The following is a 72,089-nucleotide window of genomic DNA, read 5'->3' as shown; positions in this document are numbered from 1 at the left end:
AAATAAAGGCTTCTACATCACAGCTTATAAAATTTAAAGTTAACAGGCTTTTCCATATTAGGTGACTGAAATATAGGACAATAATGATCAAAATTTTCATGGCCCTTTTATATTTAATAGTGAACTTCATATATGAATAATCTTTAAAAAGAAAACTTTTTGAAAAAAAAATGAGACACAATGAATACTGCCTATTTGTCAGCCACTATGGTAGATTTCTGACTGAATGTCCATGCTATATATCTCCCATGCAGAAATGAAAGACTATTTTCTCCCATAGCTTTGTCTTTGGCTTCCAGTATCAAGCATAGAAATTTTGCAAAGGCAGAGATCATATCAATGTTGGGCAATTATATCTCTTCTGCTTTAGTGGGTTTCAGTTTATTCACATAGAAACATATTGATCCATCTTCATATGGGCATCATTATACATTTATGGGCAGTTTTGCCCATTAAAGCACTTATGTACCAGGCACATGCAGGTATCTGTACACATAAAAGCATGTGCACTTGTAAAGCTCTTCAAACACCATATATATGGTTTAATCAATGTCACATACAGCAAACTCATCATTTATACCTCTACTACTTTTAACAGGAATGCGAGTATGTTTTATATGGCTGAGCATCTCAAATGTCTTTAGAAGGTGAGATATAAATAAACATGAATAATGTCCTTCATACATTTCCTGAGATCAAGTACCAAATCTCATTTATCAGTGTGCTTAATATAATTTCTAGTATGGAAAACCCCACATATTTCATGAGTGAAAGAATGAATAATCTATAAAAGAATCCTACATGTTTAATGAATGAATAATCTATATAAGAACTGCACACATCGAATGAATGAATGAATAATCTGTACTTTATAAGAACCTCACATATTTGATGAATGACTGAATAATGTATATATGAGATGCCATTGATACTATGATGCTGTCATGGCAAATCTAAAACCAAATTTCAAGCATTACAAAATAATTTTTCTTGATTTGAAGATCAGACAATAAAGCAATAAACTAGCAGTTAGTATACTTCCCATAAACAAAGTAATATAATATTTGAGAAGAACTGAATGTTTAAAAGAGAAGAAAAATATAAAGCCAAAGTATTTACAGAAACTTAACTCCAAGATCTTTGCCATTTATTGTTAAGAGATTTCATTTAAGTAAGACACTTAGTCTTTCTAGACAATAGATGGTGAAGACAAATGTAAAATTTATTTAGGCAGCTTTTAGCCTCTGTCCTTCCTTATTATTTCTGAAATTTCAGCTTCTCACTTCAGAAACTAAGGATTTGCCCTGTCCTTGAACAGCATTGCTTATCTCACTTGTCAATGAGCAATTAGTCTTTACTGAAATCTTCTTAAAGTGCTGGAGAGTGTCCATTAAAATATTTATGTTCTTTGACCTCATCTTGTTTAAAATTAATGGGGCCCTAATCAGAGTAAGATATAGCCTATGCTTGTATAATTTTATCAAAATGGATTCTACTATCATGCATTACAAAGAAAAAAACAATAAAATAAAATTTTGAAAAATTTTAAGAGAGGACTGAAATGACAAAAACCATTTTCCAATAGTCACCCACATTGATAAACTTTTTAACAAACATTTGAATTTCTTCTTAATGTAATTCAATATTTCTATCTTCCTTTCACCACATTGATTTTTCTAAGCAGAGTCATTAATCCAACACTTTCATTGAATAGACATATCAATGAAATCAATAAACTGGTTCAGTTTAATCAGCAGAATAATTTAAGTCTGAATTTACATGTGCAGGGGTTTGTTTCCTCTGGAATTAAAATGAAGCTGCAGCCAAAATGCAGAGCTGCTCTGGGATTCCATGCATGGTCGTGGAAAATGCTCTTTTTTTTTAAAATCTCTGCTGTGACAACACAGACAACTATTAGAAATTAGACTGTTCCAGAACTGTCAACAGGGCTCAGGGGGGTTAATCAATTGTGAAGAACCCCAGAGGAATCTTGTGGAGGAATTTCAACCACATTGATGTGGAACTCAATATCACTGGAGAAAAGTAAATCAGGGCTGATAAATTGCAGCAAAACAGGAAAAAGGGGTTGGCTCCATTAGCTCAATGCACAATTGTGACTAGATGCAATGAAGGATGTTTCCCTGGGCTTCTATTACAAGAGATCTTTCGTATTGCTTTTCTCTGTACCCATGTAGGTAAGTGGAAGAGTAAAGTGCTTGTTGAATTCCAAAACTTCTCAGTTAACAATGTATCCTCAGGATGTCAAGGAACCCATCTGTTGATTTTTTTTTTTTAATCTCAAGCTCAGAACATTGAATTTTTTATTTTTTTTTTTTTCTGCCATGATTAAACCTAGGGGCAGTTTGTCTCTGAGTTACATCCCCAGCCCTTTTAAATTTTTTAATCTGAGACAGGGCCTTACTAAGTAGCTGAGGCTGGTCTTAAAAACTCCTGCCTCAACCTTCCAAGTTGCAGAGATTATAGGAGTGTGCCACTGTGCCCAGCTGAATAAATTCTTGAAAGAAAGAACTTTTAACTCATATAAAATTCAACTGTGTTGCTAGATGTAATCATTGTGGAATGACCAATTCAGGATAATGAGCATATTCATCACCTTAGGTAATTATCATTTTTTTAGTGGGAATCACAAAATCCTTCCTTTTAGCTATTTCAAAATATACAACAAAGTATATATAAATGTATAAAATATCACACTGTACCCTATAAATATATAAATTATTATCTGTCAGTTAAAATAAAAGTTTAAAAGTTTCCAATTTTTAGCAACTATAACAATTAAGCAAAAGAAAACTTTTAAAATGTTTTTGATTTTCATATCTATGAGAAAGAATCAATAGAGAATAATCAAGATTAAAATGTAGGCATTGTCAAAGTTCTGAAACCATAAGATGCTAAATGATTTGACCAATTTCTGCTTTAAGAAGTAGGACAAAAGACATCTATTCATTTAAAAAATGGAGCTATAGCCATGATCTTCTTAATGTCTACATCTTTTCTTGAGTTTTAAAATTATTCCCTCAAAGTGCAGCAAACCCCTCATTTTTCTGGTCTTCTAACACATCTTTTAAATCTTCTTTTTTTTCTTATTCACTTTCTCACATAAATATTAAAACACAGGCTCCTCTATCAATAAAATCTAACAGAGATGTGAAATGCATATTAATCCCCAAAAAGCTGAAAAATGACTCTTATTTCTTGTAAGAATGTTGGATAAGTTTACTCAAACCAACTCTTCCAGCAAAACACCACCAACAACAACTAAAATTAATGTTTCAGCATGCTGCAAAAGAATCAAACAGGAGTAAATTAAAAATGATACATCCATAGTCAATAGCACATCAGAAAATTGAAGGGCTATGGAATGTCTCTTCTCAACCTAGGAAATAAATCAGCTGGGAGGTAAAACTGAAGTTGGCCTCATGTACAAACATCTTATTAAGAGGCACATGAAATAATTCTGTAACCTTCCAGTAAACTCTATATACCATGACATGAACCTGAAATTAAAGACTCACTCTGAGGCAGGTATGATTGTGCTCTAGTGCCAGAATCAGTTTATTTTCTAGTTGTGAGAAAAACAGTATTTTCTTATATTGGAAGAGACTCCATCAAAGGGAATTCTGAGTCAAAAGTGTTTATCCAAGCTTGATTACCTTCTTAGAATGACTGATTCTTACACCACTTTCATAGTAGAAATAAGGTGCTTGTACAAAATGTGCAGCCAATCTAGATATCTTTAATGCCACTTCACCAAAGAAAAAGTAGTTCTAACATCACTGTAGTATTTAATGAACCATCTAGATAGAATTAGAGATATTTGAAGTGCTTTTCAAAACAGCCCCTGAAGTGCCTAATTAAAAAATTTAGATACTTTCACACCCCTTGTGGAGAGTGGTTTTATAATTAGGGTAACAAACATTAACGAAACATACCTGGAATACATTAGAACAGATTTATTCACACATGTTCATGCACACACAAATACACACACATGCACACACACATACCCACACATACCAGCCCCATATTGGAAAAATCTCAAGGGTATCCTTAAAACTTTCTAAACTGTACTGGAAGACAACAAACACATCACCTGTTGGTGGCAGAACAAAAGCATAATTTCCATTTTAATGATTGACCTTTGCCTGCCAAAATTATTTTATCATTATTTGTTTTAAATATATCATTTTAATGATTTTAAAGTATAATTTAAGTATCTTTTAATATGTTTCACAATATGGTATACCCATTATGACTATCTAATTCCAGAATATTTTCAATACCCTCAAAAGAAACCCATCCTCATTAGCAAACACTTATCATTCCCCTATCCCTCAGTCCCTGAGAGCTACTCTTCAGCTTTCTTTTCCTATGAATTTGACTATTTTGAACAAGTCATGTAAGTGAAACCATATATTATGTGGCCTTTTGTTTCTGCCTTTTTTTTACTTAGTATCATGTTTTTGAAGTCCATTCATGTTCTAGTGTGCATCAGTATTTAATTCTGTTTTATGACTAAATAATATTTCACTGGATAAATATACATATAATTATAAATACAATTTTTAAATTTAAAAATACACACACATACACACCACAATTGTTTTATCTGGCACAATTGGCTTATTAGGCATTTGGGTTGTTTCTACCTCTTGGTTATTACAAATACTGTTATTCAGGATTTTTTAAGATTCATCAAATTTCTTAATTTTCTTAATTGCAACTCTTAATTTGTTTTTAGTCAGAATTGTAACTCAAATCTTATGAACATGTCTTCTAGCCTAACCATTTTTGAATGTGATTTACTTTTTCTTGAAAAAAGGAAAAAAGAAAGATCATTTAAAATATCAGATAAAGCTGAAAGTGCAGATGTGAAGTGCATATAAGAGTGGGGAAGGACAAATAAGAAGATTAAAAAAAATATTTGAAAGAGACTGCTAAGTTAAAATTATGTTCTGAGACATCATCATTACCAATTAAAGAAGCTGATATTGAGGGTTAAGTTTATATAATATTGTATAAAGATCAGCTTAAACATATTGATTTATTGATCTTAAGTTTAAATTCCCTATGATGGTTATTATTATTCTAAGATGATATGTTTTCTTACCATGTGCTAAGAAAAACTCAATAGTTAGAATTATACTTTTACTTACTAAGCAAAATACTTCTAGAAAGAAGTAGAAACTTTCAGAGAGACAAACCCATTCAAACAGGAAAGTGGTGTGACTGTGGTTGTGACTGGGTGCATTGGTGAATAGTGTCCCTGGTTTCCCAACCAACAAAGGTTAGGAAGGGCTCTTACAATCAATAAGTTGACTACTGTTGATCCTGAAATACAGACCCAAAATGTCTTTCTTTCACAAACTGAAAACAAGGGGTGTTCTCATGAAGTTCTGTCTGTGACCCAGGAAAAATTTGACCAATAGGTTTTTTTATGTAATGTCAGCAATTGAATGGACCTCCAATTATTAGGCCTTGGACCAGTATATATTTAATAGTCATCCAACAGGATTTAGGTCTTCATAATTCTCTTTGGATCACTACATTATATTGTTTGAGCTCAGTTTTTGGTACTCCAAAAACTGCTGCTTTGATACTCAAAAACCTTAGAACCTACCCCAGAATCAAGGTCCCTTTGATCTTCCCTTGTCTTTTCTATTCAGTGCAGAGAAAGCATTTCTTCAAAGTTCCTTATCTACCTGACCAGACTTGTCAAAAGAGGAACACAATTGCCTTTAGTCTTATTATTAAAAGTTTGTTACCCAGAGAAGACTAAATTTATATCATAGAAAGAAAGACTGTAGTTGACAGACTGCACACCTAGGAGACCATTATCCTCTATTTCAGTCTCATAGAGAATCATTCATATTCCATTGTCTGTTCTGTGGTCCCAATGGACCCTGTCCCAGACTATTATATTTTCTCCAAGTCCCTAAAACTTATTTATTATTCCCTTGAAGATTGTTTACATTCCCAATTATCTGTCTTCCCTGTAGAAAAAGTGTGTATAATTTTTTGAATCATGTTGGCTAGTGTTTAGTTGTAATATACTGTTTCCTCTGTGCATGTAATGAATTTGAGGGTTTTTTCCCCCCAATTAATCTCTGTTAGTCGGGTTTCTTTCTTTGTTACAAAATACCTGAGATAATCAACTCAGAAAGGTATATTTTGGCTCCATGTTTGATTGTTCCATTGCTTTGAGGCCTGTGGGAGGCAGTACTTCATGATGGGAGCACATAGTGGAGGAGGATTGTTTACATCATGGAGGCCAGGAGAGAGAGAGAGAGAGAGAGAGAGAGAGAGAGAGAGAGAGAGAGAGAAGGGCAAGGGTCCCAATATCCCCCTTAAAGGGCATGTCTGCAATGACTTAATTCTCTTCAACTAGGCCCCACTTCTTCTAATAGCACCAAACTGAGGACAAATCTTTCAATTCATGGTCTTTTTGAGGACAATCCACTTTCAAATTATTGCAATCTGTCTTTGTTAGGTTATTCCACTGAACCCAGACAGGTTGGAAGGGAAATATCCCTTTGCCCCTACAATACATATAACAAACTAAGCAAGCAATGCAGGTCAAAACAAAAGCACATGAAGTAAGATTTTGCTCATATTGAAAACAATAGGGAAAGAAAGAAAGAAAGAAAGAGAGGGAGGGAGGGAGGGAGGAAGGAAGGAAGGAAGGAAGGGAGAGAGACAAAGAAAGAAAGAGAGAGAGAGAAAGAAGAAAGAATTTTAAAAAGCAAATAACAGAAAAAGAATCAAATTAATTTTGAAGATATTTAATGAGTACTATATCTCTAAAACAAAAAGCCAAATACTATATAATAAGACTTTGATCAAAATACTTTTCAGTAGTACACAACCAAAGCAAAAATTCTATTTACCTTACAGAAAAATCTATGTTCCTATTATCTTAAAGAAATGTCATATACAAACAGTTAATTAATTATGGATCCAAGGATAATAAAATATATCTAAAAATGAGAACCCAAAGATATTAGGTTGAGGTCAAGACTTTGTTGAAATGAACTCAGTTGCCAATAGTTTGGAAGCATAGATGGAGTTTGGTCACTGTGTCCATTTAGTATACCTGATCACTGGTATATGCCTGATCTGAGCTGGGAGTGTTGCCAAGCCAGGATTTTCAAAAAATGCTTGGTGAAAACTCCAATGTAATCCAAAAATGATGAAAACACTGATCTATGTATGAAATAAAAGCAAAGCCTCACATTATTGCTTATCCAGGAAAGAAGAATTATGCTGGTCACCCAGTCTCACTGCATAAAGCAGACTGATGGTTTTATGTCATGTAAAAGTGAAATTAAGGGAAGCATGATTTAGCTGACTTTCAGAAGAGTAAGAGAGTTGAAGTATTTTATGGCATATTTTGCTTGTTTGAGACTTCTTGATTTGTTGGCACTCACTGTCATGTTTATTGGAGTGAGCTTGGTCTTAAGTGGTAAGAAGCTGGGACCTATTAGATGGTTTGAAAGAGTGTGCATACTGAGGTGAATTGTCAAATTACTCCTTTCCTGTAGATTTCCCCTAGGAAGGAGTTGTTGATTGTTTTTAGCATAAATTTCTCAGCATATTTGATTGATGTGACTACTGTATTATTTCTAATTGCTACTGTAACAAATAACCACCATTTTTCAATGACTTCAGACAATTCAAATTTATTACCTTATTGTTCTTAAGGCCAGAAGTCTGAAAGAGGTTTCATAAAGCTAAAACCAAGCTATTGTCAGGACTGCATCCCTTTTGGGGGCTCTAAGGGAGAGTCTAGTGCATTCCCTTGACTTTTCCATCTTCTAGAGGCTGCCTGCAGTTTGGGGCAGTGGCACTCTGCCGTTTTCAATCTCATCAATAACCACATGACTCCAACCTCTGCTTCCTTCATCACTTTTCTATCTCTGTCTCACCTGCCCCAATCTCTCACAAGGACACTAACATAACTCAGGATACTCCCACTTCAAAATCTATAATTCAATCATATCTACAAAATCTCCTTTGTCAAGGCAACATATCACAGGTTCTGTAGTTAGGATGTAAACATTTTGGGAGGCTATTATTTTGCTTGTCACATCTTTTGAACATATTTTACTCTCCAATTTCCTCCTGTGCCTCCTCGCTCTCCCACCTTAAATTAATTTGTTGAGGAAACTTGAATATTTGCCCTATTGGAATTTTTCATAGTCTGGATTTTAACTATGTTTTTTTTTTTTTTTAAACCATACTCTTGTATACTCTAAACCTATATGGCTTTTAATTTTAAATATGAATAAATTAAAATAAATCAAATTAAAAATTCAGTTTCTCATAGACACCAGCCACATTCAAGTTTACAACAACATATGTGGCTAATGTCTACTGTTTCGCATGTCACAGATATAGAATATTTCCATCATCATGGAGAGTTTTATTGGACAGTGCTGACTAGAGACATGAGTAGATTCAGATGTTATTTATTAGTTTATTTGGTCACAAATCTTTTACTAGTAGTATATATTTCTATTAAGTATTCGTTATATTTGATATAAATCCTGTTTTTTATTCTGGTACAATTGATTACTGGTTTAGGTGTAATCATCCTAACCCATCTACTCTAAATCCCTTCATCATTCCATCTTATTTTTTCTTAGTTATCATTCATGCCTAGATCCATTATTTTCTTTGTTATTGTAAAATAGTACTTTTCATTATAACCTTTTTTCCCACATTTATTGTTAAACACAAAAGCTTTCTTTCATTAACTATTTAGGTAACCTGAGAGCTGTGTATATACCAAAGCCAAGGTAAGTACTTAGTGCTTACCTTCACCTTTACTAAGTTTTAGAATGATGAATTTATTCCTTAGTTTTTTCAAAGGTGACCAAAGAATACTTTATTCAATGTGCTTTGTAACTTATGGGTTTTAAACAAATGTGATAGATTTAATCTATTGCAGTTATTATTGTTTGTTTTTTTTTTAATTTTTTAATTGTCCAGTGGGAGCTTCTTCAAGTCCTTGCCCTATTATCCAGGGCAATTGTCCCTGTGCTCCTCAGGTTCAGGTACATCAGGGTATTTCTGGCACAATTGGTACAATTCTGCCCCAATTATCCTTGAGTTGCTATTTTAACAAGGGACCTTGTTCCTAGATTCTTTTGGAAAAACAATAGAAAAAGAATTTTTTTTTTTTTTAAGAATACATGGATCAACAGTGTTTCAAATTTTGCCAACATGATGGGGAGAAATGGCATTTCAAGGTAAATTCAGCAATTTTTTCTATATTTAAGCTAAGTAAATCCTTGAATTTATTCTAGTGTTTACATTTATATAACTGCCCTCCTGAACAATTTCTGCAGTAGAAGCTTAAGGATACTAAGGTTTTTTTTTCCTAAAAAATAAAAACATTTTCCTGGACTAATGGAGGAGAGGAAGGACACCATTATTTAATAATAGAACAAGAGGAAATGAAATATTTGTTTCTTCACCAAATGTATAAAAAGCAACATTACAGGCCCAAATATGCATTATTCATTGCACACAAGAACACAAGTTGTGATACAAATAGGCCGGGGCTGCTCTATCATAAGCCATCTCAGCCTTGCATCAGAGTTCTTTATGGCTCATCACAATATGAACCAGTGAAAACAGCTTTCCTTCTTTCCCTTGTTATTTATTAAAGGGACAATAATGGGACTAATAAATAAATTCATTTATGGAAATGCAGTTTGTGTGTCTAACTTTACTAGGGCTGTTGACTATCCTAGGTCCTGTTAACAAATCCACCAATCACAATTCTGTGTCCTATGTTCCAGTTTTGTCTTCAAGAGTTAGTTGGTCCTAAAGTTCTATGTTTTGCCCCACCCCTTCCACATTCTTTTATCTCATCTCTTATTGCACCCTGTGGGAATCATCTTTTATCCACCTGTCTCTTGGAGGACTGCTGGAAGGGTACTGCCTCTTCACCTGTGTGTCTCATGTCTGGCCTGCACCTGATCTATGATGTTCATTAAGCCATTTGAAATCAAATGAAATGAAAGGTAATTCTGACACAAAATTGAGGCTATTCCCTTAGCACAAATGGCAATAGGAAATTGCTTACATGGTTTTTGGATCTTGTGATAAAATCCAAGTATACATGTGGAGTTTAAAGGCATTCTCATTCATATATCATTTGCATGATAGAACAAATGAAGGCAGAACACACTAAAACAATGTGCATTATCTTCACACTAAAAATTGGCTTTGTTTTCATATCAAAGAAGAGAGAAGAATTAATTAGAAAGGAGAATGGATTTGTTTGCAGAAGTAATTGTTTTCTTGATTGTGTATTTGTGAATATAAAGATCGTGGGCTTTTTTTTTTTTGTGTGTGTGTGTGTGTGTGTGTGTGTCAGGGATTGAATCCCAGGGCACTTAACCCCTGATCCACATCCCCAGCCCGTTTTTTACATCTTATTTAAAGACAGAATCTTGCTGAGTTATGTAGGGCCTTGCTAAATTGCTGAGGCTGGCTTTGAACTCATAATCCTCTTGCCTTAGCCTCCTAAGCTGCTGGGATTACAGAAATGAACCACTGTGCCCAGAATGTGGGCTAATTTTTTAACCACTTTTTTTCTGTATACTTTGGCCCAGACTCTTCTCAGCATGCTTGTTAGTAGGAGGGAGGGGAAGACCAGAAATTTCTGATCTGTATACTGGCTTTTGCCTGTCCATGGCCTTACAATTAGTTAAATGTTAGACGTCTTGTTATTTTTGCATGAAATAATAAGTATAAGTTTTCCAAATTGCAAATAATTTAGCTAAAAAACAAGGGCTCATGGTAGCTAAAACAAATTGTGGTTGTTTTAACTACATTGTTACAGCTTTCATGCAAGGTATAAGTGGAGAAGTGCCTTTGGGGTTAAAAAGAACTTGGTCTGAATCTCTGTTATGTGATATTAGGCACTTTATTTAAACTTCTCTATATCTTATTTTTTTATTTGTATAATAGTAATTTTGAATTATTCTATGTGAGGCTATTCAGTATAGTCACTGTTTCTTAGTATAGCTTTCTTCTCCTTTCCAAAAATGAGAGTTCAATTTTCCTGGTAATTCATATTTCAAATTGTGTCATGATAAATGCATTTGGTTATTTATTATAGCTGGTTATAGTTGGAAAAATATTGGACTTTGGAGACTTACACGTCTTTAATCTTGAACAGAACCTTGAGTCTCAGTTTTCATATCTGTGGAATGTGGATAATGACTCCAGGTAGTAGAAAGCTACTATTTTAATTTTTTTTTTTTTTACTATTTCATATCAAAAGACACTGGATCTAAAAATACAAATTGGAAAACTAAAGATTTTACCACTATTGTTTTTAAAAATCATTTGTTGCCTGGGAATGTAGCTCAGTGGTAGAGTATTTGGCTAGCATGTACAAGATCCTGGGTTCGTTCCCCAGCACCCTCTCAAACACAGAAATCATTTGTTACCTCTAACAAAATAAAAGTAAAATCACTTAGTAGACATTCTCAGAATTCTGAATTCAAATAATACTTCAGGAGATACTAATAGAATATTTTCCAATACATCCCTATTTCAAGGTCATCATAAATTGCTTTGTAATTTATAAAATGAGGTTATAGTTAAAACTCTGCCTGTCTTAATCCATTCAAACTACTATAACAAAACACAAACTGGACAGCTTATAAAGAACAGAACTTCATTTTTTCATAATTCTGAAGACAAGAAAATCCAAGATCAATACTCCTATAGATTTGGTTTCTAGCAAGGGCCCATTTCTAGGCTTGTAGATGGTGACTACCAGCTGTGTCCTCATATGATGGGGGGTCCCACTGTTGGGCCTATTTTATAAGGGCACTCATTGCACTGAGAGCTCTGTTTTCATGACCTAATCAAGTTTCAAATGCTCCACCTCCTACTACCTCCATATTGGAGGATTTCCAAATATGGATTATGAGGGGACATAAATATGCAAACCATAGCAAAACCCTTTTCCCCAAAATCACAAGAAGATGATTAAAAGAAGAAATAGAACAATCCTTCAGGGTTCTCTGTAGAATAGGAATGTAGTGAAATAAACAAGGAGACTGAAGAATTAAAAGATATTCCCTTATGTAGTTGAGCAATGAGTAAGATATTACTTCATATCAATTGAGCAGAGAAATATCTTAGTAGGACACTGAGTGGGAATGGAGCCTCTCACAGACCGGCAGAAAAACAGAGGCCTAAATCTCTGTTTCAAGCACTTTGGCATTTAAGTTTTCAGTATTACAAATTATTGGTTGATGTGTGCCAGAAGCAACAGATCCTACAGATTTCCTTGAAAAATGCATGCATGATTATTTCTCAAAACTTAGCTTTACTCACTGCCAAATGGAATCTTTGATGCAAGTTGGATGGAGTTTATGAAAAAATATTTGAGGAGAGAAGGATTTGAGAAAGTTCATGGAAACAGTCTTCTAATCTCACCTCTTGGTCAATAATAAATCCAAAGTCTCTATGGTTTGACCACTGACTTCATCCAGATATAATTCATCACTTCTACTGTTTAAAATGTTACAAGTGGTGATGCTACATGTATTTAATCCATAGCTAATGGGTCTGTAAAGATACCATTAGCACTTCTTTGAATTGGGGGCTTTGCACCATAACCTTGATTATTTGTTGAATGAGTGACTATGCAGAAGATTTTAAAACTCTGGACATGATACAGAATTTAATTGACATAAAAACAATCACCAATTTGCCCCTTAGCCATGAAATAACAGCTCCTGGTATAAGGTAGAAGATGAGAAAAAGTTATCGGTTTATACATTGTATTTATCAGATTTAGTTTTTTAATTAGCTGTATTAACAATCTTAGTGAATAAAAATTCCTGACTAATCCCGTGTTACCAAAGTTTATTTGAATAAATTTTTATATTCATTAGAAACCAAAGACGTCACACATACTTCTAGAGGTGCAGACTGGTTCTAAACAGATATGGATCTACACTTCAAAAAGTAAGTTTCTTAGTTAGCTTGGACAAGAACAATATTGGACAAGAACAATTCTGAGGAGGAAATATTTATTTGGGGCTCACAGTTTCAGAGGTCTCAGTCCATGAGTAGTCAACTTTATTGTTCTGGGCCTGAGGTGAGGCAAAATATCATGGCAGAAAGGTGTAGAGGAAGAAGGCAGCTCAGAATATGGCACCAGGAAGCAGAGAGAAACTAAGCTTGGCTCACCAGGGATAAATATACACTCCCCAAATCACATCCCCCGTGACCAATCTCCTCCCTTCACACCCTACCTGCCTATAGTTACCACCCAGTTAATTCATTCAAGAGGATTAATACACGGATTAGGTTAAGGTTTTCATGACACAATCATCTTGCCTCTGAACTTTCTTGCATTGTTTAACAGATGAGATTTTGGAGGACCCCTCATATCTAAACCATAAGAGTAAGAAATCTTGATTTTTGTTTTGTTGGATTTCTTACTATTACCCTTAGCCATGCTAACTGTGAGAACATGTAACAAACATCAACATCAATGAAATCTCACTTTAAATAATTCCATGATTCATTTTTTCAAAAATAAAGTACTTAAAAATTGGTATGAGTTTTGTGTCCCTCATTGTGAAGTTAAACCCATTTTCTCAGGGATTCTTCTATACTTCAGAAATGTTTTAGTGACGGCATTTTTTGAGAATGGCTTTATAGGCTTGTATTATTTTGCCTATTATCTACAAGAATTTTTAAAAACTGAAGATAGATTCAGCTTATGAAGACAGGGGTATATGTGTATGTGGGTGTGTGGGGTGAGGGGATATGCTGGGAATTGAACCCAGGGCTTCAGATGTGCTGGAAAAACACTCTATCACTGACCAATATCCAAGGACAAATCAAAATTAAAAATGTCAACTCTAGCAGTTGTGATGAAAAAACTCATAGTTGTAATGGAAGATTTTATTACTTTAAACCAAAAAAATGAAATGATGAAGAAACTCTATTCATATAAACACATTGTTTTCTATTCTGATTGGAATAAGAGAATAAATAACACATATCACAAAACACACATACACACACACAAGCATTACAAACTCTCCAATAAAAATTTTCTCACTAGATATGAAAATATTTTCTATGATTAAAAAAGCATTTCTTTGCTAGTCAAAGTTATTATTCTTTAAATGTGACCATCTCTGTGTGGATAGTTGTGGATAGAGAAGTGCTAGTTAGTACTCTGGTTTGTTTTTTCACACAGAGGTAATTGTAGAGGGTAGAAAAAAGGAAAAAGATAAAAGAGGGGGTTGTTGAAATGGAATTGGAATCTATCTGCAGATCCCAAATCCAATTTGAAGTTTTGCCTCAGCTTTCTTCTCTGTCTAGGAGAAGGGCCTTCTAGTACCAAAGCCTCTGCTTCCGTCATGAGGGAAAAGGCCACTCAAGCTCTATAAATAATAGAATTGATTGTATCTAACTTTCATTAACTCAAAAGCTCCCTCTGGATTTGGCTTTGTTCACTCAGAAAGATTTCATCGCTTCCCATTACAAAACCTTTTTGTTGGTGGTGATGTTGGTACCTTTAAAAACTAAAGCACCAGGACTATCTTTAGAGTTCATTTCCAAAGACTGCTTACTACCTGTTTTCTACAGTATATCAAAGAAAAAAAAAAAAAAACACAAGTGATTTTCTTCTTGTTTTTAAAATTGTTTTATTTGTTCTTTTTAGATATACATGACAGAGGAATGTATTTTGACATATTATATAAAATCACATATTCTCTCTGATATGTGATTTTATTCTTAATTGAGAAAGGACTCACATAATTTCCCCTAGAGATTAATATTCTACCATTTTCTGAAATGATCATAAATAGTTTGAAAATAAAACTGTAATATGAAAGAAAACATTTAAGCCTAAAAGAGATGAGAGCCCATTTGAATTAAACCAAGTTACACAACACATTTGGGCAATGAGTTTGGGTCTGAGATTTTCGATATCTCATGCAATGAGGGATGCATTTTAGGCTGTAATACCCTTATTTATTGATTACAAAAGCATGTATATTTATCCTCAGAGATAGTCTTTTTCTTAGAACAAAATTTTGGTAAAAAGTTGCCACTAGATGTCTTATTTAAAACTTAGGAAACTCTGCTATTATATGAATTGCTAGAGGACAGAGAATATAGGAGAGATGCTTCCCTTAATCAGGAAAAGAAACTGTGTACAGTGACTTAAAGAAAACAGGCAGACTTTGATGGGAAAACATACAGGAAGTCTACTGAGTAGTTTACATCCCTCAGAAGAAAACCAGTTTGTTTTTTCCTCCTTCAACTCAGCATTACCTAGCTAATCTGTTCTTGAACTTCATTGCTTGTTATGGTTTGAATAAGTGTCCCTCAAAGGCCTATGTGGTAAAGGCTTGGTCACCAACCTATGGCACTCTTGGGAGGCAGTAGACTCTGTAAGAGGTAGGACCCAGTGGGAAGTAGTTAGGTCACCAGTACATGCCTTTGAAGTCACCCCAGCCTCTTCCTCTCTCTGTCTCTCTCTCTCTCTCTCTCTCTCTCTCTCTCTCTCTCTCTCTCTCTCTCCTTACTGACTTCATGAAGGGGGAACAGGCCTCCTACATAGCACACTCTACTTTGATAGATTAGGTCACCATAGGCCCAAAGCAACAGAGCTAAGCAACTACGGACTGAACCTCTGAGATTGTGAGCCAGAACAAACCTGTTCCATCATTAAGTTGATTTTGTTACCATAATATGAAACATGTTTATGCTCTCCAATTGATTTCATGAATCCATTCATATGCACAATAAAAGCTTGCACTTGTGTCCCAGTTAATTAGTCCTGGAGGTAAGAATAGAAGCCAGATTTTGTTGGGTGAAGTTTCTTAGGGGAAAAAAAAAAACAAAAAAAAAAACCAGCATTCTGTAGTCTCCAACCCTTTATCTGAAATGTTATCTCCTATTCAACTAGATATATTTCAGGTAACATTTTCTCTAAATCTTTCTGTATGACAAAAAAAAAAAAATCAAAGAAAAGATTGAATGGAGCACTCCTCTAAATAGTTCAAGAACACAAATTTTATTATAATTTTCTGCTACCTTATTTTAGTGGTATTTAATTATATTTATAAAAATTAAAGTATTATTTAATCAAAAAATTACTCCAGGATTAAAAATTAGCTAATGTGATAAATTTACAGACCTAACACTTGGATGATTTGTAACCACTTACACATTATTTAAACATTAAATATTATGATGGAACCTGTTTCTTCAAATGAATTTGACTGCATAGTTTAAAATGGATAAATTCCTTTAAAATTTCACAAAATTGACAAAGAGAAGGAAGGAATAAGCATAAGAATAGAAATAAATGAACTAGGAGACAGGCAAACAACCCCAAATGTTATCACTGACAAATTTGGTTCTTAGAATAGTTTAATAAAATGGTTGTAAATCCTACAGTAAGTTAACTAGGAAAAGAGGGAGAGAATACAATTTACAAACAAGTGTAAAGTTCATCATTATGTAAGTAGAGACACTAAAACAATAATAACAAATATCTGAACAATTCTGCGCTGAAGCATTTTGATAATGTCAATATAATAAACTCCTTGAAAAGTATAACTTATCAAGATTAACACAGGAAGAAGCAGAATATCTGAGTAGCCCATATTCAACAAAATCTATTGAATTCATTATCAAAAACCCTCCTAAAAATAAATTACAATCTAATATGGTTTCTTTGTAGAATTCTGTCTAATACATAAGGAAGAAAAATAACAATGACAAATGAGAGAGAGAGTGAGTGAGAGAGAGAAACACAACATTTCCTAAACCAGGTAAGCATGACTGTAATATTAAAATCTGACTGTAAAAAGCATAAAAACTATAAGTTTAAAGAAAAAAGAAATTATTTATTCTAGTTTGTAAATATGTTTTTTACTTTTTATTTGGCAGCACTGGGGATTAAACCCAGGGCATCACACATGATAGGCAAGTGTTGTACCACTGAGCTACATCCCTAGCCATAAATATGGTTTGCATGTGAATACAAGTTAAGAATTCTGAAATTCTTTACTTATATACTTGAGCTGAACATAAAGTAAAGGGCAGTTGATGATAATTGTGTCTCTTTTCCATATTTGATATTTCCAGAAGTTACTAATAAGCAACATATTTATGTGTGTACATGTATATGTTCATACATATATAGAGATGGAGAGATGCAGAAATCATTACAGATGTGTCTACACATGAGTTGGCATACATGCATCTGTTTCCCAGCTCTGTCTATACAGAGATCCCAGAAGCAGTGATACCCAGCACCCACACACACCCCTCATACCTAGATCTTGAGATCATTATCTCATAAAACAGGAGAAATGGCTAATTGTTCAGCTCCAGGGGAGAAAATTCAAGATAAGCCTAGAACATTGCCTAGTGATATGTATAAAGGATACACAGACCAACTGGAAGAACTCCCAAAGACCAGAGATGAAACAATTTGAGTAACAAAATTAAGAAGTATAAAGTATTAGATTACACTAATATAAATAAATCATCAAATCAGTAAATTAGGAATACGAGTCTAATCTTTCTTATAGAAGAATTCCAAATAATATATTTAAATCCTTCCCTTTCTATAGGTTGTTTTAGTAAGTTTTTTGGCTGCTGTGACTAAAAGACCCTATCAGAACAATTGTCTAAAAGGAAAAGTGTATTTGAGGTCTCACAGTTTCAGAGGTCTGAGTCCATAGACAGCAGACTCCATTTTTCAGGGCTCAAAGTGAGGAAGGACATCATGGTTGAAAAGTGTGGAAGGGGAAACAGCTCACATAATGATCAGAAAGCAGAGGGAGAGCGAGATTCCACTCACCTGATACAAAATATGTACCCCAAAGGCATGCCACTTCCTCCAGCTGTAGAAGGCCGGCTGGCTGCAAAATAACCAGGGGGGGGGGGGGGGTGACGAACAACTTGTGTACGTTGATACAGCAGGAGTAGGAGCCGTTTATTGCAGGACAGGAGCAGTATTTATACATTCCACATAGCTTATCTAATTAGCATAAACTAGATACATCAGTCAACCAATAAGGAATCTCCACACTTAATGGCTTGTTTTTGTTACTTCTCAAACCACTCCCTCTGGCATTTTGCCAGGCACCATCCAGACTTGTTTACGAACTTTAACATTCCCCTGGCAAAATGCCAGGTGTTATTTTGACTTGTTTACAGACTCTAACATTTCCCCCTTTTGTTTAATTTAAATAACAACCATAGTGGTTTTTACAGAAACACCATAAATAACCTGTTACAAACAGAAAGGGAGGATACAAAATGCCACAATACCAAGCCACTTGATGGCTCCATGCAAGAAGCCCTTGGAAAAATTATACCAGCAATGACACTGTTAGCAAAGATACCGAGTTACAATTTGTTGTAGATTATAGTTTGTTGTCTCAGTCCAGGTAAAGCAGTGTCTCAATAGATTAACTCACAGTCCAGGTAAATCACAGTCCAGGTAAGTTCTGCAGGCAGCTAGCTTAAATCACAGTCCAGGTAAGTCCTGCAGGCAGCTAGCTTAAATCATAGTCCAGGTAAATTCTGCAGACAGCTAGCTTAAATCACAGTTCAGGTAAGTTCTGCAGGCAGCTAGCCTAAGCTGTAGTAGCAGAAACAGCAACAGCTCCGAAGTCTCGTCCATTTCTCAGCCGAAGTTTTGTCCGGTTTTCAGCAACACTGGAAATTCTTCCACCTTGGTCTTTACCGGCACTGTGACGAAGGCAGGAACTCCAGATGGCTAAAGAAAATCCTGTAGCATTCTACTAACAAAACAACCTTCTGAACAATTTAGTACATTATCTCAAGGTTTTTTTGCATTTGAAATAAGCATTAATAGTGCTCATTACTCATCAGCTTCCAGGTGTGGGAGAATCATTGTAGTTTAGTTATTGGCATTGAAAATGACCAAACATCAGGGACACCAGTAGCGTCTTCTGCTGGCTGTAGCGCCTGGGCAGCCCCAGATGGCCCTGGGGAGTGTCCCGGACTCAAACTGCTTCCAGGCACAGGGAGCAAGAGCCTGCGAGACTGTGCCTCCAGGTCAGGTCTAGATTTGGGCTCGCGGCAGTGGAAGAGCCAGCTCCCCGGCCAGGAGGCGGGGAAGGGCCAGTCGCCGCCGCCTCTTGGAAAATCCTTGCTGCGCTATGACCGGCTTGCACACCCGGCAGCCGCTTCTCCGCTTCACGCACCCTCCAGTAACGAAAAGTATTCAGTAATAGCCTTTTGCTGCAACTTTTTTCCTGATAATCCTTCCTCCTCTGATAATCTTTCTTTTTCTGAACTTTCTGTTTCTTTCTGACTAGAGTTCCTGGGCTTTTATCAACACACGCCCTAACTATTCTTGGTTCCACTGGGGTGCCTTCTTCCCTTAGTAATTTACTTCTCACCCCTTCCATATTTTCATCATAAAGACAATACAATACACTGAGACAAAACAAGACACAAACATACTGTATCAATCTTCTCCATTTTCTGGAAATGGTCATTTTTCCTCTCTTCCTATCTGTCTAGGGACGAGCAGATTTGCTCCCATCCTATCTATGGACGGGCAGCTTTTTTTGTCACTTACCCCCGAGTGTCCCGGGGCTCCCCGTACGGGCCACCATCTGTAGAAGGCCGGCTGGCTGCAAAATAACCGGGGGGGTGACGAACAACTTGTGTACGTTGATACAGCAGGAGTGGGAGCCGTTTATTGCAGGACAGGAGCAGTATTTATACATTCCACATAGCTTATCTAATTAGCATAAACTAGATACATCAGTCAACCAATAAGGAATCTCCACACTTAATGGCTTGTTTTTGTTACTTCTCAAACCACTCCCTCTGGCATTTTGCCAGGCACCATCCAGACTTGTTTACGAACTTTAACATTCCCCTGGCAAAATGCCAGGTGTTATTTTGACTTGTTTACAGACTCTAACATTTAACATCCAGCCACACCCTTCCCACCTTCAATTACCAATCAGTTGATACCATCAGGGGGATTAATTCACTGATTGGGTTAGCACTCTCATAATCCGATCATTTCTCTAAACCTCATCACATTTTCTACATGTGAGATTTTGAGGGCTACCTCATATCTAAACCGTAACACAGGTACAGCTATAATTTGATATCAAAATAGAAAAATAATCAAGTTCACATGCTGCTTCATAGAATATACAACAATTAATTAAAAATGGACTTACAGAGGCTGGGGATGTGGCTCAAGCGGTAACGCGCTCGCCTGGCATGTGTGGGGCGCTGGGTTGGATCCTCAGCACCACATAAAAATAAAGATGTTGTGTCCACAGAAAACTTAAAAATAAATATTAAAAATTCTCTCTCGCGCACGCGCTCTCTCTCTCTCTCTTCAAAAAAAATTGACTTAGATATAAAATCTAAAAACAAAGATTATAGAAGAAAATTTTACAGAATAAATTAATGTCTGAGATTTAAGCAAAGACTTCTCAGGTCACTAAAAACAAAAATAGTAAAAGAAAAAGTTGATACATTAGCCATCTTCTAAATTATAAATTACATATATTACAAAAGCATTTAAAAGGATCAGCTCAAATGTTAGAGAAAGAAGATATTTGCAAAATGTATCTGACAAATAGTATTAAAGATATATAAAGAACTCAAATTAATTATCAGGGAGAGAAAGAAAATAAATAAAGTCAATGAAAAATGGGAAAAAAATGTGAGCACATGCTTACCAAAAAGCAATATAATCTGAAAAATACAAAGTAAAACTCAAGGTTATAAGACTTCACATCCACCTTAATGACAAAGCAAAGCAAACACACACACACACACATACACACACACACAGCTGATAATACTAGTCATTGTAAAGTATATAAGCATCTAGAACTCTTAATGTATTATTAGAAATGAAAATTATATTAACATTTTGGAAATTTTCCTATAACTTTTTATTAAATAAAATATACCCTTACCTTTTGCACAGAAATAATATTTCTAGGTTATTTCACCCAACTAAAAGGATACACATATTCATGAAAACATTTTTTACATAAAAGTTCATGGAGTTGTACTCATAATAACCAAAAAACAAAAAGAAAAGTATTTCAGAGAAATATTTTTCCCATGTTTTGGAGTTTGGATAAACTGTAGCATATTCATATATACAGCAGAATACTATCTATTAATAAAAAAAGAATAACATACTGATTCATAGAAAGATATGGATTAATTGCAAATCATTACAACAAGTGGAAGGCATCTTACAAAAGGCTACACATTGAGTTATGCTCCTCACAGGATACTCTAGATGGTTGTCATTAAGTGGTTTCTGAAAGCTTCTAACAATCAATTAATTATGAACATTGGTTACCTCTGCAGGGGACCAGAAGGGACAACCTGAAAAAGGCCTGAGGCACTGGAATGTTGAAGTATTCAGTATCTTGATATGGACTTGGATTACACAGAAGTATATGTTGATTAAGTTCCAGTGAATGCTCACTGAAAATTTGTGTCTTTTGTTGTTTATCAAAAGGAAAATGCTAAATATAAGTTAAAATTGATATCTGCACTAGATTTTAGGTAGACTAACATTTGACATTTTAATCACAACACCATTTTTTCCCTAAAATCATTATCAGGAATTCAATAATAGATGAGTATTTAGCTTTTAATTGAATTTCAGATTAATATATGAGTTCAGATTGTTGACAATTTTTAGTTTTCCTAAAGTGATTCATCATTTGACATTTTAGACAATGATTTCCACACAAGCATTTTAGATAAAAGCATTTTACTTGAGCAAACATAATTAATATCACACAGCTTTCAAGTTCATGTTTATATACATATAAAGTCGTTATTCATGTTTTTGAAATAATGAAAGAACTGGGTGAAAATTACATTTTATTAGAGAGAAGGAGTCACACCTTTTTGTTCATACCTTTGAGAAAAATAAAGGGAAAGAGGAGAGAAGAGAGAGAAAACAGAAGTAGAAGAACTAAGCAGACCAAGTTGGAGATATTTTTTTTTAATTTTTAAATTTTTTATTTACGTGTATTCATTACACACATTAATGGGGTCCAGAGTGATATTTCAACACATGCATTAGCTTCCACTGATCCCATCCTCCACGCACCACCTGCAGTGGGAGGCATTCTTTTGATGCTACAGTATAAATCATAGATTGATGCTTCTCTTCCACCTCACCATTTTCTTCTGCTACACTTACCCTCAGTTAGAATTTCCTAGATAGGGGAATAATCAAACCACAGTTACATTATTTTTGTAGTGAATTTTATCCACTTAAGTATTTGAAAGTTGTAAGGAAAAGGTATTTTTAGCATATGGGACAGTCCTGTAGCCTTTCTACTATACCTGGTCCCCACATACTATGAACAAGTAAGCCTTCCAGTCATTATGCTAATTCACAACACACCCACAAATTTCCAAACATGCCTCCTAGGTGGATGCCTTCTCCACTGAGAACCATTATTCCAATTGATTCATTTAATATTATTGTGCTCTCCTTTTTTTACTTGGTAATATTTTTGAAAGCAGGAACTATGAATTGAATATCATTTATTAGTAGGTTAACTGTATAATGTATTACTCAAATGTTTATTTTCTAAAATATAAATAGGGATGCTAATAATAATAGGATGTAATAGGTGTAAACTGGGACTTTTCCAAGCAAAAGGTCCACAATTCCCTGTTCAAAAATCTTGGAGTTATCTTTTTTTTTTTTTTCATTTCAGGGTTTTTTTTTTTTTTGTCTTAGAAAGGTAATATGATACATAACCAGTATATAACTCTAGCACCTTTTGATCACATGTGCTAACTTTGTATAAAATGTATGAATACATACTTAATTGCCTCAAATACAGACTCTAAATCACCTCACAGATTGTACTTTAAAATATCTGAATCAAAAATAAATTAATTTTAAACTGGAAGGTCCCATAGAAACATAATCTTGTTACACACAGGTAAATGAGACTTTAAAAATCATATGCTTATGGCCACATATTTAGTAATTTTCAGAGGTAACATTAGAAAGGCTATTATATAATTATTTTCAAATATGATTTTAAGGCAGAATAAACCAAATGTATATTAACCTTGTAGATTATTCTTATGTACTCCAATCATATTAAAATAATTAAAAATAAAAATTAGTATAATTTATTGGTAATTACTATGTCTCTCTTCTTAATACTTCCATGCATTATTTTCTTTAATTTTTACAACACATTTATGATATCAGAAATATTATTTTCAGCATTTTAAACCAAGGTACTACAGCTTGGTATCTAAGTAAGACCTAGATAGTTTATTTCCAGGTCATGTACTCTTAAATACTAAGCTAAATTTCTTCCTAAATCTGTGGAATATACATTTTTATACAAGAGCAGTAACTGGGTTAAAATGTTATTTCATCTTTGTAAAATCAAATTCTTGATGATCTCCCCTAACTCCAATCCCCTGCAGACCAGATTTTGACTGAATTGTTTGCTGAACATTCTTTACAGCTGACTTCTGACTGAATATTCTAGTCATGAAGCTGAAAAGTTTATTGTAAGGAGAAGTAGGCTACATCCTAAAGACATGTTTTTAATTGTTGTACATGAAAGAAAACAATTCAAGCTGATTATTTTAAAGAAGAGCAATAAGAAGCAAGATATTGCTCCTTTTTTTACATTTATTTTGTTTATTTATTTTTATGAGGTTCTGAGGATTGAACCCAGGACCTCACACATGCTAGGCGAGTGTTCTACCACTGAGCCACAACCCCATCCCCTTGCTCCTTCTTTTGATGAAATAAGATCTATAGATTATCCTTTACAACTCCACAGGGAAAATTAAATTCATAATTCATCAACTGGAAACATATTTTAGTTATAGAATCATTTAGAAAATAATTGACAAAATCAGCCAGGCAATTGCTTGTGAAATACAATCTCCTTAGATCTTTGGCAGAATCTTCTCCATGCACATGATTCTTAGATTCTTATGCAATTAATATTTATTTATATTTTTATAGTCATGGTGGAAAAATAGCAAGAAAAAAATGATGTGGAAATAATACAAGAGATATTGGGCAGTGAAACCAGAAAAAGAGAATGTAATATTTCAAGCAAATTCATAGAGAAATTAACATTTCAGAATTTTAATTTTCTAACTATATGAGATAGTTTTTGAATTCAAAGTATTTGCATTGTAATTAGGGTAGCACACTTTATGCAAGAAATAACTGTCCATCTATATATCTGCAATCAAGTATATTAAAAAAATTATCAGAGGATATTTTAGTGTGGCATTTGGATTTATCAGTAAATGAAGTGGGTTTATTTTGTCTCATGATGGCTCTTGTTTTCTTTGGCAGGGCATTGGTGGACAGTAATCATGGTTGAAGAGGTGCATTGGAGAGTAACCATAAGGTTTATCTATTGAGTTTGAGAATATGATAATGAAGAGAGAGATTTTGAGAAAAAAAAATTCAGAACAAAGAAAACTTCTGTTTATTGAACAAAGTTTATTCAGGGTAACTTCTTGAAGGGGAAAGAAATTACTTTCATTTTGAATGTTTCTTTTTTTAGTCAGGCTATTTTATAGTTTTTATATTTTCTGTTTTTAAATCAGGCAATTTCATAGTTTTTGTATTTTTTGCTATAGCATTATTCTGAGATCCATTGCTTTAAGTGTGACACTTTGGGGTTTGGCAGACCTCATCTCTCCTTCCCACGCTCAACCTTTTTTTCATACGCAAATGTTGGTGATAAAGAGATTAAAAACTATATAGAGAAAAACATAGCCATTCTATATTTTTTTCATGGTATAGATTTTTTAAAAATCCTGTCCACAGTGGAAAGAATTATTCTTACACAATTGTCATTTTTAAAAAAATATAAAATCCAACCATTTTTCAATGTGTCTTCCATAAATCATCTAAATAATAGATCCACTGTTTTATTAGACAACCTAGACCCGATCACCAGACCCCTGAATAGAGCAGAACTTAAAAGTTTTATAAAATAAATGGTTTTCTTAGAGGAAACTGTATGGACCATTTCTAAAAGCACAAACTGAGTTTATGACGTATAAACTTATGATTACTATCTCATCCTGCAATATTCTACTTGCTTTTGATTTTGTGCCTGTTGAGTCACAGTATGGGGAGAAAAGTTGAAGTTGTTATAATTACTTGGAGTGGTTTTATCTTCTCAATTAAATTTGTTGGGTACTTTAAGTAAGCAGTTGCTATGTAGCTACTACAGATGCGTTTTTACCTCTTATCTGCTTTTTCTCTTTTAGAATAATTTGAAACAGGTTTCATATCCTCAAGTACCTTCAAATGATGTTTAATGTGTATTTAATATTTAATATGAATTGAATGATATAGTTAAAATAATGATGAATGTTTATTTGTAGTATATTTTAGTGCAGTCTATTATTTCAATAAAATAACTGCTAAACATGCATATATTTAACTTTGTATATGATTATGTGTTTATATATTTTAGATAATGAAACAAGTATGCATTTCTTCTATATTTAAAAAAAATGAGATTTTGAGAAGTTACCTAGTATAAATGCATGCTGAGATTATAAGCAAAAGCTAAAATGTAAACATATCACTAAAATAAAGCATGACCATTTTACCTCAGTTGTGTTCTACATTCTGTTAAAAGCAAAACTTTTTTATAAGGTGTTGGGGGGGACAATTTTGTCAAACTGAATTGAAAAGAAAAATTATTTGACTTCAGAAGCATTTTAGGTGAGGTGAAATTGACTATTTCAATTAATTCACTAGTGACTTGACTTAACATTTTCCTATAACAAATGCATAATTCAATCACATTGCCTTTTAAAATCTTTAATATTCTACCTCCAGGATGAAGTGAAGTTAAATGTGTATGAAATGTGGAGTAAAATAGATTATTACAATTAAGCATATGCTTAATGTGATTTTTCCTGTTTTTTTTTTTTTTTTTTTCAGTAAAAGACCAAATTAAAAAGTTCTTTGAGAGCATTTTACAATTATATTAGTCTTGGGGCTGGGGCTGGGGCTGGGGCTGGGGCTGGGGCTCAGCGGTAGAGTGCTTGCCTCGCAATGCGGGGCCCTGGGTTCAATCCTCAGCACCACATAAAAGTGAATAAACAAAATGGAGTTATTGTGTCCAACTACAACTAAAATAAATAAATAAATATTTTTTAAAAATTATATTAGTCTTTAATTCTGCATGTGATTTAGAACTTCAAGCTGTAAGTGCAACAGCCTATAGTTGATTAAAAAAAAAAATCAGTTTCAGAAGAGAGGATTTTTTTAAATATTTATTTTTTAGTTTTAGGTGGACACAATATTTTTATTTTTATGTGGTACTAAGGATTGAACCCAGTTCCTCACACATGCTAGGCAAGCGCTCTACATCTGAGCCACAATCCCAGACCAAAAGAGAGCATATTTTTATCATAAAAATTCATTTATACTTTCAAGAGACTAATGAGAAGGACATCAGATACGCTTTCTATCCATTGACTAGAATAAAATTTAAAATATTGCCATTTGTCTTCCTTAATTTATGACACCTTAATAAAAAATAATATTTATATAAGAAAATATTAAATATTAAATTAGTAAGTGTCACATTTCATATACAAGTTGTAAAAATAATTTCTATAAAAAGGACCAATATTTTTATAAAAAACAGGTAGAAATTGAATTCATTCTAAAAGGCTCAAAATCTTTATAGATTTTTATTGGATATAAAGAGTAATCCAATATGTTTTCACAATCTCTGTAAAACAGGTAGGAGAAAGAAATAGGATATTCAAGGACTATAAACCCAGTTATTTTCATGATTTTCTTTGGATCAATTTATATTAAGATTCTTGACTGGTAAAATAACTTAGTTCAAATGGCAGGTTTGCCAGACCATATAAATTAGATTTTTTTTTCCTGTTTATAAGTTGTAACTTTTCACTGACCTTCTGTTGATGAAATTATCTGAAACCTGACAAGTTCATGTGGTGGACGTTATGTAATATTAACTAACACTTTGGCTCTCTGGAGTTCCAGACTCTACTAGGATTGGTAAAAATGTTCACGTGCACAGGCTGCCTGGAATCCTGCTCTGTAGCATAATAGTGTTTGTTAACTGTCCATCACTCACAGGTTCTTAAACTTTTAAGGAAAAAAAAAATGATGCCTCATTAATTCAAGTCAGGTGGACTAGGGAGAAAAGATACACAAAAATCTAAATGACTAGTAATAAAATAGTCCTGTTTCCTTAACTTTCAACTTTAATATTTTCCATCTATTCATCTTTACCAACGACTCTCTTTCTCCTCGTTATAGGTTATTTCGACATGCAAGTTCCTCTGCTGTTTGCTCTTATGACAGCCTATACTTCTCCTTGATAGTCATTTGTATATTTGCATTATTTAAAATATTACTTGCAGCTACTTCTGTCTGTTTCTCTATACTGTGCTTCTTATCCTGGACACTCTATTCCATGAGGATAATATCTTTACATATGTAGTTTACTCTACAGTGAACCCAGTCCCTCCACAACTGGCACGTAGAAGATAGTTGATCTCTGTTTTCCTATTTGTCTTTATTGACAGCCGTCTATCTTTTAATGTTTATGTACCCCTTCACACTTCATCCTAATCTCATCTACATGAGAATGTTTAAAAATAGGATTAGAGAATAAGAGAGTGATTTTCCTCTGGTACTTAATTTTTCAGGCTTCTTGACTTTATATTAGAATCTCCAGAAAAAACATAATGTTAATATGCCAACACACAGGTCCTGCATCAGACTAAATTAAGTCAGAATCAATGAGGATGGAGCTAGGGTATCAAATTCTTTGGTTACCAATAATAATAGAAGTCCAAAACGTCAATTCCAAGTGACTTAGGAATTAAAATGACAAATAGGAAGAGGAAAAGGAAAGGAAAGAGAGAAAGAGAATTTCCACTTTCACTGAGCAGTCCAGAGAAGACATGGCTTCAGGCATGACCAAATCCAGATAATGGCACAATGTTAGAATCTGTCATTCTGAACACCTCAGATCTGCCTTTCTCTGAGTGATCTCCATCCTCAGAAATGTTCTCCCCAATTGGTGGAAATCAGGTGCTCCTGTGTATGAGATAATCATACTAGTGCCAAACACAGATTTGTTTCAATATTTGCATGTCTAACAAGCTCAGAACAATGTTTGGTATATATGAAGAATAAAAAAAACATTAAGCACTTAATTAGTTCAATCTTATTTATGTTATCTGCTGTCACAATAATGTTGTATAACAAAGAATCTCAAACACCAGTGGCCCAGCACAATGAGAAGCCAATCATGGGTGCTTTGTATATAGCCTAATAATAACACTAGTATTAATAGTAGGGTACATGGTATTTCTCAATGCTAATGGCATCACAATGTCTCCCAAAAGTGAGGGAGTAGTTCGGGGGTTAAGTTGAAGAATGAAAAACCTTTGTATATGTTAAAAGTTTGACCACTAGGTTAGTGAACTCAAGGAAAGGATTTTGACAAATGATTCTAATTTGTAACAGTTATACTCTATAGGGTTACAGCAAACACTGAATTAACAAATTCTAACCTGTTGCTCCTAGGGAACATACAAAGTGAGGTTCCTGTGAACCTCCAGTTGGTCACACTTTTGTCAATTGCTATCAATAAGTAATCTTGTTTATTTATTTTTCTGTTTAAAGATCTAAAACGGGGATGTAGGCTCAAGCGGTAGCACACTTGCCTGGCATGCACGGAGCGCTGGGTTCGATCCTCAACACCACATAAAAATAAAATAAAGATATTGTGTCCACCTAAAACTAAAAAATAAAAAAAATTAAATTAAAAAAATAAAGATCTTAACATATATTATTGATTCATTAATATTGAACTCATGACCAACAGCACAGTCACTTTTGTCTCTAACATGTGTTTTCTCTGTCAGGCATATCACAGCTTTCTTGGGCTTAGTACCAGACAGCATTTCATCACTTTACATGAGGGAATGGGATGTGAATGTTAGTTTACAGAGACTATGTGGGTACAATTGATACTACAGAATCATGCCACCATACTTAAAATTAATGATTATGGTACCCTTTCTCTTCCATTAATAAAATTTTAAAAATAGTTCTGATGAAAAACATAAAAGCTAAGAGTCACAAGATCTAGTAGTTCTAGTATACTTTAATCTTTAATAATTATGATTCTTTCAGTTACTGATAACATCAAACTATTGTAAAAAAATTACTTAATTAGAAACATAGCTCAAAACTGCTAAAATACCAACAGCATCAAAATTTTCTGGGCTTATGAATAATGTATTTTCACACAATAAAAACTGAATATTTAAACATGGAGGAAACAATATAAATATAACATAAGACTCCAACATCTTTGGCTCATTAATCCAGTAGCTCTTAGCTAGAAGTATCCAAGAAGTTTGGAAGTTTGGATGAAAAGAGGATAAGTCAGATAAATAGCATTTCCAAGACATACGTGACCGGGAAGCTTCAAAACGCTCAAGGTCTTCATAAACAAGGAAAGTCTGAGAAACATAAACAAGAGAGCCTGGGACACATTGAGAACAAAATATAATAAGGGATTCTGGATGGGATTTTGTAATACAAAAGGACACCAGCTACACCTCAAGAAATCTGAATAAATTAAGAACTTAATTGAAACAGAAGAGAGGAAAATATTTTCCTTTATTAAGGTCACAAAACTTTTAATCTTGAATTAAGTGGAGTTTGAACTCCACTTAATAAGATAAGCCAGTGCTTATTCTATTTTACAAGGCTACCTACAAGAAAATACCTCCAGCTTCTTGCTAGTTAGTCTCCCCAAAGTGCTTGTGATGATTTCCTCAGGGTTTATTGAAGGTACAGGAAGAAAATTTCTTATTTTATTTTCGAGATTTATGTAGGTTACTCTCAAGAGAATTTCGACTGATGCTTCCATATTTTGCCTCCAATACATACTTTTTGACAAATAAAAATAAAGTTCCATTATGTTTTTATCTAGATTTTCCTGTGAACACCAGTATGTTTCAGAAGGGCAAGGCACCTACCAGTTGGTAAGAAACATATTGATATAGGGTGATAAAAATGAATTTATAATTTATTTGGTCTTATTTCCTTTTGATAATCATTTAGTATAGCTAGAAAGTTATTGATGTAGTTTGAAGCAATCAATTTTTAAAGATTTTATGATTCAAGGGGTCTGATAATTGTAATGTTAGCTTCTTGGAAGCTCAGAGCCAAATTTCCATCTTTGTTATCCTGTGTATGTGTCGGTGGATACAGTAGGTTAGTGGGGCTATTTTCATTGCCGTTTTAAAAACATGCTTATCTATCTATCCCCATGCAGAATTCTTCTTATCTTATCTAGTTCATAATATCATTGCCAAATTTGACTTTATGTAGCTAAAATATTATTGGAAGTTTTTAATTAAGAAGTAATAAGTATAGGCACTGGGCACTGTGGTGCACGCCTGTAATCTCAGCTCCTCAGGAAGCTGAGGCAGGAGGATTGTGAGTTCAAAGCCAGCCTCAGCAAAAGCAAGGTGCTAAGCAACTCAGTGGGATCCTGTCTCTAAATAAAATACATACTAAGGCTGGGGATGTGGCTCAGTGGTCGAGTGCCCCTGAGTTCAATTCCTAATCTCGTCCCCCTCCAAACAAACAAACAAGCAAAACACACACACACACACACACACACACACACACACACACCAAAGTAATAAGTATAAGCATTAGAGAAATTAGGCTTTATGATTTACTTGTAGCAATCCTCTCAAAGTTGACTTATTTATTATATGTTAACTAATAACTTGTAATAAATGACAGCACACCATAAATTATCTTCATTCTTAGTTAAGAACAACATGTTTCTTTGTGATATCAAGTATTTGAAGTTCTTCTGCACATTGCAAATATCACCATAATATGAGTTTGTTAGATAATTTTTCCCTCACCCTTTTAAAAAATTGTACAGATATATATATATATATATATATATATATATATATATATATATATATATCTGTGACATACATAACTAATTTCCCTCAGTATCCATTCTTATTTATCTCTAACTGTGTAAGTTTAGAACTTATTTCTATAACTTCTAGAACATTCTTATCTAGTTTTAACTGGACATTTGGTTTTCTAGTATAGACTAGACTATCAGCCCCTTTTGTGACGTACACCAGCCATACAACTAAACTCCAGGCTGTCAGATGTGAGAAGAGGGGATGAATGTATCTTTCATGTCAAATATCTTAGTAAGAAAATTGTGTTGCTCACTTTTCTCTTTCCTCTCTTTCTTGGGACTAGAATGTAAACATCACAGCAAGGAATCTCTGATTAGACAGGAAAGGATGTCACTTAAAGGAGATTTAAGAGCCACAAAGCAGAATGAACTGAGTTCTAGAAGCAGAGTTACCCGATATGACTTACCAATTGTAGACTATTATGTGTGAGAGAAATATGCTTCCATCTTGTTTGATCTATTGTATTTTGGGTCTCTAACAGCTTAATGTACCTATAAGATAGCACCTAAAGCCTTTAGTTCATTTTTGTATGTTGTAGCATATAAAGATTAAATGTATTTCTTATTGCCCTAATAGCTAACATATTAGAACAGTACCCACACTGCGTATTTGACTATACCTTATGGATTTTTCTAGTTTGGGAACATGAACTATTAGGGCCCTCTAGAGGCAGAGGTAGTCAGTGACTCAGTCAGAATCCAAGGTATTGACCTCATTTGTCAAGTGTCTGTAGGAACATTTCAGCAGAAGGAAGAACTTTATCATGAATGGCAAATAGTTGCTGATTTTACAGTCCAAAAATAATACTAAGACATCAAGAGACAGGCTAGAAACCAGAAATAGTGGATTGTTACTAGTGTAATTTTAGAACCATAGTTCAACAAAGTAAGAAATCAACATGGTTAGGAGGAGTGTAAGGGTCCCATAAGTTTCAAAGTTGGCTTAAAACAAGTCAAATGAGGTTGTGCTTATATGTAGTTTGAAGTGGTTCAGCTAAGGAGAATTCAGAAAAATGGAGGTTATCTGAATTTGACACAATAATTCTGAGGAAGAGAGAATGACAGAAAATATTTGCCCTGAGAGTGGCCTAAAGATGTTCTAGCAGTCAGTCAGCCATAAGGGGAGGTCATAGTAAGTAGGTTCAAATTGCACATATATGAATTTAACTTTATGTTGGATTTTGAAACTGAATAAATTAATAAAGATTCTCATTTTCAGTATTATTTAAGGATAAATAAATATTATCAGATCCTCGCTCTAGTCTCAGATTAATTAGAAAGCTTGTAAATAGGTTTCTGGAAAAAGAGGAGGTGGTGTAAAAAAGGAGAAAGTGATAGTGAATTGGATGAGCCAGTTATATTTAAACCATTATATCATGAAAAAGATGTAGAAATTGAGGGCCCAGATCCAGATTGGAGTTTTAATGCAATAAGTGGAATAGAGATTGATGGAAATAGACACTTTTGCCCACTCTTAGGCAGTTAATGTTGGAGAAGAACAGAATAGCAGTAGCAGTGACATGATGGTTTCTAAGGCAATGGCATAAATATTGAGTCAAGAGGAAGAATATATATACCATTGTAGCCATTCAGTGATTTCTGAGGGTGATCAAAAAGAGGGGTGCTTTCAGGTGGACAGGAGGAAGATTTAAGTTTTGGGTATGCAATGTGTCCGCAAAAGTTCATGTGCTAAAAGCATGATCCCCAATGTAACACGATTCAGAGGTAGGGCTTTTAGGCAATGATTAGGGTTGTGATCTCATTAGTGGATTAATCCATTTGCTGGATTAATCCATTGATAGCTGAATGGACTACTGGGTGGTAACTGTAGGCAGGCAGGTGAGAAAAATTTACTAGAAAAAGTAAATTGTTGTGGGTATAGTCTTGGGGACTATATCTAGCCCTGGCCCCTTTGTCCACCCACCCTTCTTTCTGTCTCTCTGTTTTCCATCTGCTGTGAACTGAGAAGCTTTCTTCTGCCATTTCCTTCTGCCATGGTTCTACCTTGCAGTCAGCAAACCATGGATAAAATTCTCTGAAACCATGAGCCAAAATAATTTTTTTCTCCTCTAAGTTGTTCTTGTCAGGTAGTTTAGTCAAAGCAATTAAATACTGATTAACACAAAGACATAATTAAGGAGTCCAAAGAACCTCTTCCATAGATTCTTAGCCTTAATAGGGAGGACAGTTCAGGTGCTTGGAGTTCTGATAATGCCACCAACAAGGTCTGAGGGAAAGACCTCTTTGGGCAGCAATACTGATGACCACATTTCTCATTTTTATTCCCTGATTGATATGAAAACATTATTACTTTTGAAACTTAAGATAGGTTTTCCCTTAATGCTCACAGACATAATACAGAAAGTTCTAAAATTTATGACTTGAGACTATTTTTTCCCATAGGTAACTTATAAATGTCCCTAAAGAGATACTTGACAATAGAGCAATATTCCACTAAAGACCACATGCATTTTAGAGTTGGCAAAAAGATTTTTGACATGATGTTATAAAATAATGATTAATGAGACTTTCTTTAACTTTCTTCTAATGAGGAAGGAGAAAAAATATAATGCGACCTACATTATCCTATGTGAAAATTATTTATTACAGTGGGGAAAAACTGGGTGCTAGTGACAGTGTTTCTCCATGGAAACTAAGAATAGACTAAAAAGGAAGTGTTCATTTAAATTTGTTCACAGACTTCGCTTCTAGTGTTTTGACCCAACTGCTGAAACATTTGATGTACAATGGTATATAGATGAAATAAACAATATTAGTACACCATGATTTATTTTTTTTCTTTGAAATCTTGGGAAAATAAAGGTGTGCTGCAGATTGTTGTATTTAGCTGAAAACAAAATGTTGAAGTACAGTCATTTACTTCTAATTTCCTGATCCAACTAAAAAGAGAGATATGACAGATGAAGGCAAAATTAGGGATGGTTACGGGAAAAGTTAATGGCTGTCTTCCCAGTATTTGAAGGTGCCTAAAGATCTGTATATGTCAAAAAGGTCCTCTTAATGTTTATAGATGGGAACCCTAATTTCCTTCCTTGGACCAAAACACCACCCAGACTGAAGCAGACGTGTAACTGCTCCTCTGGAAGGCAGTGTGGAGAGGTGACATGCACTCTGGAAAGAGGTGACAGCGACCATCCCCAGGTCTTTTCTACCATAACTCACTGTGATTCTGGTTAAGGTGCCTCACCTTGCTGGCTTACAGTTTTCAACTGCAATATGGGGATGACATCTGCTTTGAGCTATTTCTTTGGATGAACTTTGAATAAAGAAGTCAATTTGGCTTGTATCTAGGGGATAAAGAAAATAATGGAAGATCAGATTGCAGAAAGAAGAGATCTGATGAGAGGGAGTTGGGTTGCTAAGTAAAAGAATTTAAACTGTAGTTGCTAATTTAAAAGAATGTGCATGTCATATCATTAAAAGAAATGATAACATATGAACATTTTTAATTTCATATTTACATAAATATTGAGATAATAAATAAAGAGTTGGACTACTTTTTTATTAAAGTAAATAAAATCCAAAACTTTTGAATTTAAGTCCATCACATTACAGTGTATGCAACTTTTCCAATTATTTAATAATTAAATTCCTTTTCTTTTTTCTGCTTTTTTCTCAAGGAGAAGCAACAACAAAAATCACAGCTCTCAATCAAATAATTCATTGAAGAAAAATAACATTTTTTTCACTGCAATTCTTTAGCCTTGGGAATATCAAGTTCTGAAGGTTCAGGATAGACATTAAAGTCTTTGGATGCACTTCCTGCTTTATTCCTTTAGAGAAAAAAAGAACAATTACTAGATGATCATTGTTTGGGATCCTTGCTTTAATATTATTCAAATCATGCTCATAAAAAAAAGAGAGAGTGCAATGGTTTTCTTCTGCTGTTTTTTAAATATCTCAAATAAAAAGGCATCTTTTCACTTTTTTTGAGTTTCAGAGTCACACATAAGATTAAAATAATTAGTAGCAATAGCAACAACAGAAAAATAAAGGCAAATCTCTATCACTTATGTTTCAGAAGCTGCCAACAACATGACCAGCTAGTCTTGTTCTTACAGGGATCTACATGAGAAATTTGAGTTCAGTCAACACACAGTATGAAAGAAAGATGATTTTTACGATGATGTCAGGATGCATGTGACTAATGCTAGTGCATAATTGCAATTTAATTCAAGGAAATTAACCTCTGACATGCTGACATGATATGTTGTGATAAAAATCAGTGGTAAACAGGAAAAGATGTTAATATAATGTTATATTCAAAGAGTAGACCAAGGAGAATATCAAACTTTTGGAATTTTTATTCTTTTTTTGTTTGTTTTGTTTTGTTTCACTTAGAACTGATTTAATTTATGGATAAAAGCCATATTCTCAAAGTATTTTAAGGAATCCAGGACTCTGCAAAAGCTGGAAAAAAGAGTTGAGAAACAGTTTATGCTTTCTAAACAAGAGCTTTGTTTATTTAGCCAGTGAATATCTATAATAATACATTTTTACTTCATGATAGCAATCAGGCTCACAAACACCCAGAAATAGGAATTAAGGATTTTAAACATAGTTATAAAGGTCATAAAAAGTCTGATTAGACTGAGGTACATTTACTCAAAATTTTGAGATTCATTAAGTGGTAGCAAACAAAATAATTCCTCAGACAAATGCACATTCCTCAGTATACATATCATTGATAGAAGGAGGGGAAAAGAATATGCATTAACTGGTAAAACCCACCAAGCTGCATATCAATAATTCTGTTACACCAAATAGTTTGAAGACAAGGGAAATGTTCTAATATAATTTCAGATTATGTTTCATTTGGCTAAAATAGAGCTTAAGGTTGCTTTGCCATATTAAAAGTTTACTATAATATTTTTCACATAAACATTTAGACTTGAACTCTATGACTAAATATGGCATGATTAGTTTGCTTTTAATCTGTTGAAATAGCTAAAAATTAAACATTTAAAAACTACAACACAGAAAAATTTGAAGCAGTGTGACTCTTACCTCATTGAACCACTTCTAATGGTTAACTGTTAGTATTTAACAAATTCAAAGAGTTATTGAATCCTTGCCTTCACTCAGTCTTCTGTGGCTTAGCTAGGGTGCATAATTATAAAAGACAGCAGATACTGGTAAAGCTTCAGGACAGAAAGTGCTTGGTGAAGTTACAGTTCTCAAGTGTGTTCAGTGTGAGTATAAGGGCAGATGTGCTGATGAATACCATTACATGAAGAGTCAATTTTGTATTAAAGTGTTCAAAGATGTCACCTTAAGCATAAAAAAAGCTTTAATAATGTCTTTTTTGACTTACTAAGCATTTACAGAGTCTATGTCATTAGTGTTGTAATTTCAATAGGACATCTCCCTATTGTTTGTTTCTATTTATCTCCCTATGCATGGCTTCCTCCTCTCCTTGACACTTTTCATAATGTGCAAAGGTTGAGGTGGTGTGCTTCAAAGTAGCAATTATTTTAAGCACTTGCTTAGCTTTTTCTAGGGGTACCTCTTGAGTGTCCCTTGAATTGGTTACTGGGTCATTGTCATTGTGTTTTAAGCAAATGTGCCGTATACTGGGAACATCTTTCACAAAGATCCCTTTAACTTCAAATTTGCCCTTCCATTTTATCCTGAGACCAGACACCATATGCATTATAGTCCACAATAGATTTCATTTCAGCCACCCCACAAAAACATCCACTGCCATTCACACTAAAGAGTAAATAGAATGGGCCTTTCCCATTCAGGGAACAGTAGGCTGCATCCAAATGCTTATTACCATGCTCAGTACTACACCAGATAGAGTACTTAATGGAACGATGTATGTCATCCTCAGAGTAGCTTTTAATTATAAGCACACGTCCATTCTTCAGGTTCCAATCAAAGTCTTTGGGATTATAGTTGTTTATGGCCTTCAGCTTTTCCAGTCCTGGATGCCCTTCTATGCTAGAAGGTGAAGCACTGACAGGTACAAACCAAAGTTTCACTGCCCACTCTATTGTTCTGGCTGAAGCCCGCTCCCCTGTTCTGAAGAGCTACCCAGCAATTCTGCAACTGTGGTGGCTGAGGCAGCACTTGGTGTGGCTGAGCCTATGGCTGAGGTCCTTGTTGCTATTGTAGTTGTGGTGGTTGAAGCTGCTGCGGAGGAAGTTGGCTTTGCACCAATGGTGGCCATTGAACTAATGGCTGAGGCTGCTGGATTATAGTTTGAGGAGGCAAAACTGGATGGTTGGTGTAGCCTTCACCACTGACCCCTTTTCATCCCAAGTTCCAATATTCATGCTGTATTTTATAGGAGGTGGTGGTACAGTAGAACCCCCAATGTCCACATTGCCCTTGGGTTTAAGTTTCAGTTGAGGTTTGGCAGGCTTCCTAACAATGGCAGCCCAGGAGGTTGGTTTAGGTGTCACACTGCTCACAGGGGGTCCACTATTGGTTGCAATGCTTGTCATACCACTGCTGCTCAAGGCTGTACCTACAGATTTAGTCACTGCAGCTGTCAGGTCACCATCAATTTTCAGTCTAGTCATGCATTGCTCAATACTGCTAATGCCGGGCACCTTACTCAAAGTATCATTGCCAGATCCAGCCTGTGCATCAGTAATAGCTCTCCCTAGAGAACTAGGTGGATAGCCATAACTGCCACTATAAACAGAACTTTGTGTTGATTGTCCCTGAGATCCACTTGTCCCCCAGGTAGAGAAATCAGCATTACCAGGAAAAAAGTTAAATCCACGTTGATCAAGAAATGCAGGGGTATTGGAATTTTTATTCTTAACAAAAACTTATTTGCGGGGTTTAAAAATATTTTTGTGTAGACGTAAATTTTCCGTTCAACTGGATAAATACCTAGGAGCATTGCTGAATATATGGTAAGAATGTGTTTAGTATTGTTAAGAAATGACTGAATAGTCTTACAAAGTAGATGTTGCATTTTACTTTCCTAACAACAATGAATGAGAGTTCATATTACTCTCCATCTTTGTTAGAAATTGGTATTGTCAGGTTTGTTTTTTATTTTGTATATTCTTTTTTAAAAAAATTATTTCTTTAGTTGTTGATGGACACAATACCTTTATTTATTTTTATTTGGTGCTGAGGATCGATCCCAGTGCCTCACATACACAAGTCTTGCACTCTACCACTGAACCATAACCCCAGCCCCTATTTTGTATATTCTAATAGTGTTTGTTATTTTAATTTACAATTTCATAATAGCATGATATTGAGCATCTTTTAATATAAAAACTTGCCTTCTCTATGCTTTCATTGGTGAAAAGATCTTTTGTCCATGTTTGAATAAATTTATTTTCTTATTGTTGAGTTTAAGAGTTCTTTGTATACATTGACTACAAGTTCTTCATCAGAGGTGTATTTTGTAAAACTCTCTCCCAGTGAATTTTCTTTTCATTTTCCTAACAGTCTATTTTAAAGAACAGCATTTGAAAATTTTAATAAAATACAATGTCTCACTTTTGTTTTCTTTTAAATATCATGATTTTTAATCTTGTGCAAAAATCACATCAAGCCCAAGACCACCTTTATATTTTATGTTATAATGTTTTTATCATTTTGTGTCTTACATTTAGGTCTATGATCCATTTTGAGTTAATTCTTTTTTTTTTTTAATTTTTTAATTTTTTATTGTGGGTTGTTCAAAACATTACAAATTTCTTGACATATCATATTCCACACTTTGATTCAAGTGGGTTATGAACTCCCACCTTCACCCCATACACAGATTGCAGAATCACATCAGTTACACATCCATTGATTTACAAATTGCCATACTAGTGTCTGTTGTGCTCCGCTGCCTTTCCCATTCTCCACCCTCCCCCCTCCCCACCTCTCCCCTCCCCTCCCCTCCTCTCTCTCTACCTCCTCCACTGTATAACCCTGAGGGTCTCCTTCCATTACCATGCAATTTCCCTTCTCTCTCCCTTTCCCTCCCACCTCTCATCCCTGTTAAATGTTAATCTTCTTCTCCTGCTCTTCATCCCTACTCTGTTCTTAGTTACTCTCCTTATATCAAAGAAGACATTTGGCATTTGTTTTTTAGGGATTGGCTAGCTTCACTTAGCATAATCTGCTCTAATGCCATCCATTTCCCTGTAAATTCTATGATTTTGTCATTTTTTAATGCAGAGTAATACTCCATTGTGTATAAATGCCACATTTTTTTTATCCATTCGTCTATTGAAGGGCATCTAGGTTGGTTCCACAGTCTTGCTATTGTGAACTGTGCTGCTATGAACATCGATGTAGCAGTGTCCCTGTAGCATGCTCTTTTTAGGTCTTTAGGGAATAGACCAAGAAGGGGAATAGCTGGGTCAAATGGTGGCTCCATTCCCAGCTTTCCAAGAAATCTCCATACTGCTTTCCAAATTGGCTGCACCAATCTGCAGTCCCACCAGCAATGTACAAGTGTACCCTTTTCCCCACATCCTCACCAGCACTTGTTGTTGTTTGACTTCCTAATGGCTGCCAATCTAACTGGAGTGAGATGGTATCTTAGGGTGGTTTTGATTTGCATTTCTCTGACAGCTAGAGATGTTGAGCATTTTTTCATGTACTTGTTGATTTACTGTATGTCCTCCTCTGAGAAGTGTCTGTTCAGGTCCTTGGCCCATTTGTTGATTGGGTTGTTTGTTCTCTTATTGTCTAATTTTTTGAGTTCTTTGTATACTCTGGATATTAGGGCTCTATCTGAAGTGTGAGGAGTAAAGATTTGTTCCCAGGATGTAGGCTCCCTATTTACCTCTCTTATTGTTTCTTTTGCTGAGAAAAAACTTTTTAGTTTGAGTAAGTCCCATTTGTTGATTCTAGTTATTAACTTTTGTGCTATGGGTGTCCTATTGAGGAATTTGGAGCCCGACCCCACAGTATGTAGATCGTAGACAAATTTTTCTTCTATCAGACGGCGTGTCTCTGATTTGATATCAAGCTCCTTGATCCATTTTGAATTAACTTTTGTGCATGGCGAGAGAAAGGGATTCAGTTTCATTTTGTTGCATATGGATTTCCAGTTTTCCCAGCACCATTTGTTGAAGATGCTATCCTTCCTCCATTGCATGCTTTTAGCCCCTTTATCAAATATAAGATAGTTGTAGTTTTGTGGATTGGTTTCTGTGTCCTCTATTCTGTACCATTGAGTTAATTCTTAAACATCTATCCAGAAGTGTGTTTTCTGGGTCATATGATGGTTCTACCTGTAAGCTTTTTAAGGACCTCTATATTGTTTTACATAACGACTATGTTAATTTACACTCCTGCCAACAATGTACAGGGGTTCCCTTTTCTGCCCACCCTTGTCAACACTTGCTACCTTTTGCTTTTTTGACAACAGCTCTCCTAAGTGGTGTGTAAAATCATACTGTGGTTTTATTTCCATTTCCCTGATGATTAGCGATATTGAACCCTTTTTAATGTGCTTACCTTATTGGTTAGTTGTATGTTTTCTTTGGAGAAAGATCTTTTCAGGTTTTATAACCATTTTTAATAGATTATTTGTTTGTTTTTTTGCTATTGAGTTTTAGGAGCTCCTTACACATTTCGGATACTAACCTATTCTCAGATACATGGTTCCACAATATGTTTTCCCATTCCAATAGCTGTCTTTCCATTTTATTGAATTTTTTTTTCTGTTTTAGTTTGATGTAATGTCACTCATTTATTTTTGCTTTTGTTTCCTGTGCTTTTAAAAAAATTTTTTTATCAAGTCTAAGGACTCATATCCAGGCCCAAATCATGAAGATCATGAAGGTTTTCCCTCTTGTTTTCTTCTAAAAATGATTTTTGGCTTTGCATTAAGTCTTTAATATGCTTTTAGTTTATTTTTATGAATATGAGTTTCCAATTTTATTGTTGTGAGTGGCTGTACAATCTGCCAATAACTTTCATTGAAAAGACTCATTTCCCTACTGTGTATTCTTGAAGTCTTTGTTAAAGATCAGTTTACTTCATATACAACTGATGGGAGGCCAGTCTGTTTTTGTGCCAGTGCAGTACTGTTTTACTTCCTGAAGCTTTGTAATATATTTTGAAATCAAAAAGTGCAGTGCCTCCAGCTATATTCTTTTTGCTCAAAGTTACCTTGGCTATTGGGGGTCTATTGTAGTTATATGGTGTGAGGTCTGTGTCTAGTTTTTTATTTTATTTTATTTTTTGAGCATATACATGTCCAACTTTTCAGCAATATTTGTTGAAAAAATATTTTTCTTAATTGAATTCCCTTTGTCCTTTGGCCATAACTCAGTTGACTATATTTATTTGGGGTTATATCTGAGCTCTCCATTCTGTAGTATTGATCTACATGGTTAATATTTTGCCAACAGCTGTGCTATATTGATTACTGTAGATTTGTAATAAGTCTTGATCAAATAGTGAGTCCTTCAACTTTGTTCTTCTTTTCCTATATTGTGTTAGATGTATCTATACACTTTTAAAATCCAGAATTGAGACTAAGTTAATACCTATACTTGCCTATATGTACTTTGCTATATTGCAATCAGATGATATAAGGGCTTTAAATTGCTACAGGAAGTTAAAAACATATTATTCTACCTCCAAATCATGTTAGTTTCCATCTTTAACAATGGTAAATGGAAAAAAATAGTAAATGGAAGAAAGGTTAAAAAATATGGCATATATGCACAATAAAATACTATTCAGCCACCAAAAGATGCAAGTCTTTTGTCTACTACAACTCTAATAGAGCTGGACATTATATTGAGTGTAATAAGCCAGACACCTAAAGAGAACTATTATATGTTCTAATTAATATGTGGAACCTGAAAGAGTTGATCTCATAGAAGTAGAGAATATAATGTTGGTTTCCAGGGACTGCTGTGGTTGGGGGCAGGGGAGTTTGGGAAATGTTGTTCAATGTTACAAAATTTCAGTAAGATAGGAGGAATGAGTTCAAGAGGTCTGTCATTAACTATTGCTAACAATACTTCACATTCTTTTTTTATGATACTGGGAATTTAACCTACCTATATTTAACTGAGCTACCCCTAGTCCCTTTTTACTTTTATTTTGAGACAGGGCCTCACTAAGCTGCCAAAGCTGACCTTTAACTTGCCTGCCTCAGCCTCCTGAGTTGCTGGTACTGCAGGTATACACCACTGTACCCAGCCAATATCTTATATTCTTGAAAAATGCTAAAAGTGGATATGAAGTTTCCCCACTAAAAAGAGTTACAAATATGTGAGGTAACGCTTATATCAAATAGCTAGATTCAGCCATTCTATAATGTATATATTTGTCAAAACATCATACAATACATGATAAATTCATATAATGTTATTTTTCAATTTAAAAATAAATTAGTTGAAAAACAGTAAACATTCTTCAGCAAACTAAAATTTATATACTACTAGGTGCTTTAGAAAATGTTGCATAAATGAAAAAAATCTTACAGAATAGAAGTCATTAAAGTAATTTGTGGTCTATTATCACATAGTTTAATATTTAATTAAGTGTGTTTCCATTTAAATATTTAATTAAATCCTTATCATTTGGCATTTGAATGTATTCAATACTGTGTACCAATTACAATTTGTTATAGAAATGATAAACATTTCTAGATATATTAAATTTGAAAGATAACAAACAAAAACATTAAGTTTTTAGAGAGGAAAATGCTACTCATTCATAAAGGATCAAGAGAAACTGATTCAGACTTCTCAACAGAAATATTGCATGCAAGACATCAGGGTAATATTTATAGAATACTGAAGGAAAAAAATGAATCTAGAATACTTCATGCAGAGATACAATAGCAAGTAGAAGTTGAGCGCTTACACAGGCTGTTCTACATGCTAACTTTTCACCTCACCACAAAACAAACTTGAGTTTGTGTTGTGGTGGTGGTGATGGTGGTGATGGTGGCATGTTTACTGGTATAAGTATGTCCTTCTGTGTGCTAATGCTTTGGTCTTATCTGAGAAAAAGTCATTCTTCCTGGATGACAGCAGCATGCAATCGCAAGTCCTCTCTGACCACTGTACTACTCACTCATCTCAAGTCTTATACTAATTCTCTGTCATTTAAAAGAGTAGTTCTAAACTCTGACCAGTTTTAAATTCAGATTCTTTTTTTAAAATTTTTTATGTCTTTATTTGTTTTTTTTAATATTTATTTTTTAGTTGTATTTGAACACAATATCTCTATTTTATTTATTTAGTTGGTGCTGAGGATCGAACCCAGGGCCTCTCATGTGCGAGACGAGCACTCTAACGTTGAGCCACAACCCCAGTCCCTCAGATTCATTTTTTTTAAAGAGCACACCCCAAAAGAAACAGTTTTTTGGCAGCACAATTTGAAATTGGAATTCTATGAAAATTGTGCTGTGTTATTCTGAGACTTATCCTCAGAGATTCTTTTAAATTAAATCCAAGGTAGATTGTTGGACTCGATTCTATATAAAAATATTTAGAGAAGTCTAATATAGATCATTTACTGATACTTGAGAATCATTGGTTTGGAAACACTTATAAACTATGAAGCAGGTTGTATTTTCATTGCGTTCTAGGAAGATTCTCATTGAAATTAATTATTATTTATCCAGAATAATGTGGCACAAGGCACTGATCAGGAGTTCTCTAACTTATATGCACACCTTAGGATGAAGGGTAAATTGTGCTGCTTCTGTGGAAGCAGTTGATATTTTCTACAAAAATAAGAAAATCCTTTCATGGAATTCCAACTCCCGATGCTAATTGTATAATACTATTTCATTTATCAGTGGCATATATATGATACATGTCAGTAGAATAAAAATTATGAGATATTTACCTTAATAAAATCTTTCCAAAGTCAAAATGTTTCTCTTCAGAAATACGTTTGTAATATATTAGATGTGATATATTATGTATTATTTATATTATATATGAATATATGCATGCATAAAAATATATTTGATTAAAAGATCTAATAAGCCTGTAGACAATACTCTCAATATGTTCACTGAAAAATAACTGGAAAACAATGTTTATGAGCTGCTCATGGATGAGAAAAATTATACAAAAATCTCCAAAGAATTACAAAGGTTGGAGACAAAGACCACTCTCTTAGCACTGATGCCTGCCTACCTACTTGACAAGTGAACAGTGACTTTATCAAAGTATTGGTACTTTTAATCAGCTTAAAGATTGGAGAGATTTAGCAATGAAGTTTCCTGGAACTAATCTCAGACCTAGTAATCAGAATGCCTAAGTAGTGGAGCACCAACTTAATTTCTTTTAAAAAGCTGCCAGGCAATTTTAAGATTTCCCTGCCCCTGACTTTCCTGCTAGGGATTGAAACCAGACACCCACAAATGAAAAAACAAGTGCAGGACCCCTTATTTTATTCTTTTACAGCCTTACTCTCTCATGAAAGACACTTGTGATTGGATTTATAGCCCACCCAGATAATCCAAAAAATTCTTCCCCTCTCAAGATCCTTAACCTTATTAATCATATCTGCAAAAGACCCTTTTCTTTATATGGCAATATTAATACATTCCAAAAAATCTTTAGTACCGCTGTTTTATTCTTTTAGTGCCACTATTTCAGCTTAGCACAGAAATATTTGTCAAAAAACAAAGTAAGCTGATCATATTATGTAGGTCTGTATCTGGACTCCATCTGTTTCCCCCTGATCACTGTGTCGAAAGGCAATACTCACAATTTCTTTTAAGCTATAGCATTAAAGTAATATTGAAATCAGGTAATTTTCAGTATTCCAAATTTGTTCTCTTTTCAAAATAGTTTGGCTCTTGTAGGACTTTTGCATTTGCATGCACATTTTGGAATAAACTTGTCAGTTACTATGAAACAGCCTGCTGGATGTTGATTTTGATTTTATTAAATTTATCTAAGAAAATATGCCATTTAATTCAACTTAGTCTTCTGAACAATATACTAAATATATTTTCAACTTACTGATTTTGGGGGGGCTACCAAGGATTAAACTCAGGGTCACTTGACCACTGAGACACATCCCCAGCCCTATTTTGGATTTTATTAGAGACAGGGTCTCATTGAGTTGCTTAGTACCTTGCTTTTGCTGAGGTTGGCACTGAACCCATGATCCTCCTGCCTCAGGTTCTGGAGTTGCTGGAATTACAGGCATGTGCCACTGCGCCTGACAATTTATTGATTCTTTAAATTCCCTTTAGCAATATTTTATAGTTTTCAGTATAAAATGTATTATTTTATACTGAAAATATGATAAAATATACTATTTCATGTTTTTGATGTTACAGTAAATCATATGGCATTGTTATTGATTTGGTTTCTGCAGCATCTTTTATTCTAAGTCTCATTTTAGTGTAAAACTGAAGTATAACAGTTCTGAGATTACTGAATGCCTCTAGTCCAAAGTTAAAGTACATATGACCTGTTCAACCTCAAATCCCTTCCAAATACTGTAAAGTTTGATGCTGCACTTTCGTGAAGCTTAGAATACATTCTGACTCACTCCTAGTCAATTATTATATGTGAGACTGTGTCTGAGAAAGGATGTATTACAAGCCTGGTCTTGAACATTATCCCTTATTGAAGAGTGTGTGAGAGATTAGCAGGGAAACTAGTGGCTCAGATGATAATTTATTTTCTTGAGTTACATTCCATGCCTCACAGACTTTATACATATATTTCTAGTACATTATTTAGATATTGAAAGTACATTATTGATTATATCATTCAACCTTATTGATTTCATTGAGCAAAACTATGTTTTTATATAATTGTCATGGTTACATGTGAGTCTGAGAGTTATTGAATTAGAATTTCTGATGTTGAGGCTTAAGAAACCTACATATTCATAATCACCCTAAAGTTTGAAAGCGCTACATACTTGACTACTTTTGCTCTCATTATTCTCTATTTAAATCAGCTATGCCAATCTTTATTGTCCAAGTAGAATATCATCTTTTTGAATAATATACATATCCTCTATTGTGTGTGCTTCATACTAATCTAAATGGCTAGCAGAGAGCAGTAACCAAATGATCCCTTGTTTACTTATTAAAGAAATAGTGTGAACTATGTAGTTTATTTTATTCTTTTACTAAAAACTATTAGACAAAAAAAGAACAAGTAATCCAATCAAAATTATGCGAATGATCTGAACAGACACCTCTCCAAAGAATTACATATGGCCAATAAATACACACAAAAGCACTCAATGTCTTTAGCCATCAGGGAAAAGCAAACCAAAACTACACTGATATTCCACCTCACCCAAGTCAGAATGGCTATTACCAAAAAACAAAATATAACAAACACTGGTAAGGATGTGGAGAAAACGGAATGTTTATGCACTGTTGGTAGGAATGTAAATTAGTATTGCCACTGTAGAAAACAGTTTGAAGGTTTCTCAGAAAACTGAAAATAGAATACCATATGATCCAGTTATACCAGTCCTGGATATTTAGTCAAAGGAAATGAAGTCAGCATAGAAAAGAAACATTTACATTTCTGTTTGTTGTACCACTATTCACGATAGCCAAGATTTGAAATCAGTCTTAAGTGCCTGTTAACTGATGAATGAATAAAGAAAATACACAATGGGGTATTTATCATAAAGGAGAAGGAAATATGTCATTTTCATGAAAATGGATGGAAGTGGAGGACATCATTAAACAAAATAAGCTAAACATAGACAAGTATCACATATCTTGTACATAAAAAAATAAACAAAAAAGATGACCTGAAAGTAGAAGAGAGAGTACCAGGGTCAGGAAAGATTCCATAGGGAGAGGGGATAGAGGGAAGGTTAGGAGAAAGTAGAAGGGAAGGTAAATGTACTCAAAACCCAATATGTGCATGTATGGAAATGTCACAATGAAACCCATTGATCTATACAATTAATATGCATTAACAATTACAATAAAAACAAAACAGAGAAATTGCAAAATAAATAGAAAAGAAAGTCTGCTTTGCAAAATTATATTTGGCATTACAAGGTCAGTATAAGACTTTTGAGACTTTTAGACTATTATTATCATCTTTAGTGTCAACATAGGAGAGTTAATTTCACTTATAAGCTTACTTTATAGTCAGGGATACTTATCATTCATTAATTTAAATATTCATCACCTTTAGTTTGATGGAATAGTGTTACAGTTCAGACTCTTGTTTGGAACAAAGCTGTGCTTAAAACTTCAGTCTCCAAGGCACATGGCAGCAGAAGTCATTGTCTCCTAAGAGTTTTGGTGAATGGGATGGAAAAGTGAGAATCTCACATTTGACTGATCATAATATTGCAGAATATAGCTGGTGTGTTATTCAGCTTTTTGTCACTATGACAGAAGAAAAGGTTCATTTCAGCTTATTGCTTCAGAGGTCTCAGTGATTATACAACCCCTTTGCATTTGGCCCAAGGTGAGGGAGAACATCATGGCGGAAGGGCATGGTGAAGTAAAGCTGCTCAGTTTGTGGCAGCTGGAAAGCTGGAGATAGAGAGATGGGGGTAGGAGATAGGGAGAAGATATGTTCTTCAAGGGTATGCTCCCAGTGACCTGATTTCCTCCAGCTATGCTGCATCTTTCAACCTTGCTATTTTGGGAATTGTGCTTTTAACACATGTGCTTTGGGGTAACATTTCAGATCCAAGCTGTAACAGCTGTGGAATTAATTACTTTGATCTGTATCTACTACTTCTCTTCTGGGAAGGTTTTCCTTGTCAAATCTGTGTTTTTCTCATTTCCTTATGGTCCTATCCATGTGTGCCTGTGACTTTTTGTACAGTAATTTTCAGTCTTGGTTGAAGGCAACTTCATTTTTCTTTGTGCTACAGAGGCCAAAAATATAAACTGATGCTTGACCACTTTCTCACACAATCAGATAACTTTCTATGTACCTACAAGATATATCTGGAGTCTGAACTGGAATTTCCACCATTCTGCTTACCACTTTTCCCAAGCCAGTACATCTTGTGCCTGGATTACTACAATAATCTCATAAATGATTTTTCAGCTTCTGCTTTTGTTCCATAAAACCTAGTCTTCTAAACATAAATCACATTGCATCATACTGTTGCTCAGAAATCTATGGTGATCTCTAGCTTCATCAAATATATATACGGCTGGGGGTATAGCTCTTTTGGTGGAGTGCTTGCCTCATATGCACAAGGCCATGGGTTCAATCCCCAGCACCACAAAAAAATAAATAAAATAAAATAAAAACAAATCTACCTGACATGTTCTAGTGCATCTGCTTCCATTTAACCTCTTTTCTTCTCCTTGGTATTCAATTTGCAATGGCCTCTTTGTTGTTCCTTATGTAGCTAAAGTGTGCTCCTGCCATTGGTCCTTTGTCTCGGTTATTCCATCTCCCTCAAATACTCTTTCCCAAGATATCTACATGGCCAGCACTCAGGCAATATTGAAGTTCATGTTAAAATGTTACCATCTCAATTAGCTACGTGCTGGTGGTTATATTTAAAATTAAACTCCTGACCTTCTCCCTGGTACTCTGGATCCCTCTTGTGTGGCTCTTCTTTCTCATTTTTTTCTCATAAGACTTAATAATATTAACAGTTATTATTTTTGTTGGTATTCCTAATTTTTCTAGCCACTTTGAATGTTATATCCACAAGGGCAGGATATCTGTGGATTTTATTCACTGCCATATAGTAGGGAGTCCAAGAAGTGTCTGTTCAAATTAAATTCAAAGTAAACTTGATCAATCTCAACCTAAGCTATAACTGAAAATTTGCAACCATAATAATTACTTTTTATTTAGGCAAATCTATCCAACATTAGTGGAAAAGTAAAGAACTTATAAGACAAATTATTAAAAATTGGTGTTTTTATATTTTTAATTTTATGTATCTATGAAGGGACTTGGATATTATGGATATTATGGTATTGTATATTAGGATTAAAGGGTATTCCATTTTTTAAATTTTTAAATAAGCATCTGGTACCTATTTTTAAGCTTTTTAATTTAATTTTTTTTTACAGAAATGGAGCACAATTTTTCATTTCTCTGGTTGTACATGATGTAGAGTCACACTATTCATGCAATCATACCTGTACATAGGGGAATAATGTCTGTCTCATTCCACCATCTTCTCCTACACACACCCCCTCTCTTCCTCTCTCTCCCCTCCTTCAATCCAAAGTTCCCCCATTCTCCCCTTGTCTTCCTCCCATTATGGATCAGCATCCACTTATCAGAAAAAACATTTGGCCTTTGGTTTTTTGGGATTGGCTTACTTCACTTAGCATGACATTCTCCAGCTCCGTCCATTTACCTATAAATGCCATAATTTCATTCTTCTTTAAGGTTCAGTAACATTTCATTGTGTAGATATACCACAGTTTCATTATCCATTCATCTATTGAAGGGCATCTAGGTTGGTTCCACAGTTTAGCTATTATGAATTGAGCTGTTATAAATATTGAGGTGGGTACATCACTGTAGTACACTGATTTTAAGTCCTCTGGGTATAGACCAAGGAGTGGGATAGCTGGGTCAATTGGTGGTTCCATTCCAAGTTTTCCAATGAATCTCCATACGGTTTTCCAGAGTGGTTGTACCAATTTGCAGTCCCACCAGCAATGAATCAGTGTCTGGTACCTATTTTTAAACATACTGCTATTTTAAAATCATTAATGGTTTTATATGATTTAAAAATAAAAAATTATGGCTCATGAGGCTGAGATTCAAACTCAGACACTGCAACTTAGCAAGACCCTGTCTCTGAATAAAATTTTATAAAGGTCTAAGGATGTGGGTCAGTTTTTAAGAGCCTTTGGATTCAAACCCCAGTACCAAAGAAAACAAAAACAAATAAACAAAATAAATAAATAAAAATAAAAACTATATAAAAGACATATTTTCAGAAGTCTCACTTTCTTCATGTCCTGTCATTTTAGACATATTTCATCCTATATATCAATTCACTTATTAGTTCCTTATATAGCCTCTGCTTTTTCTTTATGCTTTTTATAAGCAAATAAAAATAATTATCCCTTTCCTATACATACATTGTTTTACAACTCGCTTTTCTCATTTAATGATATATTTTGAATTTCTTTAAAAAATGTATATAAAAAACCTAAACAGTTACAATAAACAGTTTCCCATACTTAAGTGTAATTCTTGTCAAATCAAAATAGAATTCACTTTTGGGACTGGAGCTGTGGCTCAGTGATAGAGCACTTGCTTCCCACATGTGAGGCCCTGGGTTCAATCCTCAGGACCATATAAATAAACAAATAAAATAAAGGTATTGTGTCCATCTATGACTAAATATATATAATATGTATATTAAATATATACATATATAAAATATATATATATACATACATAGATAGATGGACACAATACCTTTATTTTATTTGTTTATTTATGTATATATATATAATATTATAAATAGAATTCACCTTTTTAAGCAAATGATTGACTCTCAATTCTATGACTATAAAAAGCCAAAAATCATGGAAATCAGAGATTTACTTATTATTGTACATTTCCTAGAGGTATATAAAGGCACCCCTTCTTTTTGGCATTATTTAAAGCTGTTCAAGTAAGATAAGTGATAGTCTTATGACAGCTATGCAGAACATGTATTACACTTCCATGAAAGGATTTTCTATTCTAAGGAAAGTGGGTCATATTGTATAATTATAACTGAACATTGATTCCCTCGTTACAAAGCTCTTGGCTTTCATGTTTCCTTCCCAGATTCTGACATTTTTGTAACATCTTACTTATGTTCTTTAGTAGAAATATAGGAGATCTATAAATATTTCAACAAATCCTTAGTATGTCTAAAACTATCAGAATTCAATTATACAGTTTTAGCACTGCAAAACAATTATTCATGGAAAACCGTTAAAAGCAGCTATGACCTACAACATGTAAAAATGGTTATTTTTCTGGTGTTACATGTCAAAGTTTCAAATTTTCCTTGTGATATAAGAGAAGCAACTAGGATTTAGAGTGTTTTAAGAAAATGCTGTTGATCTTGCTTTTCTTTAATTCTTCAGCTATCCCCGCTGAAGCTGTTTTGGTCCACAGTGCATTTAACAACACATTCCAGAAAGTGTCCTCACTCATATTTCACACACACACACAAAAAAAAAATTTGAACCTGATAAGAAATGCAAATGTGACTTGACTCTCAGTGAAGACTTGTACCTGGATGGTGGACATATGTACAGTAATGGAAGTTTTCTTTCTCCTTAATAAGAATCTCTATAAATATCTTTATCTGATATGACCCATGTCCAATAAAAGGTAATTTGGACAGACACCTGAGATACATACTCTTAGAAAAAGGCCATGTGAGTCCACAGTTAGAAGGGGGCTGTCAACTAGCCAAAGAGGCCTTGAAAGAAATCAAATCTGCCCACACCTATCTTAGAATTTCAGCTTCCAGACTGGGAGAAAATAAATTTCCGTGGTTAAGCCTATGCAGTCTGTGGTATTGTGCTATGGTAGCCTTGACAGGTGAATATGAGAGTCATCCAATTTGTTGTGAACATATTCATTCCTTTTATTCCTGAGTACAGTTTCATGGTATGTTTGAATCACATTTCATTTAACCATTTACCTATGAGGAAAATTTTGCTTGCTTCCAGTTTGGAGTTTATTACAAATAAAGCTGCTATAAGCAATCAAGCATTGTTTTTTTTTTTTTTCCTTGAGTGATTGTATGATTTTTTTCTTTCAATAAATTCCAAGCTGATCGTGAAAGAAAGTCCAGACTCTCCACCAGGCCCCCTCTGACAGCAAAGAGGAGGAGGGATAGGAATCCACAGAAATCCTGGGAGGGAGGCCTGTTGACTACCTGGGGAGGGCAAGACCTGGTTTCTCACTTAACCTTCTCTAACACTGCCTTGGGGTGGTGGGACCAAGGACCTTATTGTAACCTGTCAGGAAGGGAAGTTTAGTCTCTCCCCACTGCCTTTTTTGATGGAGGTGAGTGGGGCTGTAGTTGACACTGCTGTGTTCAGCAGAGAACAGCAATTATCATTGAAGTCTCTCTTGCTAGCCTTTCTTTGCCTGGTTCTTACATTAGTTTAAGAGCAGGCTTTTATTCAGGCTTGGTTTTTGTCTCAACCCATTGGAAGTTCCGGGTCCCCAGCTTCTCCAAAACTTGGACTAGGATACACAAAGCAAAAGCAAAACCCAAGGAATTCATCATTGTATGCAAGGTCCCTATGTTTATCTCCTCTTCAGGTTCAAATCCTATTTGTTTTATATATAACATTAGGTTTTTTATTTGTAATTAGCTGAGAGAATAGGGGAGTTTATGTCTACTCCTCCAAAACTGAGCAAGGAAACTGAGGTTTTATTTCAACCCATTTATATGCAAGTCTCAAAATTGTCTCATGGAAAACTAAGTAATATATACAAATGATCACAGAAAGCAATAAAAGTATTTGCATTAAGAACTAAAAGCTTTTCATATAATATTTTAAAAATGATTATGAAAGGAGGAAACAAATAGTTTTCACCATTACAAGTTGATTCTTTGAAACTAATGGTGTTGATCTCTCAGAACATAATTATTTGTTCTTATTGAAGATTATTAAAACAATGGTCAAATATAACTTTCCTGAATCAAGCTGAAGATTTAAAAATAGAAACTCTAAAATTTCATACTCTTTTTCAATTTCATGGTAATGCTGTAGCATAGATCATGTTCCTTTCCAAGCTTTTCAACAGAATTTGCCAGATAGAGTGGCAAAGATGAGGATCTGAAAAGATGAGACAATTGAGCAAAAATATCATCAATCCTGAAGACAGAATTCTGAAGCTTTTAGATTTTCTACTATAGCCTCTTAACATTTATTGTTATAAGAATTTCCGTCAGGATGTGGCCATACTTGAGCACTTAGGTTACAACAGTGGAAAACCTGCAGCTGCAGAGAGGATGAAGATGGTGGGACGTGAGGTTGTACAAGTGATGCAGAGCAGATTTCCTGAGTTTTAGTCCTAGATGGTATCATTGACTGAGGCCAAAGCTTCTGCTCAACCCTAAGAGCCTTGATTTCTTTATTTATATAATGAAATCATGATAGAGCTCACGTCAAAATATCTTCCGGCACAAACGAAATAGTGTATCTGAAGTTTGTATTTAACATAATGTCATTGTTCTTCCTACCAAAGGAGTTTTCACTATCTTTCATGATGTAACTAAATTATTACTTATTAAATGTGACAACCACTAATGTAGGTATGACAATATTATTCTTAATCTTATTTAATGATAGCAAAAATACCATGAAGCAGATATTATAACCAAGGTAAGGCTCAGAAAGATTGAGCTATTTCTGCTGAGTCCTACAATTAGTATGCAATAAAAACAAAGAGAGATTATGCGTATTTTATGTACTATGTGTTGGGCATGTTGCTAGACACTAGGAATAAAATATAATTTCTTCCACGGAAGATTTTAGGTGATATTAGGAAGACAAACACAATTAACATGATCAGGGACCAGAATCAAAATCAGTACTAACAAACATGAGAATCCATAGGTGAGGCACCTAACTCCATGCAGATGTGGAAGTTGGGTCTAAAAAGAAATAGCTATTTGTTGTGCCTGAACTAATAGCTCATGTTGCCTATGAATTTTAGAGATTCTGTGCTTTTATTGGGATCTGCAACACAGCTCCCATGCAGCCCTTAGATCCTAACTGATGTCACAGGACTTGGTTTGGAAAAAATTGACAGTAGTCAGAATGAAAGTCCCTGCAGAGAATGATGGATGACTAAGACCACAACAGTAAGTATGGCAGACTAGGTAAAGAGGTGGGCAGCAAGTGGGCGATAGCAAGAGGCAAGATCAATCTTCAAGCAGCAATCAGAGTCATCTACTGAAAAGTGGTCCTGGTTCAGTCACAAGAAATACATTCAGAGACCAGACCCTGGAAAGACTCAGCTGAAATAAGTCAGGACTCCTGATACGAAGGAGCAGAGATGCTGGTCAGGAATTCCAGTTCAACATAGAGGTAGGGGAGAAAGACTTGAACAGAGTTATAGGAAGGATTTGGGTTAAAATACATTAAGAGAAAAAGAAAACATATGTCATGGAAAAAGAAGATACAGAAATGACTAAAAGAATATTTTTAAAAGTATTATTGAAGCCAGATCTCGAAGGAATCAAGTTTCAATGTCATTTACAAAATCAAAATCTACGACTCAAGATGACATCTCAATCCCCTGTAAATTTTTTGTGTGCAATTTTCCAGAGGAGATGATCTTTCTGTATTGACTTATTTATGTATTTTGCTTGTCTTTGCCATTTGTAGTTCAAATTTTAGAGCTCAGATTTGTAGCCTTATTCACATTAGTCAAAATTCTTATCACAATTTTCTCCTTTTGCAAAATTAGAACATCCACGTCCCCTATTCGACCCAGACCCATCTTCTCCTGACACAATTAATAAATGGACAGGGATTTTATCATAGGCCAAAGAGACCTTAGGGGTTTTAATTTAATGGTCAGTTTGGGAAGGCATCAAACCACCACTTTTATTTTTTCCTATTTTCATTCTTATTCTATTGTTTATGGCTGACCTCGTAAACTTGGCCATTTCTACAAATTTTGCCTGGGGACCAGAAAAACAATGTTTTCTGCAAACAAAAAAATTCAGACAACTTTTAGTTCCTTTCTACACTTTCTTTTTCTGGCTCATTTACAAAATAATACAGATTCCTTAGTAATTTGGAGAAACAAAATAAGAAATGAAATAAAAATCACCAATGACCCAGATTCTCACCATTGAAACATAACTGCTAATTACTTACTGATCTCTTTATTCCAGCCTTTCTTATTTCAAGAGCAACCAATATACTGTCTGAATAATTTTATTTCTTGGCAGACTGAGCACTTCTAACTTTTAAGTTTCACATCTAACTCCTGACTGCCACCCAGTTTTCTTGTTGACATAAGTCCTGCTTCACAGGAGGTAGGAAGTCTATTTGCAAACCCTGTTTAGTAGATGATAGTGTAAAGCAAGCAGTTTGCTTTAGTTTTTCTAATTGGAAACTTGTGGGGACAAGTGCATGGAGTACTGCATACATGGCATATGTTAAGGGCGTCTGAGTGGCAGCCCACTCCCCTTGAACTAGACACGTGAGTGGCACAGCCCTGGGTGTGAGGCCATGTGTTGCAGTCCCAGAGCTTGCTCTAAGGCCCACACCTCGATTGGGTGCTGCAAAAACAGCAGAAATTGCATTGGTGGCTGCCTGTAATCTGCTTAGCTACTGCCCAAGTATATATACTTGGTAACTGAGCAATAAAATCAGACCTGTCCTGCTTGGTCTCCGGAGGTCTTGATTAACAACTCTGCAGCCACACTCTCCTCTACCCTGTTCCATGGACTTCCTCACTGGATGAGAGAAAGCCCACACAGAAACTGGAAATTCAGAAATTCACTCAGTATTCTTCAAGGGTTATCTTTTTAAATTTTAAGGTTTTAAAGAACAGTCTATGAAGGTTAAAGATGAAAAATAAATATGAAATCCGAGGTTTGCATTTATTCCCTCCTTAGCCTGAATTTGAAATCACAAAGCTAGACATAGGAGAGCCACGTGTCAAACAAAAATAGAGCAGTTTTCTGTAAGCCATTAGTCCTTGATACTAGTAAAATTTTAAAGCTTCTTTAGTAAAAATGAGATGGGGAAAATATAGCATATATTAAAGACAAATATTGGGGAAATTCACCATTGTTTCCCATGTTTTTCTTGGGTTTTAGCTATACATTTTGGTCTATCAAATCGTGTTGAAGTTAAAAAGAAACAAAACATCAGCTTCTCTGAGGAGAATGAAGAAAAATTGTGCTCAGAGGTCAATGCACATCATAGCCTTCTGACCAGACAATTAATATCTAGAGTCTGGGTAGCCCGAGAGAATCTATTGCAGAAAACCTTTTGTCTATGTGTTAGATGAACTTTCTTTACAAAAAAAAAAAAAAAAAAATTCAAATACAGAATATGTCCAGACAACCCTCCATCTATTCCAATAAATTTTTTAAAAAGTTAGCTTTTAATCTTTTATTCAGTAAAAATTGATCAGTTGTAATATTTGGAGAAAACACACAATTTTTTGCACCCATCATTAAAACATATTATTGACAACTAAATATTATTTTGTTCTTTGAGGATGTGTATTTGAAACCTACAACTGGATTTTCTGGGATAAATATTATTCCATATAATCACTCTTTTCCACAAGTTTAATTAAGCATGATCCCTGAGTCCCACAGTTGCCCTTGCTTTCTGCCCAGTTCTTTTAAACCTTTTCTATATTTTCTTCTGAAATTTTTCTTGTTGGTTAGTGGTTTCACCAGATAAAGAAGACATGTTGTAAGCCCCAATTTTACCCACTTGTATAGTTGTTAGAAAGTGTAGTAAAAACTAAAGTCACCATGTGTTTCAGTCAGCTTTTTCATAGCTGTGACTAAAGGTCCCGACCAGAACAAATGTAAAGAAGGAAAGGCTTATTTATGGGATCATAGCTTCCGAGGTCTCCATCCATAGACAGCAAGCTCAATCAATTCATCAGGGTTCAAAGAGAGGCAAAACATCATGGCGGAACAGTGTGGCAGAGGGAAGTGGCTCACATGGTAATCAGGAGGCAGAGAGAGAGATCTCTACCTGACAGATAAAAATGTATACTCCAAAGCCACCTCTCAACTCCTACCTCCTCCAGCCACACACCCTACCACTTCAATTACTGCTCAGTTAATCCCTATCAGGAGATTAATCCACTAATTGGGTTAAGACTCTCACAACCTAATTATTTTTCTTCTGAACCTTCTGCATTATCTCACATTAAGCTTTTGGGGGGACACACCTCACATCAAAACCATAACACCATGCAATCGAAGAATTTAAAAAGTGTTAATTTTTCCATCTTTTGGTCTTGAGTTTTATTCTTCAAAAACTCATGATACAGGATGTTTGTTAAAGTAAGTGCTGAACTTTTCATAATTCTAGTGCATTGGATGTCACTTCTGAAACATATATCATAGAATATAGTTTTCAGTTAAGAATAAAGTCTTCATATATAAACCTTGAGCAAAAATATCATGCCTGCATGAATTAATTGTTAAGTATAGGTGATTCATTTAAAAGACAAAATTAAATTTACATTCTATTTATAAAAATGAAATGTGTGTTTATTTTTCATATTACATAAGTTAATTATTTGTTAGATGGCTGTTGTTTTACTCTGTGGACTGTCTTTTATTGTAGGTCTGTTCACTCTCAGAAATCAAATTAAGAGGAATAACTGTGGTTGAATTGATTACTTAGCCCTTTTCACTTTGAGAGACATTTGGTTTTTCCTATATTGTTCTTTTCCTTTGGCAAAACCCTCCTAAATACTCCATTCCTTTAAAAAATAAGTTTTTAAAAGTTCTACTTTAGTTTTAAGTTTTATTTGAGGCCTGGGGAGGTGACTCAGTGATAGAGAACTTGCCTAGCATGCACGAGGCCCTGAGTTTGATCTACAGTGCTGCAAAATAAATTAATAATTTAATAGATAGATAGTCTTATTCTAGTTTTAATTGACATAATAATTGTATAAATTTTGGGGTAAAATGTAGCCACTAATATATTTTATACACATGTGAATTATGTAATGTCTAAATCCTAGTAATTATTTAGTCTATCACTTCAAACATTTATCATTTCTTTGTGCTAGAATATTCAAAATTCTCTCTTCTAAGTTAACACCATTAACTACAGTCACCCTATTATTCAATAGGACCCCAGGACTTATTCCTCATATTTAACTGTAACTTTGTACCCATTAACTCACCTCCCCAGCCTCTGATAGACACTGTTCTATTCTCTGCTTTTATTGAACTCAACCTTTTTAGGTTTCACATATGAGTGAGATTATGCAGCATTTGTCTTTTTACATCTGGTTTGTTCTGGTACTTCTTATTAGAGCTCCACTAAAGTCAAGTATACTGCCACCCCCTCACAGAGAAAATTTTCCATAATACTCCTGGAAGGAATCTAGACTCTACTAATACCAAACTTCTTTGCAATCATGACCTGAATTCTTATTAAGGGAAACACAGTTGATCATACGATAAAAACACTTGATTGAACACTCTTATGGTTTGAATATGAGTTGTCCCCTCAAAATTCCTATTAATGCAGAAATATTAAAAGTAGAATTATAAGATTATGAGAGCTATCACCTATCCAGTCCATCCTGGTTTGAATGGACTGACTGGGTGGTAACAGTAGGCAGGTGGGGCATGATTGGAAGAGTTGGATCACTGGGGACTTGCCTCCACAGGGTCCTTCCACCATGATGTTATACCTCATCTTGGACTCAGAATGCTGTTGTCTGTCATCTAAGGAACAAGACCTCTGAAACTGTGAGCCCTAAACAAACTTTTCCTTCTCTAAGTTGCTCTTGTCAGGTATTTTGGTCAGAGATGCAAATGCTAATTAAAACACAGCCAAAATAACATTTCTTAATTGTTATGCATTTTGTTCTCTGATATTTTCCTCTTCCTCTACCTAGGAGTTTGGCATTCTCTTTGACTTCAGTTTCCAAAATAAAATCAGTAAATTGTTTTTTGTCTCTGATTTCTCTGGCTGTTCCTTCTTCATTTTTTCCCCTACTGACTTTTGGGTTCTGCTTGTTCTTCCCTACCCCAACAACTATGAACATGATGTCAAAATTCTTCTCCTAATAAAAAAAAAAATTCCTACAAACAAGCTTATTCTTGCTCTACTTTTCCCCTATTGAGAGAGAACTAGCCAATCCCTAAAAAAACAAATGCCAAATGTCTTCTTTGATATAATGAGAGCAGCTAAGAACAGAGCAGGGAGGAAGAGCAGGAGGAAAAGATTAACATTAAACAGAGACATGAGGTGGGAAGGAAAGGTAGAGAAAAGGGAAATTGCATGGAAATGGAAGGAGACCCTCATTGTTATACAAAATTACATATAAGAGGTTGTGAGGGGAAAGGGAAAAAAAAACAAGGAGAGAAATGAATTGTAGTAGATGGGGTAGAGAGAGAAGATAGGAGGGGAGGGGAGGGGGGATAGTAGAGGATAGGAAAGGTAGCAGAATACAACAGTTACTAATACGGCATTATGTAAAAATGTGGATGTGTAACTGATGTGATTCTGCAATCTGTATTTGGGGTAAAAATGGCAGTTCATAACCCACTTGAATCTAATGTATGAAATATGATATGTCAAGAGGTTTGTAATGTTTTGAACAACCAATAAAAAAAAGAGAGAACTGAGGTTTTTAAAATTCAGTATTTTCTCAATAATAAATATGGGATGATTTATCTTATTCCAGTATTAGTAATTTTGACCAAAATTCTTTACAATGTTATACAGCTTTCTAGTCTGTTTCCAAAATTAAATTTTTCAATACACTAGGACTTATCCTTATGTTTAGTCTTTTTTTCTATATCTAATTCATGTTGAATTCTTGATTAAATCAAACTCATGTATGATTTTTCACCATCTATTCATGGCCTGACACATTAAGTTCTTTTCTAAAAAAGAATTTATATTAGAGCATTATAGTTATACATAATAGTGGGATTAATTTTGACATAATTGCACTTGAATGGAATATAATTTGCTACATTTCAGTCCCCAGTACTGATACATTAACTTCTTTAAATGAAACCTAAAACCTCCTCAACCTGACTCATATTAATTTCCTACACCTATTTTTTTTTAGGTTCTGACTTTTGCTCCATTCTGAGAAGAAAGATAATAAAGCCAAGTTTGCTATTACCATTAAATACTTTTAAAAACAAACAAACAAAAGCAGTGCACATAGTAAAAGCGTCATGGTTGGCCTGTATTTTTAAATTTCTCCATAATAATATTTTTTCTTGGCCATTCAGGAACAAATTAGTTTGTCTACAATAAATTAGTTTTCAAAATGGAGAATATTAATGCAACAGTGGCTTCTCCATTCTGAGTATTTATTTTTAATGGTTTCTTTTTACTGCTCCTTATCAGGTTCCTTGACATGGAATAATCAATATCACATTGAGGTGAACAGTGTTTTAAATATGATTATTCATACCCAGTATCTATAAATGAGACAGGATCAAGGAAATAAGATCAATATTTATTGATAAGTAAACCCCACTAGATTTTTTATAATAATAATTGACATAATTAAAATACTCCAATAAATCACCTATGCAGACAGAATTCTAGAATGGCCATTAAATCCATAAGCATTACTGGCATGAACGTTCTTTGCAAGCCCTAGGACAGGTGTTTGGCATCCTCATTAAGATATTGCTAGTCTTTTCAGTCATCTGGTTCAGAACAACTGGGGCACCCGAAAAGGCACATAGAGATAGTACTATCTTTAGTATACTTTTATCCACTCGTATACAACATCCATTTGAAGTGCAAAATATTTATAAGCATGATCCTCCAAAATGACACCAGAAATCTGCAAAGCACATCCAAAGTATGTGAACCAACACCAGAGACTTCATTTACCAATTAGGTCCATCTGGGTTTGTCTTGAAGGAAAATTCCCAAACTTTCCCAGTTCCTAATGACCTTAACATCTCAATAATATTTTTGTGACTCTTCTAAAGTTCCAAAGAATATCCACAGTTCCAAGTATAAAATGTTTTGGTCCAAATAATTTATTAACTATCTGTCCTAATAACTTAATTGGTGATTGAAAAAGACATGCTTTGAAACTTTAAAAAATCAATGCTTTTATTTTATTTTTGAACTCAGGCAGAATAACTGAATAATGGCATTTTTAAAAAATTTTCTTTTTATAGTTGTAAATAGACAGCATGCTTTTGTTTAGTTCTTTTTTTTTAATGTGGTGCTCAGGATTGAACCCAGTGCCTCACACATGCTAGGCCACTGAGCTACAGCCCCAGCCCCTGAATAATGGCATTTTTATGCCTGGATATGATCTTAAACTTTGAATAAGATTGGACACTCATATTCCCATTTCTGGAAGGTACTTGCTTTTTATTTCAGCAAACACACAAAACCCAGTTTCACAAATGTATCAGGCTACCAAAAGGAATTAACATATTTAATATTAAATTAAATATTTTTAATATTAAATTAATTTTAAAAATATTTAATATTAAATTAATTTAAAATGAAATTTTAAAATATTTGGTAACATGCTTGTGAGTTCACTGTGGCTCATCTGGATGCCTAAAAGCCAGTTTAAGAACCATGTTTGTAAAATAATAGTTGTTTTTCATTGCTTTATAAATTTTGACATTCACTGTTAGTTGTGGGTTGGCCCTTAAGGTAAGAAAATGAAGCTCTGAGTTTCAAGGCCTCGCCTATGTAGGAGAATTTTCCATGGCCCTAGTCAGGGAACAGCAAACTCAAGGTATATTAAGAGTTATTTTTTAAGACTTTTATTTTCCCATTATCTCAAGTCCTTTTGTAGTTGGGTAGTTTTAGAATATTCACAGTCATTTTGAGGAAATAGCTGTGAAGTTAGTTGATCTGGCTAATACTTTGAATTTGAATTGGGTGGAATATATTTTTGTGGTTCTCAGTTGCTTTATTTTTAGCTTCTGTGGTGTGCAGAGATTTCCAGGAATAATCTGACTCCTCAATGTGCTGCTGATTCACCCTGTATTGTGATATAAAGTGGCAGAGCCAGGGATCCTATGGGGTCTCATGCAAAATTGCATCTCTCTCCTGTCATTAATATACTTGATGGTGAAACCTCTATAATTGTGAATAATATCTGCTATCTTCCCATTATTGAATGGGAGTTTTGCAGAACAAAATTCATCAGAACTCTTTGGTAGAGCACAAGCTTGCAGAAATTGTACAAATAAAAATATCTATGTATTGAAGTCATAAGTTTTGTCAGTTACAGTTACGAATTAAACAAATTCCTTCTACCATTCCAGCACCTTTGCATTCCCTCTTAAGAAAAGTATAATACAAATTTTTTCTTATTTAAAACAGTTATCAACTAAGATCAAACTAAAATATTTAGGAAAACTTGCATCACAAAGTGTTATTATATTTTTAAGGTTAAGGCTCCTGATCTGTTAATTTGTTGATTTGTTTTCTCAAAGTAAATACACAGTTTTTAAACATAATTTTTATTTCTTTTCTTAAAGAAGGCACCCTGAAACTCCTGAAACCAGGAGTCAAAATAAATGTCTCCCACTCAAAAAAAAAAAAAAAAAAGGAAAGCACCCTAAATTGCATTAAGGCTGGGGCTCTTAAAACGGCTATCTCCTTCAACCCATGATACAAGTGAATCATTTCCTCAACTATTTTAATCATTTTTTTTATATCTTTCTACATCCCAGTTTACACCTGTATTTTCCAGTGAGACCTATTCTAAAAATAAATTTATGAGTTGTTCCATTTTTGTGTCTTACTTTTTTCAGAATGGAAAGATTTATTTTTTTAAAAAAAAACCTTATTTCTTCAACGTTTTCTTGTTTTCATGCTCCAGCTTCCTTAAAATATTTTTGGCTTCATGACACTTATTTTTTTAAATACCGTCTTCTTATCTGCATCCATGTTCACTGCAGCATCATTCACAATAGCTGAGGTATGATCCTAAATGTCCATCAACAGATGAATAGATGAAGAAAAGATGGTGTGCACACACAGCGGAATACTATTCCACCTTCATAAAGGGAGAATCCCAGTGGTTTGTAACAATGTGGATGAAACTGAGGATGCTATTTTTTTTAACTGAAATAAGCCAGGCACAGAAGGGCAAATACTGCATGAACCCATTAAATGGGAAATCTAAAAACATGTTGAACTCCTAGAAGTGGAGAGTAGAGCCACCATTGCCAAGGACTGGGAGTAGGGTGGTTGTGGGATGTTTGTCAAAAGACACAGAAGAAATGTTTTCAAAGTAAAAAATGAATTAATAAATAATCATTTCCTGAACTCCAGAAAAGACACACCAGTCCCCATGAATAGCATTACATGCTTCGCTTTTCAGTCTCTCTACCTGCTGCCCTTTGTAAATGCTTGTGTTGAGCATCTCCCCAACATCATCCTTACCCCCTGAACCTCCCGAGCCCTCTTTACTGGATCTCCCTCTCTGAATGCTTCTTGTCTTCTTTGTCCCATGATGCTCTACCACAAAAGCATAGAATGCATCTATCAAGGGCAGACTTTTCTGGTGTCTGAGAAGACATTCAAGTAATGCCTGGGCCATGTTCACAAGCCATCAAACTTATGTAGAGAAAGAAGGGTCTTCAGTTCATTCAGTGCTTACTGCATCCCAAGCCCAATGGGATATATTTGCAGAGATGCGGTAGCATTTCTAATTAACAACTTTGACTTGAAATATCTTCATACCTTAGATGAAGAAACTGAGGCTCACAGAAGTTGGGAACTTGTCTGTTTGCCTGACTCCCGTATTCTTAGCTTCTATGTTTAGCTCCCTTTCTAACCAAAAGCTACATAAACACAAACTCTCATATTTATGAAGTATATTTCAAATCATTATAAGTAACTTAATAATGAAGTGTGTGAGGGTGGACCTGATTTTGAAAAAAAAAAAAATATATTGTTGGAGTAAACTCTATGGACAGAGTCAGTTGTCTCACTGGTATTATAGTATTGGGTAAAGAATGATATGTGGATTCAAAATAAAGGGCCCAAATTTCTGCATCACTTAAAAACTCAGCATAGAGGCAAATCACAAGAAGGAGTCAAAAATATTCCAAGCAATGGAATATTTAGGGGACAAAAGCATGTCCCATGTATGTATACCCCATGTCCTTCAAGCGTATCACTTAAAGAACAATAAATAAAAACATTTGTACTTGTTTTATGGAATCTCTAAAGCAATAGTGACTACAGACACACATACTTACACATTCAGTCTGCCCTGTGTTTTTAAATTGTTATTATTGTAAAGTTAAGGAAATAAGCTCACATACTGTACATAGCAGAGCACTATAATACAGACATGATGCATTAACAATCTACATATGCTAACAACATATTAATAACAAAATAATTAATTTTTAGTTATAGACTATGTATATGTTGCTGAAGTTAAATGAGTGAGACAAAACTAGACTCATTTTTAACTGAAATAATAAAAATAAGATAAAGTAAATGGTTTAGTAATTGACTATAATGAGCAAAGCAATAAAATGTCAACTTAATTTCTCAGGAACTGAGGAATTTGTTACTTCTTGAATATAAAAATGGAAGTTTTGAATAATCGCCCAGTCAGGGAGAAACGTAAGTTTTAAAATATTCATGAATGTAGAGAACTTTCACAGTATGTCAGTGTAATTAACCAGGAAAGTGTTTATCTTCCAGGTAGCAATTAAGTATTAGTGAGAAATTCTGGTACCTTAATTGGCAGGCAATTAAGTGAGATAAGTTGAATAACAACATAGAAGTGAAAAGAACCACCCTGTCATTCAAACAAGTTGGCTAAATTATGACTGAAGTAATGTGTTCTTAGTAAATCTATATTCCAGAGCTCTTTCTACTAATTGGAAGCTTAACAAAACTAATCAACTATTACATAGGACGTTTTAAAACTACCTTTCCAAATTGCTTATGAAATGTTATATGTCTAGTGGACATTTTTCTGATAAATACAAATTATATAGTGAGAGAGCCAGAGTTTTAAGCTGATATCTATAGAACCCTCTATTTGAGGTTAAATGATATGCAAATGCTTGTGTGTATGACTCAAAAAGTCGTTTAAATTTTGGAATGACCAGAATATTTGGAACATTTACCAGATCCTTAAGAGCACCCAGAAATCAGAAACATTAACAGTTTCTGATTTCAAGTCAATATGGTAAATGAATCAATAGCAGGATAAGAGATAAACTGCAGAAATATTAAAAACTAAAGAAAGAAATACATCATTAAATTAGTAATTGGAAAAATAACAGCTAAAAATCTTAGTAAAGTAAAACATATATTAGTACAAAGTAGATTAATCATTCAGGATTCTTTTGTTGCACTTTTATGGTAGAATCTCCTATGAGGCATTATGTTACAGTTATTGGAATTTCAGTTTTAGAAAGACTTTTTTCGTCCCTCAGTATTGGGAATTGAATCCAGGGCCTTATACTTGCTAGGCAAGTGCTCTATCACTGAATTGTATCTTCAGCCCTGGAGACAAACTTTTAAACTATTGAAGAAAAAGCAGCATATTTTTCAATTGTATATCTTATAATAAGCATGGAAATAAATTGGTTGGATTTGTTTAACAAAACAAAAAATAAGTAAATAATAGGTCTTGATAATAGTATAAATAGAGTCAATTAACTATAAATTTAAAAAAACACAATTATGAAATGAGATAAAGTCAAGCAACTTCATTTTAAGAGGTAATTTCATTTCCAAATTTGTCATTTAGAAAACTTCCTTAAATGAAATACTGACAAAAAGATAGCCATATGTTTCATAGGTTGGGTATAAAATATTCTATCTTATATTTTCTCTTCAATTGAAATTAAGCAGTCTTGAATGTAATAAAAGTCTGCACAATAAACAAGAGATTGTTAGAGGGAGGGTATGGTAAGAGAAAACTATTGAAAGAAAGAAGAGAGTACATGTAACTAACACTGTATCTGCTTCTGATGTTCTTTTAAACTCTTCTCAAATGTAGGAAGGAAGTGGATATAGTTTGCCTCATCTTAAGACAAGTGCTCTGGCAAACCCCTGGGGGGGAAGGGGGGAGGGGGTAAGGTTCCAATTATGTGAAAATTATTTAATTCAATCTCATTAGTAATTAATAAGCCCTGTCTAACTTTAGTAATCAAATGAACTTCAGAATTTCCCATTCCAAGCTCTCTATTTTTGGCAATAAAGACACCTGTGCCTTCATATTATAAAACATTAGAGGTATCTTTCAATTTTTCTCTACTCATAAAGCTGTGCATTTTTTTATGGTATGTAGGAAAAAAAAGAGTGATTTTTCTGTGAGAGGTTTTTCCAGCTCTTTCCAGTATTTCCCTCCACCCCCTGGGAATATAATATCTGATTGGAAAGAACCAGAGAAGGCTTAGAATGTGAAATTCAATGTGAAAAATAAATTTAAGACCAAAATAGACTAGAGCTCAAAAAAATGAATCAAATGCACACAGGTTGAGGAGAGTTAAAAGTGTTTGGTGGTGAGATTAAGTCCAAGCTTTCTGATAGTTACTACAAATAAGAGAAACATAATGGGCTGTACAGTTTTGACCTTCAGTCAAATATAGCAAACACATTCATGCCCAGAGACATTTTCTTAGACTGAATCTAATTTAATGCAAGGTCTTTGTTTACAAAGGAAGAATATTGAACTATGTATGAATATACTGGTGAGCATAAAATAGGGAGCCAGGCAAGTAAATAAAACTTTGTTCAATGACTTAAAGTACAAAGGTGGAAACTAAATTCCAACACAAATTAGCACATTTATGTGTTTTGTCTATTTTTGTTTTTGTTTATTTGTCCTTCTTTGGAAGTACTAGAGATTGACCCCAGGTACTCTACCACATGAGCTACATTCTCAGCCTTTTTAATTTTTTTATTTAGAGACAGAATCTCATTGAATTGCTCAGGCTGACCTCAAACTTACAATCCTCCAGCCCCGGCCTCCAAGTAGTTGAGATGACAGGTGTATACCGTCACACCCTGCTCTGTAGGTCATTTTTATTACTAAGACATACAGAGCTTGGATTTTTACAGATATTAAATACAACCTTATTTCATCTGGTCATGTTATGTTATTCCTTGTTCTTAACTTGGTTCTTAAATGTGGTCATTTAATTGTGAAGCTAAGAAGATCCCGTTATGAATGAATGGTGGGACAACCAAGTGGCTAAACATGGATAACACAGTTAGTGATTAGATAGAACAAAGTCAGACTTTATCTTTCTACTTTATGACCTAATCCCTTAGCAACCCTGCTCTTCTGGATGTTGGTTCCATTTACCCAAGTCCCTTCCTGGAAGCATATTACTTCTCAAAGCACAGTGCTCTCTGTCAGATTAAGGAAGTTTTTTTTTTTTTTTTGGATTTCCTTACCAGATAAAAATGAGAAGAAAAGTTTGGTTATGACATTTCTTGAAAAGGAGTGATATCTTTTCTCTTCCCTGCCCTATCCTATAAAAAGCATGAAATTGTAGAAGCCAAGGATATATTCTTCAGGAATGGAAGTCAATTAAATATTAATTTAAAGGTTTAAAAGTTTAAAGTATTAATTTAATAGTTTAAAGAAGACATGCAGAATTGTAATATTTGGTAACTATATAAAGCTGTCAATATATGTAGAGCAATATACTTTAATATTTGAAGACGTCAATATTTAAATAATGACAAACACATTAATAATCAGGAAGTCGTTATTTATTCAATAGTTTTTTGGTTTCAAACATTTAATAATATTAGAGAATGTATCTTACACATGAGTATCCTTGTGTAATCTAAGATTGAAATTTTTGATCACTTCCTCTACATTGGGCACTTTATTCATTATTTATTTTGAAAAGTAGATCTTCCTGACCTAATCAGAGTGAAATTATGAAAAAAAAAATCAAATTCTGTGTCTTTAGCATCAGAAAGACATCATATAGTTGACATAGTTAAGCCAGTTACTCACAATTTTTTTCCCCTTAATTCACCTCCAACCCCAAATAGAATGCAAGCTCCCTGAAGGAGCACTTTTATTTTGGTGTTGTTTTTCATTGATCTATGCCAAGTGCTTCAAAGAGTGTCTGGGAAGAAGAAAAACTCATAGAGCACTCATTGAACCAAGTAATGAACCACTTGTGATAAGAGCAGGGTGACCAAGGCTTTGTGTGAAGCGAGTCACTTGGGATCTCACACAGGAGAGTGGGATGGTGGGGGCCTACTAGGGTCAAGATGTGTGAGCTTCTGTGATGCCACGTGGATGAGTGACACAGAGAGTTAGCTTTCCCGGGGTCTCTTCACTATGATACAAAGCCTCACGTGCTCATCTAGAACTGCTTTTGGATACTTTAGAAATCCCACTCATACTCCTTTGGTGTTTGTTATCTCTCTCAAAATCATGATGCCAACCAAATAAAACAGTTGTGATGATTAAGCACCCTGATTCACACATTTTTCTCTGTCTTTGTTAATCTTCTTTTTCCTTCTCAAGCTTCTTATTATACCATAATTTGTCTTTGCCTTTATACTTTCTTTAATTTTATCCCTTTCTTTTTCTTCTAATAATCCAGAAATCCTATGAAGTTTTTTAAAACGAAATAAGGAAATAGTAAAATTATAAACATTAATATGTATATGTGTGGGGGTGTATATATGTATGTATATATGTATATAGTTAAATTATAAACATTAATGTGTATATGTATATGTGTGTACATGTATATATACATGTACACACCCACACCCACATAGCCATAAAAAAGAATGAAATTATGTCATTTGCTGGTAAATGGATATAACTGGAGACAATAATACCAAGTGAAATAAGTGAGGCACAGAAAGTCAAAGTGAGTATTTTCTTTGATATGCATAAGCTAGTCTAAAATAAGGGGGGGGGGCAAAAACTGGGGTGGTAGGGAGGAAGAAATTCCATCAAAATAAATAAAAGATCAAGGGAGTAGAACAAAGAGATTGTTGGGGAAGGAAGAGGGATGAGATAAGAAAAATAAAACATGGAATGAATCTGAACTAACTTTCCAATGTACATATATGAATATACTGTAGTGAATGTCACCATTATGTATATCCACAAGACATTAATCTATAAAAATGTAAATAAATAGAAAGGTCCTTAGAGTAGAGGAAAGGGTATAGGAGGAGGGAGGAAGCGAGGTGGTTAGAGGACTGAATTGAAGCCAATTTTATGCCATGCATTTATAATTATGTCAAAATGAATCCTATTAGTATGTATAACTGTTATGAACCAATAAAAAATGAGTAAAGCCGTAATTATAAGGGCTGGTGGTGTAGCTTCATGGTAGAGGTAGAAGTAAAACATTTGCCTAGCAGGTACAAAGCCCTGGGTTTGGTCCCCAGCATGGCCAAGAGAGAGAAAGTAGGGGAGGGGAGAGGAGAAATGAAAAGAAATAAATAAAGAAAGGGAAAAAAAGGAGTAATTATAAATTGATAAGCATCTGAGGTGATAAATTTGTTAATTAGTCTCGTTTAATCCTTCCACACTGTGAGCATATATCAAAACAACACTTTTATATCCCATTAGTGTATATAATTATTAATTGTCCATTAAAAACCCATTTTAAAAATAAATCACCTAAATTCTTTTGTTTAAATCAGATTGTTTTCCTGAGATATTCCCAATCAATTTATTCTTACCATTTTCTCTGAAAAGACTAGGCATCCAGACCTTATCTTTTGCTTACACATTTAGAAATCCAATTCACAAAGGATGCATTAACATGTTTTTCAAAGAAATGTTCACAGGTGTTCTTGGTGTGATTCATTTTTATAATTCACTTGCTTATAGCATTTGAAAGTTCAGTAACAAATGATAAAAGTTTATAGAGGGTTACAAGAAAATCCATGATTCAGAATTAAAGGCATTAGACTTTGTATAAGCTCTTTACATAGCTAGTCTTACTGGTTAATTTTTTCTTATATTTCTGGAGAATATATCACAGTCTAAACAAACGTGTAAACATATTTATTTCTCCACACGACTTCTCAACATTTGTCTTACTCACCTCCACTCTCCCAATATCATCCCTCACACTTTTCCTGTTGTCAGTGTTACTAACTGATAGGAATGGCACCTCAAGGTACAGAAATTATTCTCACCCCAGACACATCTGCCCCCACCATATTAGAATAAACTCATTTTTTAGCAAGACTGTTATTCCCTAGTCAGATTTTAAGCAATTTCTGAATATAAGGATATGATCAATGTTTGTTAATAAATAAGTTCAGAAATATTTTTTTTTCTCAAAACCTTTGAATCAGAAAACCACTGGTCTTTCTCTTAGATTTATCAGTAATAAAATACAAAGTCTGTTAGGTCCTTTTTTCCTGGGCCATTTTTCCTAAAATTCACCTCTATTAGACCAGTATCCATAGTAACCTAGCTCCAATTACCAAGTGCTGGGATTCAGGTTTAATGCAGTACCTTTACCCCTCTTTCCCTCAATAGTTGTTCTTGTAGTTCATATGGAATCAATCCAATGCCTATGGTACCATAGAGTACTGTGGAAAATCTTATTCCTTCTGCCACTTTATTTTGATCCTATGTGTTATGGTTTAGATATGAGGCATCCCCCAAAAGTTCATGTGAGAGACCATGCAAGAATGTTCAGAGGTGAAAAGCTTAGATTAGGAGAGTGGTATCCTAATCAGTGGATTAATCATCCATTGATATGGATTAACTAGGTGGTAGCTATAAACACATGGGGTATGACTGGAGAAGTGGGTTACTAGAGGTGTGACTTTGGGGTTTATATTTTGTCTCTGGTGATCCAGGCTTTTTCTCTTTCTGCTTCCTGTTTGCCATATCCTGAGCTGCTTTCCTCCACTGCTCCCTTCTGCCATGATGTTCTGCCTCCTCTTGGGACTAGAGCAATACAGTCAGCCAGCCATGGACTAAAGCTCTGAAACTGAACCAAAAAAGATGTTTCCTCCTCTAAATTATTCTTGTCAGATATTTTGGTCACAGTGATAAAAACCTAACTAAAACACTATGTCACATAAAGTTTTGCGTATTTTTTTTTAAAGAGAGAGAGAGAAAGAGAATATTTTTAATATTTATTTTTTAGTTTTCAGCGAACACAACATCTTTGTTTGTATGTGGTGCTGAGGATTGAATCCGGGCTGCACACATGCCAGGCGAGTGCACTACTGCTTGAGCCACATCCCAAGCCCAGTTTTATGTATTTTTAAAGAACTAGAAATATTTGTCGCTTTTTTAAAAACTGGAACCTTCTAAGAGGAAAAAAAATGATGTGATTTGGGGATACTGTGTCTGACCAGATGAAAAAGAAACATTTCAAGCAAAGGAAATCATAGGAAGATGAACATGTAAAGATTATGGGTTACTATGGATTTTAAAGACCCACATATTCAAAGACAGTACTCTATGTTCAGTTTTACAGCTAAAGAGATGAGGGGAGTGAACAAACATATTTTCAGTTCCTCAAGTCATTTTTAATGTTTAAGTCTGTATCAGAAATATGACTATTCCAACAACAAAGCCAAATATTTACCTCTCAATGTCAATTTAATTTCAAATAAACTTCACATTATAATGTGTAACTCTTTCAAAATTAATATTATAAGACCCAGAGACAAGTCCACAGAAATAAAGTTAGCTCATACTAGACAAATGTGCCATAACATACATTAGAGAAAAGATAGTCTGTTCAACAAATGGTGCTGGGAAAACTGAAAATCCATGTGTAATAAAGTGAAATTAGACCCCTATCTCTCACCGTGCTCAAAACTCAACTCAAAGTGGATCAAGGACCTAGACATTAGACCAGAGACCCTGTGCTTACTAAAAGAAAAAGTAGGCCCAACTCTCCATCATGTCAGCTTGGGAAATGACTTCCTCAACCAAACTCCAGAAGAAGTAAAATCAAGAATCAAAAAATGGTATCATATCAAATTAAAAAGCTTCTTCACAGCAAAGGAAACAATCAAAAACATGAAGAGAGAGCCTGCGGAATAGGAGAAAACCTTTGCCACCTGCACCTCAGATAGAGCATTAACCTCCAGGATATATAAAGAACTCAAAAAACTATATATAAAGAACACCAAAAAATGACCCAATCAATAAATGGGCAAAGGAACTGAATAAACACTTCACAGAAGAAGAAATACCAATGGTCAACAAATATTTAAAAAAATATTAAACATCACTAGCAATTAGAGAAATGCAAATTAAAACTACTCTAAGATTCCATCTCACTCCAGTCAGAATGGCAATTATCAAGAATACAAGTAATAATAAATGTTGGTGAGGATGTGGGAAAAAATGT

General features: G+C 34.3%; 1 pseudogene; it reads right to left on the bottom strand.

Moving 5' to 3' along the window:
* Positions 1-36,528: 36,528 nt before the first annotated feature.
* Positions 36,529-63,325, bottom strand: LOC114097874 (YTH domain-containing family protein 3 pseudogene; annotated as a pseudogene).
* Between the last annotated feature and the right edge of the window lie 8,764 nt (positions 63,326-72,089).

The sequence above is a fragment of the Marmota flaviventris genome, chromosome 11, assembly GCF_047511675.1.
Source record: "Marmota flaviventris isolate mMarFla1 chromosome 11, mMarFla1.hap1, whole genome shotgun sequence".
NCBI lineage: Eukaryota > Metazoa > Chordata > Mammalia > Rodentia > Sciuridae > Marmota > Marmota flaviventris.
Note: the sequence above shows the minus strand (reverse complement) of the source record. Positions and strands in the feature narration are given on the sequence as shown.